Source organism: Oncorhynchus mykiss, chromosome 27 (assembly GCF_057628025.1).
Source record: "Oncorhynchus mykiss isolate SJ-2025 chromosome 27, ASM5762802v1, whole genome shotgun sequence".
Lineage (NCBI taxonomy): Eukaryota > Metazoa > Chordata > Actinopteri > Salmoniformes > Salmonidae > Oncorhynchus > Oncorhynchus mykiss.
In genome coordinates, this window is record NC_143048.1 from 42,365,191 (window position 1) to 42,426,138 (window position 60,948).

Sequence of the window (60,948 nt, forward strand, 5' to 3'; positions counted from 1 at the left end):
GCTCAGACGGTGCTGGGCAGACGGGCAGCTCAGACTGTGCTGGGCAGACGGGCAGCTCAGACGGTGCTGGGCAGACGGGCAGCTCAGACGGTGCTGGGCAGACGGGCAGCTCAGACGGTGCTGGGCAGATGGGCAGCTCAGGCGGCGCTGGGCAGACTGGAGACTCCGGCAGCGCTAGAGAGGAGGAAGGCTCTGGCAGCACTGGACATAGGAGCTCTGGACTGAGGAGCTCTGGCTCTTTGGCAGCTGGACACACACACATACACATTCTGTACACACACACTAATACCGACTTCGTCAGCACAATTAAAGTGATTAACTTCATTGTCACAGCCACTCTTTAATTACATGCAATTATATCCCACAAAAACCTGCTGTCAATGGAACAGTCTCAGAGAACACATAGTTTAGAGGAGGAATATATCTCTGTCTTCCTTCTTTCTTCTCTCTCTCTCTCTCTCTCTCTCTCTCTCTCTCTCTCTCTTTCTCTGACTCTCTGTCTCTCACTCTCTACCCATCTCGCCAATAAATTTAGACACAATTAATAAAATAATTTATATATACAGTATGATGTAATGTCTGTCTGAATGGATCCATCAGATGTTGTTGAAGAGCAGATACTGTATCTCTTGTGCTACACATTACCTTCAATAACATCACCCTCACAGGCTTTCTCCAATTACCCCCAATTACCTGCTCCCTAAGTTATCCTCCAATAACAAGTCCCCAATTAACCCCCTCCTGCCCCTCCCTCCCTACAAGCACCCCCTGGTGGCCGTGTGCTTGTTTTTTAGCCGGGGGCTCATTTCTCCCTATATCAGCAGCTCCCCTTCTCTCCTCTTCCTCTCCCTCTTTAACTCTCACACTCTCTGCAGGAGATACCAGACTGACAGACACTCTGTCTGTCTGTCTGTCTCACCAGGATAAGGTTTACTGTTGCCAGGTAGGGCAGAGGTAGAACAAGGTATTGTGTGTCTATCACTGTTGTTTCACATGTCTGGTTACTCTGAAACAACAGGTGTCTGTGTTGAATGGTGTATATCTTCATTGATAGCACTTTTGTTCATGTTTTTCTGTCTACAGAGTGTTCTGTCTGCAATGTCTTGGTTTGCTCTCTCTCCAACAGGTGACGGAACTCACCCAGTCTTCAGACTTGTCTCTCTCCAGGTGATGTGCCTGTGTGGCTGGCTGTGGCTGCTCTACTGTCTCCATGTCCCTGGGTGTGTCTGGGGTCTGGATGGAGGTGGAGAGGGGGCTTGTCGGCTAATAGCTAAGCCCGTCTCAGGCAGTGTTTATCGGGCAGGAGATGTGGTCATTGGGGGCCTGTTCCCCATCCATGTGGAAGCCCCTTCGCCAGAGCAGGAGTTCAGGAGCATTAAGGAAAATTCTACCTGTACAATGTATGCAGCTTGTGTGATAACATCTTTTTGTCATTGTGTTTTAACTTGAAGGTAATGTGTATTCGGTTTAACTCTTATCTCTCCGTTTCTTCCTTTCTTCTGTCAGTTTCTACCAGCGTGCTTACCGCTGGCTCCAGACTATGATCTTTGCTGTGGAGGAGATTAACCGTGACCCAGCCCTCCTGCCTAACCTCACCCTGGGGTTCCTGGCTTCTGACACATGCCTGTCAGAGGGCACCACCCTGGGGGCAGCCCTAGCCATGGTGACTGGCCAGGAGGCCTCTGTGGTGGGCACAGAATGTGGCACAACCCCTGAGGTTCCCATCATCATCGGGGATGCCCGCTCCTCAGCTTCCATCGTGGTGGCACAGACCCTTGGGCCGTTTGATTTACCCATGGTGAGGCAGGGGTTGAATAACAGACTGGGTTAGGCTCTCTTACACAATACATTTCAATATTAATCTAGATTAATCTCTCTAACATTTATTTACCATCTCTGTCTCTTTTTTAAATTCTAATTCTCTCTGACTCTCTCTGTCTCTCACTCTCTTCTCTCCCAGGTGAGTTACTTTGCCTCCTGCGCGTGTTTGAGTGACACCTGGAGGTACCCCTCATTCTTCCGTACGGTACCCAGCGATGCCTTCCAGGCTCGGGGCATGGCCAGGCTGCTGCATCAGCTGGGCTGGGTGTGGGTGGGGCTGGTGTCAGGGGATGATGACTATGGCAAGTTTGGGGTTCAGCTGCTTCTCCAAGAGCTCCAGGGATCTGGGGTGTGTGTCGCCTACTCTGAGGTCATCCCCAAGGTACGACCTCACCCTGATGATCTGACAATGGACACTATCTGTTTTACTCTGACTTCCCCTCTCTTCTAATCTAATCTCACTGATGGTCATCACCGTAGGTAGGATCTCAGAGACGTATCAGGTACATCGTGGACACCATCAGAGGATCGACTGCCAGAGTGGTGGTGGCATTTGCTATCACAAAGGATGCACATGTGAGCAGTTACCAGTTACCAGAGTATTGTTAATGATTTGTAACACAGCTCTATCAGTGTCCTTGTGTCTTACCGTGTCTTGATGCCCTTTACAGACACAATCATTTCCTAATTGATAATCATGCATTTCATCTTGACTATCTTGATCTTTTTAACAATTTCATTCTCCAGGCCCTGATGGAAGAGGTTGTCCGTCAGAACATTACAGATAAGCAGTGGATTGCCTCAGAGGCCTGGGTCACTGACTCTACTCTCTCCTCCCCTGAAAACCTGCCCTCTCTTGCCGGGACCATTGGATTTGCCCTGAAGAAAGCTGACATTCCCGGCTTGGGGACTTTCCTAACACGTCTCCATCCAGATGGGAACTATCAGAAGTCTGACCCCTTCCTGAAGTCAATGTGGGAAGAGATGTTTGGGTGTTCTCTGGGGGTTGAACTCAGCATGACCCAGTCGTCCAGGCGACAGTGTACTGGGTCAGAGGTCATAGGTGAGGGAGAGTTTACACCTAAATCTCATATTTTTTGTCCAAATTCCCAATGTTATCTCAGTAAAATTAAGTGTCAATCCTAGGTGAGGGGGAGAGCCAGTATGCTGACGTGTCTCAGCTGAGAGCCAGCTACAATGTGTACAAGGCTGTGTACGCCATCGCCTACGCCATACAGGATATGATGGCCTGTCGACCAGGGGATGGAGTCTTTAATGGTGGACAGTGCCCTGATATCAGGAAGCTTCAGCCCAGCCAGGTGAGAATAACATGTTGATCTGTTTTCAAGTTAAGAACACTAATGTTTCCAGTCAGGATACAGTGAAAACACTTTGTAAGGTTTGAATACTAAAGAACAAAAGCCACAACTGGTTCTAACTCTTAATCCTGTTCCAATGCCCTTTTCTCTTTGAGATTGTTCATTACCTGAGGGGAGTGAACTTCAGTACTCCTGTGGGGGAATCTTTCCACTTCGACATTAATGGTGATCCGCCTGCCTCTTATGACATCATCAACTGGCATGTGACCCCCGAGGGGACGGCAGAGTTTGTCCAGGTCGGACATTTTCTGTCCTCTGAGGGATCGGGCGGCCAGATTGACATCGACATGGATAAAGTGGTGTGGGGTGGGGGCAGCGGAGATGAGGTTAGAACTGTTCAGTTTGGTGTGTGTGTGTGTGTGTGTGTGTGTGTGTGTGTGTGTGTGTGTGTGTGTGTGTGTGTGTGTGTGTGTGTGTGTGTAATGATGATGTTAATAGAAATGATTATGTTGATGACGACAATTGCAATGATGAAAATGATCATGATGATGATCATACATTTGTCCTCTCCCCCCTCTGGTAGGTCCCTGTGTCTGTATGCAGTGCTGACTGTCCCCCTGGTACCAGGCATGCGGTACAGAAGGGGAAGCCTGTGTGCTGCTTTGACTGTCTGTCCTGTGCTGAGGGAGAGATCAGCAACACAACAGGTAGTCTATCAACTGTTCTGATTCCAATTCATATTTTTCCTCAACCCTGATTGGTCCTGATTTGGACTCCTCATTCTTCTTCCTTCTCTATCAGGGTCAGTTGAGTGTATTAGCTGTCCAGAGCGGTTCTGGTCCAACCCTGATCGTACGGCCTGCATCCCCCAGCTGGTGGACTTCCTCTCCTACAGCGACACCATGGGCGTCATCCTGTCTGTCATCTCAGTTTCCGGGGCAACACTCACAGCCGGTGCCCTGGCCACCTTCCTCTACCACCGTCACACGGCCCTGGTGAGTTGAATCATATGATCATTTATAGAGGTACTGGACAGAGATGAGATTGTGTAATATTGGGATTTTTGACATGTCATTGTCTAAATTATCTTTCTCTGTCTCATTCCAGGTGAAAGCCAACAACTCTGAGCTCAGCTTCCTGCTCCTGCTGTCACTCAAGCTCTGCTTCCTGTGTGCTCTGGTTTTCATTGGTCAGCCGAACCCGTGGACGTGCATGCTGAGACACACCCTGTTTGGTATAAGCTTTGTGTTCTGCATCTCCTGTCTGCTCAGCAGGACTGTGGTGGTGCTGGTGGCCTTCAGGGCCACTCTGCCTGGAGAGAACCTGATGAGATACTTCAGCCCCACCCAGCAGAGGATGGGTATCTCACTCTGCACACTCATCCAGGTGAACATCTAGTTTTTACTGTATTCTATGGGAATTGAAATGCCCAGTGGAGTCAAAATCTTGATATTCCTGTGTTTTATATATATTTCCACACTATGAGTTTGGAATAATACTGTGAAATTGTGTGAATGATGATAATGCCCTTTTTGTATAGGAAATGGTGGAAAAAGTACTCACTCGTCATACTTGAGTAAAAGTGAAGATTCTTTAATTCTTGCTCCTACTTGAGACGCAGATGTCTCAAGTAGGCACCTGGAAATGCAAATGCGCTACGCTAAATGCTAAATGTACTCGTTAAAACTCAAACGTTCATCAAAATACACATGCAGGGTATTGAATTAAAGCTACACTCGTTGTGAATCTAGCCAACAAGTCAGATTTTTAAAATGCTTTTCGGCGAAAGCATGAGAAGCTATTATCTGATAGCATGCAACACCCCAAAATGCCTGAATGCGACGTAAACAAAGATTTAGCGTAGCCGGCGCTACACAAAACGCAGAAATAAAATATAAAACATTCATTACCTTTGACGAGCTTCTTTCTTGGCACTCCTATATGCCCCATAAACATCACTATTGGGTCTTTTTTTCGATTAAATCGGTCCATATATACCCAAAATAGCCATCTATGGAAGCTGTGTAATTCAGAAAAAAACATTGTTTTAAAACGCAGCGTCATTTTTTAAAATGAAAAAAGTCGACGATAAACTTTCACAAAACACTTCGAAATACTTTTGTAATCCAACTTTAGGTATTAGTAAACGTTTATAATCTATCAAAATGATTACAGGGCGATGTGTATTCAATAGCTCCTCGTCTTCAAATCAATGGCTGAAAATGTGCACTTCAAAACATCCTGTCGGAGACCGGAAGAAATGGAATCCAGTTAGTTGGATTTACCAACAAAAAACTCCCCGGATAATGACGACAATGGCGACATCGTGTGGAATCTGTAGGAATTGCATGCAGGTCCATAATTAATTTTGTGCCCTTTTAACAATCCATGAAAGTGACGCATGGATATTATTTTTAGCTTTCAGTGAGCAGTTTTTCTTGCGCTTTTCGATGAAACACACGATCTGTTATAGTCACAGCCGTGATTTAACCAGTTTTAGAAACTTCAGAGTGTTTTCTATCCACACATACTAATCATATGCATATACTATATTCCTGGCATGAGTAGCAGGACGCTGAAAAGTTGCGCGATTTTTAACAGAATGTTCGAAAAAGGAGGGGGGTAGGATGAAGAGTTAATAGAAAACAACTCAAGTAAAAGCGAAAGTCACCCAGTAAAATACCACCTGAGTGAAAGTCTAAAAGTATTTGGTTTTAAATATACTTAATTAACAAAAGTAACTGGAATTGATCAAATGTACTTAAGTGTCAAAAGTTAAAGTAAAAGTGTCCTTATATTAAGTAAACCAATGGCACAATTTTTAAAACATTTTTTATTGACGGTTTGCCAGCGGCACACTCCAACACTCAGACATAATTTACAAACAAAGCATTTGTGTTTAGTGAGTCCTCCAGATCAGAGGCAGTAGGGATGACCAGGGATGTTCTCTTGATGTTTGTGTCAATTTGACCATTTTCCTGTCAAAATGTCATTTTTGGTGTCAGGGAAAATGTATGGATTAAAAAGTACATTATTTTCTTTAGCAATATAGTGAATTAAATATAAATAGTAAAGTACACTCCAAAAAACGACTTGAGTAGTACTTTAAAGTATTTTAACGTAAGTACTTTACACCACTGAGTGTAAGTGATGTTTGAAAAGAAGTCTGAAATTCCAGTCTGTTTTGGCAGGATGGAGTTTTGGCCTGCCTGGTGACATCACCAGATGGTACATCTAATCTACAGATTAGTTCATCCTTGAAAGGGAACGGGAAAGGGGGATACCTAGTCAGTTGTACAACGGAATGCCTTCAGCTGAAATGTGTCTTCCGCATTCAACCCAACCCCCTCTGAATCAGAGAGGTGCGGGGGGCTGCCTTAATCGACATCCACGTCTTCGGTGCCAGAGGAACTGACTGTGTTTTAACTACTTCGCAGATATGAAACACACAGCCAGTCATATCAGTCACAAATGTCAAATTCCCAGTTTATGCTTCAAAACCATCTTAGGTTCTTTTTGACAAAAAAAATCCATTACATAATGTAAGGCATAGTGGGCAGAATAGACGGATGCAGTTCAGTGCATGATTAATTTAATTCAACAATACATTTCTTGGTGGTTTAACAAATATTGTTATCAGGCTGTAAATCACAGCTGGCCTGGTACATTGTTTACTGCCTCCATTCGGGATGCACAGTTTCAGTTTCAATGACTCAATATTTTTTACAAAACTGTAACTAAGGCTGGGAATGTCAATACAATCAAACTAGCAAGGGCAATGACCACAAGTCAGTCATAACGTGGCTAATAGAAGAAAAAAAAGAAAAAAAAGTGTACAGACCCATTCTACAGTCCTAGCCAGGCTACTAGAATGTTGCAGTCCAGCTTCTGTTTTTAACCTGTTTGGGATAGGAGGAAGCATTTTCACGTTCGGATGAAAAGCGTGCCCAGAATAAACTGCCTGCTACTCAGGCCCAGAAGTTAAAATATGCATAGTATTAGTAGATTTGGATGGAAAACACTCTGAAGTTTCTAAAACTTGAATGATATCTGTGAGTATAACAGAACTCATATGGCAGGCGAAAACCTGAGAAAAATCCAACCAGGAAGTGGGAAATCTGAGGTTTGTAGTTTTTCAACTCATTGCCTATCGAATAGACAGTGTCTATGGGGGCATATTGCACTTCCTAAGGCTTCCACTAGATGTCAACCATCTTTAGAACGTTGTTTCAGGCTTCTACTATGAAGGGGGAGAGAATGAGAGCTGTTTCAACCAGAGGTCTGGCAGAAGGCCGTGAGCTGATCGTGCGCCTGTGAGAACGACCTGCATTCCATTGCATTTCTGAAGATAAAGGAATTCTCAGGTTGGAACATTATTGAAGATTTGTGTTAAAAACATCCTGAAGATTGATTCTCTACGTCGTTTGACATGTTTCTGTGAACTGTAATATAACTTTTTGAACATTTCTTCTGAACCTTCACCTGGACTTGCCCGCGCCTCGTGAGTTTGGATTTGTGAACTAAACGAGTCCTGTGAACTAAACGAGTCCCCCACGCTCAGACGAGTCCTTTGATGCTACAGACATTTTCGTCATTATCAGGGTGTCTCACCATCTGGCAATCACCACTGTAGCTCGGCCACCTTCCACTGCAGATGTGGACGGCCACCATTGGGCGGATGCTGTGGATTGTGATGCAGCCTGTGAAATAAAACATCTAGCTTAAAAACAGATGGATTTTAATGGGGATTCCTTTAGATTTCCACTCGGGGCGAGGACGTCAACTTTGCAAGACCATAAAGATAGAGAGTTCCAAATCTCTATGCCAACAACAGCTCATTTTCAGTTTTCCCCTCCCCACTCAGACCACTCCCAGACAGTCCTAGCTACATTCTTGTATGATAAATTGCTCTTTGCTAAGAAGCCATTTTTTTGAATATTTTTTTTACCTTTTAATTGAAAACAATCACACCTAATTGTTACCCAGAAAGTATTTTATATTTTTTATTTTTAAATGGCTTCATTGGATCTTAATTATTTCCTTCAGTTGCTAGGTTTCCATCCAATGGACAGATCTTCATGTTAGTTATTTACAGTAGCAGACGCTCTTGTCCAGAGCTTACAGATACCTACATAAACTAGGTTTCCATCCATATCTAGGTGAGAAAATCACATATCACCTTAATGAAACTAGGTTTCCATCCATATCTAGGTGAGACAATCACATATCACCTTAATGAAACTAGGTTTCCATCCATATCTAGGTGAGACAATCACATATCACCTTAATGAAACTAGGTTTCCATCCATATCTAGGTGAGACAACCACATATCACCTTAATAAACTAGGTTTCCATCCATATCTAGGTGAGACAATCACATATCACCTTAATGAAACTAGGTTTCCATCCATATCTAGGTGAGACAATCACATATCACCTTAATAAACTAGGTTTCCATCCATATCTAGGTGAGAAAATCACATATCACCTTAATGAAACTAGGTTTCCATCCATATCTAGGTGAGACAATCACATATCACCTTAATGAAACTAGGTTTCCATCCATATCTAGGTGAGACAATCACATATCACCTTAATGAAACTAGGTTTCCATCCAATTGGCGACAGATCTTCATGCGAATATTCAAAGATCTGCAAAAATAAAATATGCCCCTTTTCCCACCAGTGGCGTTTCCACCAAACAGACTTGTCGAGGATAAAAATTAGTGGGAGATGACGTAGTGCACAGAACATGTACTTTTTTGTTTAAATTTCATGTACCGAATAAAAGTTGAATGTTCAAAGTGTTTCCATGCATTTTCAACTCCTACTGAGAGTTTTTTCCCAAACTGTTGAGTTAAATAGCATTGCACCACTCTGGTCTTGGTACGTGAACCCTAGCTAACGGCTCCCAGATACAGTGCTGGTAGGATGTGTGGGTAGGGTGGTCTACATGGCGAGATTATTATGGAAAATCATATTTTTATTTGTTAAACGGCAGTCAAGCATCGATCATCATGTCACCAGAATATGACCTTCAACATTTATTGGAAAGGAACGTCAAGCTCATACCGTGCACTTTCAGCACCCTGTGAACTTCATCATCACTTATTTCATCTATAGCCTAATAAACTGCATGGAGGAACAAACTCACTGAGTGACTCCAAATTTACTTTGATAATGACGGTTAATAGATCCGTTCTAGCGCACCAAGGTGTTTCCTCCAACATTCATTTCTCAACACAAAAATATCCAACCATGTCGAATTAACAAATTATCTGTCGTGATTTATAACATTGTACTGAAACTTCCTGTTTCCATCACAGCTGTTGTATTTTTTTATACGCGGTATAATTTTACTCACATAAAAACTGTGGATGACAACGTGGTTACTGAACATATCATTTGTTGTTGTGATAACTGTGCTTGCGTTTTCCTTCCACCTCCATTCCCTTACACAGGTGCTGATCTGTGTATTGTGGCTGGCCTTAGCTCCACCCCAACCGGCTGAGAGGGGAGGAAGAGAGGGTCGTGGGCCGAGGGTCGTCCTGGAGTGTGAGGTGGGCTCTGTGGTCGGCTTCTCTCTGGTGCTGGGCTACATCGGCCTGCTGGCCTCCCTCTGTCTCCTCTTAGCCTTCCTGGCCAGGAAACTCCCAGACAACTTCAACGAGGCCAAGTTCATCACCTTCAGCATGCTGATCTTCTGTGCCGTGTGGATCTCCTTCATCCCTGCCTACGTCAGCTCTCCTGGGAAGTACACAGTAGCTGTAGAGATCTTTGCCATCCTGGCCTCCAGCTTTGGGCTGCTGTTCTGTCTGTTTGCTCCAAAGTGTTACATCATCCTTCTGAGACCAGAGAGAAACACCAAGAAACACATGATGTCCAAATAGAAACCATCAAGAAACACATGATGTCCAATTAGAAACCACCAAGAAACACATGTTTCCAATTATAAACCACCAAGAAACACATGATGTCCAATTAGAAACCACCAAGAAACAGATCTATATTGACCACAGGAGTGTGCTGTTGTCCCTCCTCAGAGTCAGTTATCTACCACAGGAGTGTGATGTTGTCCCTCAGTAGAGTCCGTTATCTACCACAGGAGACTGCTGTTGTCCCACCTCAGAGTCCGTTTTCTACCACAGGAGACTGCTGTTGTCCCTCCTCAGAGTCAGTTATCTACCACAGGAGTGTGCTGTTGTCCCTCCTCAGAGTCAGTTATTTTAATGAAAGATCCATCATTTTTACATTGATCCTCTCTCAGCTTGTCCTCTTATACATCTCTCAGATCTTTGTAGTGTTTGACAGCTTCCCTAATTAAATGTGCTCTTTCACTGCAGGTCCACAAACTTTCATTCTCCTCCTCTTTCACTGTTCTGTCAGAAATCATCTTCTGGCTGTCTCCTAGATCCTGGCTGACCAGCCTGTAGCCCTCCAGGATAACACAGGCCAGAGTGATGGGAGGGGCCAGGGTGATGTGAGGGACCAGAGTGATGAGAGAGGCCAGAGCGATGAGAGGGACCAGAGTGATGAGAGGGGCCAGAGTGATGAGATGGGCCAGAGTGATGAGAGGGACCAGAGCGATGAGAGGGACCAGAGCGATGAGAGGGGCCAGAGCGATGAGAGGGGCCAGAGTGATGAGAGGGGCCAGAGTGATGAGAGGGACCAGAGCGATGAGAGGGACCAGGAGCGATGAGAGGGGCCAGAGCGATGAGAGGGGCCAGAGTGTGAGAGGGGCCAGAGTGATGAGAGGGACCAGATTGATGAGAGGGACCAGAGTGATGAGAGGGACCAAAGTGATGAGAGGGGCCAGAGTGATGAGAGGGACCAGAGTGATGAGAGGGACCAGATTGATGAGAGGGACCAGAGTGATGAGAGGGACCAAAGTGATGAGAGGGGCCAGAGTGATGAGAGGGACCAGAGTGATGAGAGGGACCAAAGTGATGAGAGGGGCCAGAGTGATGAGAGGAACCAGAGTGATGAGAGGGGCCAGTGTGATGAGAGGGACCAGAGTGAGGACATGGGCCAGAGTGATGAGAGGGACCAGAGAGATGAGAGGGGCCAGAGTGATGAGAGGGACTAAAGTGATGAGATGGGCCAGAGTGATGAGAGGGACCAGAGCAATGAGCGGGGCCAGAGTATCAGTGCTCTCTGCTGTGGCTGTCATTCGATCATTATACTTTCCTCTTCTGGAGCTCCCTCCAGCTATGGAAGGATATGGGGCCTCGCAGAGGAGTGGTCCTGTTATGGAAGGATATGGGGCCTCGCAGAGGAGTGGTCCTGTTATGGAAGGATATGGGGCCTCGCAGAGGAGTGGTCCTGTTATAGAAGGATATGGTGCTCCGCAGAGGGGTGGTCCCGTTATGGAAGGATATGGGGCCTCGCAGAGGGGTGGTCGTGTTATGGAAGGATATGGGGCCTTGCAGAGAGAGGGCGGAGGGCCTCCAGTTATGGAAGGAACTGGTGCCCCGCAGAGGGGGAGGGTGGGGGGGGGCTACAGTTACGGAAGGATATGGGGCCCTGCAGAAAGAGAGGGGGGCCTCCAGTTATGGAAGGATATGGGGCCCCGCAGAAAGGGGGAGTGACTTCTTTTATTGAAGGAAATGGTCCCTGCCATGCCAAATATTGTCCCACAGCCAAAAAGTGTTCCCCCCCCCCATCACCAATAGGATTCGATAAACTGTTAACGTCCGTTGCTATTTCAAATGTGTGATGACCTAATGATTAACATTTTGGAGGTAATTTTTACAGCCTAATTGCATTCTTTTCACCCCCACTATGCAAACAACGCTGATATCCGTGACATTTTGGCTGTTCATTAAACGAGTTTTGTTTTGCTAATAAAATGAAAACATGACTTTAAACTACTTTTGTGTGCCTTGTGAACATGACAACAACATGAAATCCACGTCTTAAACGATGCTACGTTTCAGAAATATAAAAGAAAACATGCCATCTGCTCGACACATTAAAGTTACTTACCTTACAGATCACAACGTCTGCTAATTTACACTCCATTCATATGGAAATTCATTTGATTCAGACACCGGCTTGTCTGGCTGTCCTGTTTCTATTTTCATTTACACTGAAATAATATCATTTCAGTAGTCCTCTATTATAAAAATATATATATTTTTGCATGGCTCATTAGTAAACCCTTGTGGTTGAATATGTATCTGTTGTAGGTCATATGGGATACAACAATGAACAATGTGGAACCTCAAAGGACACCTTAGAACGTACAATAATGAACACCTTGTGAAACAGCTGTGAAAACCAATCTGACAACACTTAAGATTTCAATACATAAACTTTTGTCACGTTTGGTATAAGTATCGGGAGACAGGTGTAGTAATGGGTAATAGGGGTTTTATTGACCCAAATTACAGCGTGCCATGTAAAGGCACGGGGACAAAGACCGAAACAAATACGGATACAAAACACAGGGTTGAAACCCAAACAAAAGAGCGAGGAGTACCTGGAATAAATGCCCGGGACGAGACCCGTAATACATACACTGGACGAAGATAGAAAAGAATGTGATTGATAAACAAAAGGTTATTTCAGCTGGCCCAGCTGTCCACCTCCTTGACAATTCCCCGTCAGAAGAAGCATAGATTGATTTTGGTAAATATGCGCTTCACTCCGAAATGGCCAGCATGCATCTAGATCAGCACGGCCTCCTTCTCCTCCTTAGCAAAAATCACCCCTCCTGTGTGGCTGGCCATCCTTAACCCGTAGGTACATGTGATTGCTTAACAAGTTGGAAGAGACGAGTTGTTGAACTACTCAGGTCTAAATACACTTGTACTTCTGTCTTTCTCTCTCTGTTTCTCTCTCCCCATTAATCTCTCTCTGTCTTCCACTCTCTTCACACCTCTCTCACTCTCACTTTCATCCTATCTTTCTCACTTTCTCCCCCCTCATTCTCTCTGTGTCTGTCTAGCAAAGACACCTAGTTAAGAGCATATGGAATGACCATAATTGCTTACACCTATCCATTTGATTGGTCAGGTTTAACTTATAGCTAGATACGTCAACATGACACGCATACAGTTGAAGTCAGAAGTTTACATACACTTAGGTCGGAGTCATTAAAACTTGTTTTTCAACCACTCCACAAATGTCTTGTTAACAAACTATAGTCCCTCTCATCAAACTATAGTCAAGGCCTACCCTTCAAACTCAGTGCCTCTTTGCTTGAAATCATGGAAAAGAAAAACAAATCAGCCAAGACCTCAGAAAAAAATTGTAGACCTCCACAAGTCTAGTTCATCCTTGGGAGGAATTTCCAAATGGCTGAAAGTACCACGTTCATCTGTACAAACAATAGTACGCAAGTACAGTATAAACACCATGGGACAACAAAGCTGCCAAATTGCTCAGGAAGGAGACGTGTTCTGTCTCCTATAGGTTAACATACTTTGGTGCGAAAAGTGCTAATCAATCCCAGAACAACAGCAAAGGACCTTGTGAATATGGTGGAGGAAACAGGTACAAAAGTATCTATATCCACAGTAAAACAAGTCCTATATCGACATAACCTGAAAGGCAACTTAGCAAGGAAGAAGCCACTGCTCCAAAACCTCCATAAAAAATCCAGAATACAGTTTGCAACTGCACATGGGGACAAAGATCGTATTTTTTTGAGAAATGTCCTCTGGTCTGATGAAACAAATATAGAAGTGTTTGGCCATAATGACCATCGTTATGTTTGGAGGAAAAAGAGGGAGGCTTGCAAGCCGAAGAACACCATCCCAACCGTGAAGCACGTGGGTGGCAGCATCATGTTGTGGGGGTGCATTGCTGCAGAAGGGGCTGGTGCACTTCACAAAATAGATCACATCATGAGGAAAGAAAATTAGGTGGACATGTTGAAGCAACATCTCAAAACATCAGTCAGGAAGTTAAAGCTTGGTGGCAAATGGGTCTTCCAAATGAACAATGACCACAAGCATACTTCCAAAGTTGTGGCAAAATGGCTTAAGGACAACAAAATCAAGGTATTGGAGTGGCCATCACAAATCCCTGACCTCAATCGTATAGAAAATGTGTGAGCAGAACTGAAAAAGCGTGTGCGAGCAAGGAGGCCTACAAACCTGGCTCTGTTACACCAGCTTCGTCAGGAGGAATGGGCAAAAACTCTGGAAGGCTACCCAAAACGTTTGACCCAAGTTAAACAATTTAAAAGCAATGCTACCAAATGCTAATTGGGTGTATGTACATTTCTGACCCACTGGGAATGTGATGAAATAAATTAAAGCTGAAATAAATAATTCTCTCTACTATTATTCTGATTTTTCACATTCTTAAAATAAAGTGATGATCCTACCTGACCTAAGACAGGGAGTTTTTACTAGGAATTGTGAAAAACTGAGTTTAAATGTATTTGGCTAAGGTGTATGTAAACTTCTGACTTCAAATGTATATCTACCACCAGGGAACAGTAGTATCTATCTATCCAGGAGGGGGCAGTGATATCCCAGTGTGCCCTGTCCTTACAGTAACATCTATCTCTCCAGCAGGGGGCAGTGATGTCTCAGTGTGACCTGGCCTTACAGTAGCATCTATCTGTCCAGCAGGGGGCAGTGATTTCCCAGTGTGACCTGGCCTTACAGTAGTACATCAACACATACAGTACTATACCATACTGGAAATATAAACCCTTCCAGGTTCCTAACCTGATCTAGAAGGTATGATCAGTGTAGCACCCTATCTTAATAGGACACAAACATTGAAAATGAATTGTCTAAACCATGAGAAAATACCAACCATTGTTTGCATCTAATTATGTAAAAAAAAAAACACACAAAAAAACACTATAATTTAATCTATAAACTGTCACATAAGACATAGTCAAGGTTTGGCTTTGTTCCAAGATGTTAAATTGTGTAAAGCCAACAGTAGCAATTGTAGTCACAGACGCGCGCGAATCAGCTGTGACTGCAGTGTCCGTATAGATGAGGTATGTTCTGTAATGTCCTTGTAGAGGTTTTCTGTAGTGTTTTATCCTTGTAGAGGTATGTACTGTAGTGTCCATACAGAGGAGGTCTGTAATGTAGTGTCCTTGTAGAGGAGGTCTGTACAGTACTGTAGTGTCCTTGTAGAGGAGGTCTCTACTGTACAGTCATGGCCAAACGTTTTGAGAATGACACAAATATACATTTTCACAAAGTCTGCTGCCTCAGTTTGTATGATGGCAATTTGCATATACTCCAGAATGTTATGAAGAGTGATCAGATCAATTGCAATTAATTATTTCAAAGTCCCTCTTTGCCATGCAAAGTAACTGAATCCCCCAAAAACATTTCCACTGCATTTCATCCCTATCACAAAAGGACCAGCTGAGATCATGTCAGTGATTCTCTCGTTAACACAGGTATGAATGTTGATGAAGGACAAGGCTGGAGATCGCTCTGTCATGCTGATTGTGTTCGAAAAACAGACTGGAAGCTTCAAAAGGAGGGTGGTGGTTGGAATCATTGTTCTTCCTCTGTCAACCATGGTTACCTGCAAGGAAACGCATGCCGTCATCATTGCTTTGCACAAAAAGGGCTTCACAGGCAAGGATATTGCTGCCAGTAAGATTGCACCTAAATCAACTATTTATCGGATCATCAAGAACTTCAAGGAGGGCAGACCTCCTCAATTGTTGTGAAGAAGGCTTCAGGGAGCCCAAGAAAGTTTGTGTGTGTGAGTGCATCTGCACGCACAGTGAGGTGAAGACTTTTGGAGGATGGCCTGGTGTCAAGAAGGGCAGCAAAGAAGCCACTTCTCTACAGGAAAAACATCAGGGACAGACATTCTGCAAAAGGTACAGGGATTGGACTAATGAAGACTGGGGTAAAGTCATTTTCTCTGATGAATCCCCTTTCCGATTGTTTGTTTGGGGCATCCGGAAAAAAGCTTGTCCGGAGAAGACAAGATGAGCGCTACCATCAGTCCTGTGTCATGCCAACAGTAAAGCATCTTGAGACCATGCATGTGTGGGATTGCTTCTCAGCGAAAGGAGTGGGCTCACTCACAATTTAGCCTAAGTACACATCCATGAATAAAGAATGGTACCAACACATCCTCCGAGAGCAACTTCTCCCAACCATCCAGGAACAGTTTGGTGACGAACAATGCCTTTTCCAGCATGATGGAGCACCTTGCCATAAGGAAAAAGTGATAACTAAATGGCTTGGGGAATAAAACATCGATATTTTGGGTCCATGTCCAGGAAACTCCCCAGTCCTTAATCCCTCTGAGAACGTGTGGTCAATCCTCAAGAGGCGGGTGGACAAACAAAAACCCACAAATTGTGACAAACTCCAAGCATTGATTATGCAAGAATGGGCTGTCATCAGTCAGATGTGGTCCAGAAGTTAATTGGCAGCATGCCAGTGCGGATTGCAGAGGCCTAGAAAAAGAAGGGTCACTGCAAATATTGACTCTTTGCATCAACTTCATGTAATTGAATGTAAACACTTTTGAAATGCTTATAATTATACTTCAGTATCCATAGTAACATCTGACAAAAATATCTAAAGACAATGAAAAAGCTAACTTTGTGAAAATGTATATTTGTGTCATTCTCAAAACCTTTGGTCATGACCGGAGGTCTCTACTGTAGTGTCCTTATAGCGGAGGTCTGTACTGCAGTGTCATTGTAGAGGAAATCTGTACTGTAGTGTCCTTATAGAGAAGGTCTGTACTGTAGTGTCCTTATAGAAGAGGTCTGTACTGTAGTGTCGTTGTAGAGGAGGTCTGTACTGTAGTGTCCTTATGAAGGAGGTCTGTACTGTAGTGTCCTTATAGAGGAGGTCTGTACTGTAGTGTCCTTATAGAGGAGGTCTGTACTGTAGTGTCCTTATAGAGGATGTATGTACTGTAGTGTCGTTGTAGAGGAGGTCTGTACTGTAGTGTCCTTATAGAGGAGGTCTGTACTGTAGTGTCCTTATAGAAGAGGTCTGTACTGTAGTGTCGTTGTAGAGGTCTGTACTGTAGTGTACATGTAGAGGACCCAGCCGAGCGTGAGAACACACAGGTAGGGGTTCTTTCAGACACACCTATGGCAGGGAGGAAGAGACGTTAGCAAACGTACTTTCATCTAGCTAAAAATGGATAATACCCTTAACACAATTTAGATTAGTTTTAACTTTTTGGGGACTGGGGGGCAGTATTGAGTAGCTTGGATAATAACTTCTTGACGCACCCATCCCATTAGCGGGATCATTTTCGTCAACATCCGTTGAATTGCAGAGCACCAAATTCAAATTAAATTACTAAAAATATTTTATTTTCATGAAATCACAAGTGCAATATAACAAAACACAGCTTAGCTTGTTGTTAATCCACCTGGCGTGTCAGATTTCAAAAAAGCTTTTTGGCGAAGGCATACCAAGCGTTTATGTAAAGACATCTATCTCAGTAGACAAAACATTACAAACAGCTGGCAGCAAAGGGAGATTGTTCCCGAAAGCCAGAAAAGCAATAAAATGAATCGCCTACCTTTGATGATCTTCGGATGTTTGCACTCACGAGACTCCCAGTTACACAATAAATGTTCCTTTTGTTCCATAAAGATTATTTTTATATCCAAACTCCCTCAATTTGGTTGCCGCGTTATGTTCAGAAATCCACAGGCTCGAGCCGAGGCAGACGAAAATTCCAAATAGTATCCGTAAAGTTCGTAGAAACATGTCAAATGTTTTTTATATTCAATCCTCAGGTTGTTTTTACAATATCTAATCAATAATACTTCAACCGGACTGTATCTTCTTCAATAGGAGAGAGAGAGAAAATGTCTACTCCACTCTGTTGGCGCATGCAAAACGCTGCTGGCACCCAGCTATGCACGTGATCTTTCTCGCTCATTTTTCAAAATAAAATCCTGAAACTATGTCTAAAGACTGTTCACACCACCGGGAAGCCATAGGAAAAGGAATCTGGTTGATGTCCCTTTAAATTAAATGAAGGCATGCATTGGAACAGAGAGCTTTCAGGAAAAACAACACTTCCTAGTTGGATTTTCCTCAGGTTTTTGCTTGCAATATCAGTTCTGTTATACTCACAGACAATATTTTGACAGTTTTGGAAACTTTAGAGGGTTTATATCCTTATCTGACAACTATATGCATATTCTATATTCTAGGCCTGAGAAATAGGCAGTTTCATGTGGGTATGTTTTTCATCCAAACATCAAAATACTGCCCCCTACACTCAACAAGATAAGGTGCCCAGAGTAAACTGCCTGCTTCTCAGGCCCAAAAGCTAGAATATGCATAACATTAGTAGATGTGGATAGAAAACACTCTGAAGTTTCTAAAACTGTTTGAATGATGTCTGTGAGTATAACAGAACTCATATTGTCACGACTGCTGCCGAAGTCGTTGCCTCTCCTTGTTCGGGCGGTGCTCGGCGTTCGACGTCACCGGTCTTCTAGCCATCATTGATCCTTTTTTCATTTTCCATTGGTTTTGTCTTGTCTTCCCATACACCTGTTTTCAATCCCATTCATTACCTGTTGTGTATTTAACCCTCTGTTTCCCCTCATGTCTTTGTCAGAGATTGTTTTATTGTCAGTGTAGTGTGATTGTTGTATAGGTGTGCGTCGGGTCCTTGTACCCATGTTTATGTACATTTAGTGTTATGGAGCATACTCCGTGGACTTTATTAAAAGACTCCATTTTACACTCCATTTGACTCTCCTGCGCCTGACTTCCCTGCCACCTATTACATCTACGCATGACAGAATCTCTGACCAAATATATGAAGTCAGCAGGAGAGGACACTATGCCCATGGAGCTGGAGGAACGCGTTCAGGAACAAGCTAGGGAGATTGACGTTATCAGCTCCGTCATGGATCACATTGCCATGAAAATGGATCGCTGGGAGAGACAGGGAGTTTCTCCAGCGCCACCACCACCACAACCGGAATCTCCCGTGAACGAATTTTCCTCTCCGGAATCGAGGATCCATTTATCCCTACCTACGGGATACAACGGAGATACTGCCGGCTGCCAGGGTTTCCTCCTTAAACTGAACTTGTATCTAGCCACGGCCTCCCCAGTACCATCTGACCGTGAGAAGAGTTACGCCCTCGTCTCATGCCTCACCGGGAAAGCCCTGGAATGGGCCAGCGCTGTGTGTAGTAGGGAGGTTGCGGCGCTGGACCATTTTGAGGAGTTCACCCGCCAATTCCGGATAGTATTCGATCACCCACCTGAAGGCAAAGCAGCGGGTGAGCTTCTCTATCATCTGAGGCAGGAGACGAGGAGTGCACAGGATTTTGCCTTGGAGTTTAGGACCTTGGCTGCTGGCGCTGGATGGAGCGACAGGGCCCTGATCGACCATTACCGTTGTAGTCTACGCGAGGACGTCCGTTGGGAGCTGGCCTGTAGAGACACCACCCTCACCTTCGACCAGCTGGTGGACATGTCCATCAGGCTGGACAACATGCTGGCTACTCGTGGACGTCTAGATCGGGGTCTGGTTGTTCCATCCTCCCGCACCCTCTCTCCCGAACCTATGGAATTGGGAGGGATGGTGCGCAGGGAGACCGGAGGGGGTTCCCGCTCGAGCACCATTCAAGGTCGCAGAGAGCACACTGCTGGTCGGTGCCGGGTTGGTTCCTCTGGGAATAGAGAGGGCAGGCAGGGCATTCTGGCGTCACCCCAGGTGAGTAGGCACCATTCTCATCCAGAGCCCTCTGCTGCACTAATGTTTGTCTCTGTCTCTTTTCCTGACTTTTCACTGCATTCCCAGTATAAGGCGCTAGTAGATTCGGGTGCGGCTGGAAATTTCATTAATAAAAGTCTAGCTCATAGTTTAGGGATCCCTATTGTTCCTGTGGATATGCCTTTCCCTATTCATGCCTTAGATAGTCGACCATTAGGGTCAGGGTTTATCAGGGAGGTAACCGCACCTTTGTGTATGATAACGCAGGAGGGTCACAAGGAGAAGATTAGTCTTTTCCTTATTGATTCTCCTGCGTATTCTGTGGTGCTAGGCCTACCCTGGTTAGTTTGTCATAACCCCACTGTTTCTTGGCCACAGAGGGCTCTCACAGGGTGGTCGCGAGAATGCTCAGGTAGGTGTTTAGGGGTTTCCGTTGGTGCTACTACGGTGGAAAGTCCAGACCAGGTCTCCACCGTGCGCATTTCCCCCGAATATGCCGATTTGGCTCTCGCCTTCTGTAAAAAGAAGGCGACTCAATTACCACCCCATCGACTGGGGGATTGTGCGATAGATCTCCTGGTAGACGCTGCATATCCCAAGAGTCACGTGTATCCCCTGTCGCAAGCGGAGACGGAGGCTATGGAGACATATATCTCTGAATCCCTGCATCAGGGGTTCATTCAGCCATCCATTTCACCCGTCTCTTCGAGTTTCTTTTTTGAAAAAAAAAAGGATGGCGGTTTACGCCCGTGCGTTGATTATCGAGGTCTTAATAAAATCACAGTGAAATATAGTTACCCGCTACCTCTGATCAATATCAATTATTGAGTTAATGCACGGGGCACGTTTTTTCACAAAATTGGATCTCAGGAGTGCGTACAATCTGGTGCGTATTAAGAAGGGTGATGAGTGGAAGACGGCATTTAGCACCACCTCAGGTCATTATGAGTACCTGGTCATGCCATATGGGTTGATGAATGCTCCATCAGTTTTCCAATCATTTGTAGATGAGATCTTCAGGGACCTGCACGGGCAGGGTGTAGTGGTGTATATCGATGATATTCTGATATACTCTGCTACACGCGCCGAGCATGTGTCCCTGGTGCGCAGGGTGCTTGGTCGCCTGTTGGAGCATGATCTATATGTCAAGTCTGAGAAATGCTTGTTTTTCCAACAATCCATCTCCTTCCTAGGGCATCGGATTTCCACTTCAGGAGTGGAGATGGAGAGCGACCGCATTACAGCCGTGCGTAATTGGCCGACTCCAACCACGGTAAAGGAGTTGCAGCGTTTTTTGGGGTTTTCCAATTACTACCGGAGGTTTATCCGGGGTTTTGGTCAGGTGGCAGCTCCCATTACCTCACTGCTAAAGGGGGGCCCGGTGCGCTTGCAGTGGTCGGCTGAGGCGAACAGGGCTTTTGAGCACCTGAAGACTCTGTTTACTTCTGCGCCTGTGCTGGCTCATCCGGATCCCTCTTTGCCATTCATAGTGGAGGTGGACGCATCCGAAGCTGGGATAGGAGCAGTGCTCTCTCAGCGTTCGGGTACGCCACTGAAGCTTCGCCCCTGTGCTTTCTTTTCTAAGAAGCTCAGCCCGGCGGAGCGAAACTATGATGTGGGGAACCGGGAGCTGTTAGCTGTCGTAGAAGCTTTGAAGGTGTGGAGGCATTGGCTTGAGGGGGCTAAACACCCTTTTCTCATCTGGACTGACCACCGCAATCTGGAGTATATCCGGCAGGCAAAGAGATTGAATCCTCGCCAGGCAAGGTGGGCCATGTTTTTCACTCGTTTTGTGTTTACTCTTTCTTACAGACCAGGCTCCCAGAACGTTAAGGCAGACGCATTGTCTCGGCTGTATGACACAGAGGAGCGGTCCATGGATCCCACTCCCATACTCCCAGCTTCGTGTTTGGTGGCGCCAGTAGTGTGGGAGCTGGACGCGGACATTGAGCGGGCGTCACGTGCAGAGCCTTCTCCCCCTGAGTGTCCAGCTGGTCGTCTGTACGTTCCGTCTGCTGTACGCGACCGATTGATATATTGGGCTCACACGTCACCCTCCTCTGGTCATCCTGGGATAGGTCGGACGATGCGCTGTCTTGACGGGAGATACTGGTGGCCCACTTTAGCTAAGGACGTGAGGATTTATGTTTCTTCCTGCTCGGTGTGCGCCCAGTGCAAGGCTCCTAGACACCTGCCCAGAGGTAAGCTACAACCTCTACCCGTTCCTCAACGGCCGTGGTCACACCTGTCGGTGGATTTTTTGACCGATCTTCCACCTTCACAGGGTTACACCACGATCCTGGTCGTTGTGGATCGGTTTTCTAAGTCCTGTCGTCTCCTCCCTTTGCCCGGTCTCCCTACGGCCTTACAAACTGCAGAGGCCCTGTTTACACACGTTTTCCGGCACTATGGGGTGCCTGAGGATATTGTGTCTGATCGGGGTCCCCAGTTCACATCAAGGGTCTGGAAGGCGTTCATGGAGCGTCTGGGGATCTCGGTTAGTCTTACCTCAGGTTTTCACCCCGAGAGTAATGGGCAGGTGGAGAGAGTTAACCAGGATGTGGGTAGGTTTCTGCGGTCTTATTGCCAGGATCGGCCGGGGGAGTGGGCGAAGTTCGTGCCCTGGGCAGAGATGGCTCAGAACTCGCTACGTCACTCCTCCACTAACCTTACTCCCTTTCAATGTGTATTAGGGTATCAGCCGGTTCTGGCTCCTTGGCATCAGAGCCAGACCGAGGCCCCTGCGGTGGACAATTGGTTTCGGCACGCTGAGGAGACCTGGGAGGCAGCCCACGTCCACCTTCAGCGTGCCATAAGGCGCCAGAAAATTGGCGCAGACCGTCGCCGCAGTGAGGCCCCAGTGTTCGCACCAGGGGACAGGGTCTGGCTCTCGACCCGAAACCTGCCCCTTCGCCTTCTCTGCCGGAAGCTGGGTCCGCGGTTTGTGGGGCCGTTTAAAGTCCTGAGGAGAGTGAACGAGGTATGTTATAGGTTACAACTACCCACTCATTACCGTATTAACCCCTCGTTCCATGTGTCTCTCCTCAGGCCGATGGTGGCTGGCCCGCTCCAGGAGGCTGAAGTGCGTAATGTTCCTCCGCCTCCTCTAGACATCGAGGGGGTTCCGGCGTACTCTGTTCGATCCATTTTGGATTCGAGACGTCGGGCGAGGGGCCTTCAGTACCTCGTGGACTGGGAGGGGTACGGGCCGGAGGAGAGATGCTGGGTTCCGGTGGAGGACGTGTTAGATCCTTCCATGTTATCAGAATTCCACCGTCTCCATCCGGATCGCCCTGCACCTTGCCTTCCGGGTCGTCCCCGAGGCCGGTGTCGACGCGCAGCTGGAGCCGCGCGTCAGGGGGGGGGGTACTGTCACGACTGCTGCCGAAGTCGTTGCCTCTCCTTGTTCGGGCGGTGCTCGGCGTTCGACGTCACCGGTCTTCTAGCCATCATTGATCCTTTTTTCATTTTCCATTGGTTTTGTCTTGTCTTCCCATACACCTGTTTTCAATCCCATTCATTACCTGTTGTGTATTTAACCCTCTGTTTCCCCTCATGTCTTTGTCAGAGATTGTTTTATTGTCAGTGTAGTGTGATTGTTGTATAGGTGTGCGTCGGGTCCTTGTACCCATGTTTATGTACATTTAGTGTTATGGAGCATACTCCGTGGACTTTATTAAAAGACTCCATTTTACACTCCATTTGACTCTCCTGCGCCTGACTTCCCTGCCACCTATTACATCTACGCATGACACATATGGCAGGCAAAAACCTGAGAAAAAAAAACAACCAGGAAGTGGGACATCTGAGGTTTGTAGTTTTTCAAGTAATTGCCTATTGAATATACAGTGTCTATGGGGTCATATTGCACTTCCTACGGCTTCCACTAGATGTCAACCATCTTTAGAACCTTGCTTCAGGCTTCTACTGTGAGGGGGAGATATTGAGAGCTGTTTGAGCTAGGTGTCTGGCAGAGTGCCATGAGCTCAGTCTCGTGCACGCCCGTGAGAGTTAGCTGCATTCCATTGATTTCTAAAGACAAAGGAATTGTCCAGTTGAAACATTATTGAAGATTTATAACAAAACAACCTAAAGATTGATTCTATACATCGTTTGACATGTTTCTACGCCCGCGCCTCGTGAGTTTGGATTTGTGAACTAAACGCATGAACAAAAAGGTAGGTATTTGGACATAAATGATGGACTTTATCGAACAAAACAAACATTTATTGTGGAACTGGGATTCCTGGGAGTGCATTCTGATGAAGATCATCAAAGGAAAGTGAATATTTATAATGCTATTTCTGACTTTTGTGACGCCTCTCCATTTTTGGAATGTTTTTCTGTGGCTAGTTGCTGACCTAACATAATCTTAAGGTGTGCTTTCGCCGTAAAGCCTTTTTGAAATCTGACACAGCAGTTCCATTAAGGAGAAGTTTATCTATATTTCCATGCATAACACTTGTATATTTTATCAATGTTTGTTATGAGTATTTCTGTAACTTGATGTGGCTCTCTGTACTTTTACCGGATGTTTGTTTGAGACAATGCATTTCCCGAACATAACACACCAATTTCAAATGAGGTTATTGGACATAAATATTAACTTTATCGAACAAAACACAAATTTATTGTGTGACATGAAGTCCTGTGAGTGCCATCTGTTGAAGATCATCAAAGGTTAGTGATTCATTTAATCGCTATTTCTGACTTTTGTGAGGGCTCTCCTTGGCTGGAAAATGGCTTTATGGTTTTCTGTGACTAGGTGCTGACCTAACATAATCGTTTGGTGTGCTTTCTGCGTAAAGCCTATTTGAAATCGGACACTGTGGCTGGATTTACAAGAAGTTTAAAATGGTGTAAAATACTTGTATGTTTGAGGAATTTCAATTATGGGATTTATTTTATTTTTTATTTGGCGCCCTGCAATTTCACTGGCTGTTGGCAAGGTGGGACGCTACCGTCCCACATATCCCAGAGGTTTTTAATGAAGCAATGTTCGATCATTCCTACCTGGTGGATCATATCAATGTTTCGGATGTATGGTCATTTCTGTTAGCCATTAGTTTGGTTGTTAGCTCTTAGTTTGGTTGTTAGCCCTTAGTTTGGTTGTTAGCCCTTAGTTAGGTTGTTAGCCATTAGGTCGGAAGTTAGCCCTTAGTTTGGTCGTTAGCCCTTAGTTTGGTTGTTAGCCCTTAGTTTGGTAGTTAGTTCTTAGTTTGGTTGTTAGCCCTTAGTTTGGTTGTTTCCAGAGGAGAGGGAGAAACAGTGAGAGAGCTGGTTTAATTCAGACAATGAGAGGGGAAGGGAATCTCATGTACCCTAGAGCTGGTTTGATTCAGATGAGGAGAGGGGAAGGGAACATTATCTCAAACCTCTAATGTGCTGCAAGATGTTTCATACACTGTGAAACAGTAAACATTCTGAGGGGCGTACCAGCCAGGCCTATAATACAGTAAACATTCTGAGGGGCGTACCAGCCAGGCCTGTAACACAGTAAACATTCTGAGGGGCGTACCAGCCAGGCCTATAACACAGTAAACATTCTGAGGGGCGTACCAGCCAGGCCTGTAACACAGTAAACATTCTGAGGGGCGTACCAGCCAGGCCTGTAATACTGTAAACATTCTGAGGGGTCTACCAGCCAGGCCTGTAATACAGTAAACATTCTGAGGGGCGTACCAGCGAGGCCTGTAATACAGTAAACATTCTGAGGGGCGTACCAGCCAGGCCTATAATACAGTAAACATTCTGAGGGGTCTACCAGCCAGGCCTGTAATACAGTAAACATTCTGAGGGGCGTACCAGCCAAGCCTGTAATACAGTAAACATTCTGAGGGGTCTACCAGCCAGGCCTGTAATACAGTAAACATTCTGAGGTCTGTACTGTAGTGTAATTCAATGGCTCAGTAATTCAACAGCTCAGACACGAGACGTATGTGGCAAGGTCTACAAGAAATCACAGGCTACAAACGAAAACCAGCCACGTCACGGACGCCAACGTCACACTTCCAGACAAACCAAACACCTTCTTTGCCCACTTTGAGAATAATACAGTGCCACTGTCGCGGACCACTAACAACGACTGCGCCCCCCCCACCCCCCTTCTCCTTGGCCGACATGAGTAAAACATTTAAACGTTTTAACCCACGCAAGGCTGCTGGCCCAGACGGCATCCCTAGTCCTCAGAGCATGCGCAGACCAGCTGGCTGGTGTGTTAACGGACAGATTCAATCAATCCTTATCCTAGTCTGCTGTCCCTACATTCTTCAAGATGGCCACCATTGTTCCTGTACCCAAGATGGCAAAGATATCTGAACAAAATGACTACCGCCCCGTAGCACTCACTGCTGTTATCATGAAGTGCTTTGAGAGACTAGTCAAGGATCATGTCACCTCCACGTTACCAGCCACCCTAGACCCACTTCAGTTTGCATACCACCCCAACAGGTCCACAGACGATGCAATCGCCATCACACTGCACGCTGCCCTATCCCATCTGGACAAGAGGAATACCTACGTAAGAATGCTGTTCATTGACTTCAGCTCAGCTTTAAACACCATAATACCCTACAATCTCATCATCAAGCTGGAAGCCTTGGGTCTCTACCCAACTTGTGCAACTTGGTCCTGGACTTTCTGACGTCAACAAAACAAAGAAGATGATCGCAGACTTCAGGAAACAGCAACGGGGGCACCCCCCTATCCACATCGAAGGGACAGCAGTGGAGACGGTAGTACGTTTTAAGTTCCTCGGCGTACACATCACAGACAAACCGAAATGGTCCACCCACACAGACAGTGTGGTGAAGAAGGCTCAACAGCGCCTCTTAAACCTCAGGAGGCTGAAGAAATTTGGCTTGTCACCCAAAACCCTGACAAACTTACAGATGCACAATCGAGACCATCCTGTCGAGCTGTATCACCGCCTGGTATGGCAACTGCATCTGCCTCAACCGTAAGGTTCTCCAGAGGGTAGTGCAGTCTGCACAACACATCACCGGGGGCAAACCACCTACCCTCCATGACACCTACAGCACCCGATGTCACAGGAAGGCCAAAAAGATCATCAAGGACAAAACCACTCGAGCCACTGCCTGTTCACACTGCTACCATCCAGAAGACAAGGTCAGTACAGGTGCTTCAAAGTTGAGACCGAGAGACTGAAAAACAGCTTCTATCTCAAGGCCATCAGACTGCTAAACAGCAATCACTAACTCAGAGAGGCTGCTGCCTACGTTGAGACCCAATCACTGGCCACTTTAATAATGGTATCACTAGCCACTTTAAAAAGTGGCGCTTTAATAATGCTTACTTATCTTACATTACTCATATCATATGTGTATACTGTATTTTATACCATCTATTGCACCTTGCCTATGGCGCTATTTATATATACATATTCTCATTCACCCCTTAAGATTTGTGTGTATTAGGTAGTTGTTGGATAAATGTTGGAACTACTGTAGAAGCACAAGCATTTTGCTGCATTCGTAATAACATCTGGTAACCATGTGTATGTGATCAATAACATTTGATTTGATATGATTTTATTTGTTCCTCTTCCTCTACCACTTGATCATCTCTTCACAGGTCTCTTTAAATCCTGTCTTTCACCTGTTCACTATGGTGAAAGACAATAAGCCATTCACCTGGGCTCAGTTTCTACTGTTCCCCCTGAAGGACTGATAGTGATACCATGGGCTCCAAAGGGAACTCTAATGGGGCCTCTAATGGGGACTCTAATTGGTTCCCTAATGGGGACTCTAATTGGGCCTCTGATGGGGCCTCTAATTGGGATTCTAGTGGGGCCTCTAATTGAGCCTCTGATGGGGCCTCCAATGGGGACTCTAATTGGGCCTCTGGTGGGGCCTCTAATTGGGACTCTAATGGGGCCTCTAATTGGACATCTAATGGATATCTAAAGGGGACTCTAATGGGGACTCTGATGGGGCCTCTAATGGGTTTCTCTAATACACCTCTAATTGGGATTCTAGTGGGTCTCTAAGTGGGCCTCTGATGGGGCCTATTATTTGTTCTCTAATAGGGTATCTAATTGTGCCTCTGATGGAACCTCTAATTGTCCCTCTAATGGTGCCTCTAATTGGACCTCTGATGGGGCATCAAATGGGGCCTCTAATTGGGACTCTCTGGGACTCTAATTGGGTCACTGATGGTCTTCTGGTGGCATAGGGAGAATTCCTTGATAATGACCTGAGGCCCTGATAGCTTACTGGACCCAGAATGCTGCTACTGAGGCCCAGATAGCTTACTGGACTGTGGTGGTAATTCTACCCGTTGTGGTGGTGCTATTGGGTAGTAACTCTACACGTTGTGGTGGTGCTATTGGGTAGTAACTCTACCCGTTGTGGTGGTGCTACTGGGTAGTAACTCTACCCGTTGTGGTGGTGCTACTGGGTAGTAACTCTACCCGTTGTGGTGGTGCTATTGGGTAGTAACTCTACCCGTTGTGGTGGTGCTACTGGGTAGTAACTCTACCCATTGTGGTGGTGCTACTGGGTAGTAACTCTACCCGTTGTGGTGGTGCTATTGGGTAGTAACTCTACCCGTTGTGGTGGTGCTATTGGGTAGTAACTCTACCCGTTGTGGTGGTGCTATTGGGTAGTAACTCTACACGTTGTGGTGGTGCTATTGGGTAGTAACTCTACCCGTTGTGGTGGTGCTACTGGGTAGTAACTCTACCCGTTGTGGTGGTGCTATTGGGTAGTAACTCTACCCGTTGTGGTGGTGCTAATGGGTAGTAACTCTACCCGTTGTGGTGGTGCTATTGGGTAGTAACTCTAACCGTTGTGGTGGTGCTATTGGGTAGTAACTCTACCCGTTGTGGTGGTGCTATTGGGTAGTAACTCTACCCGTTGTGGTGGTGCTACTGGGTAGTAACTCTACACGTTGTGGTGGTGCTATTGGGTAGTAACTCTACACGTTGTGGTGGTGCTACTGGGTAGTAACTCACGCACGCACGCACGCACACACACACACACACACACACACACACACACACACACACACACACTGACTGGGTGACGAAGGAATCATGTGTAGGGGGTCTAAGTTCTGTCAGACAGACTCAATACTAACTCTTCCAGCATGAGTAGACACTAAGTCATCTTTATTGGTATTGTTCATATAGACGTGTTTCATTATGACACTTTATAAGAACACATTCTAATATTAACAAAGTAATATAGTGAAGTTAGAGCAGGGAATTAATATGTCCAAACAGAATGGACATTCCTCTGTTGAAATGAATATCAACGAGCCCTAAATCACGATGTGAGAATGTTGAAGTTAATATTTGGACATCATGTATTTCATGGAAGTTTCTAATTGGACATCATGTGTTTCTTGGTGGTTTCTAATTGGACATCATGTGTTTCTTGGTGGTTTCTAATTGGACATCATGTGTTTCTTGGTGGTTTCTAATTGGACAACATGTGTTTCTTGGTGGTTTATTATTGGACATCATGTGTTTCTTGGTGGATTCTAATTGGACATCATGTATTTCTTGGTGGTTTCTAATTGGACATCATGTATTTCTTGGTGGTTTCTAATTGGACATCATGTATTTCTTGGAGGTTTCTAATTGGACATCATGTGTTTCTTGGTAGATTCTATTTGGACATCATGTGTTTCTTGGTGTTTCTCTCTGGTCTCAGAAGGATGATGTAACACTTTGGAGCAAACAGACAGAACAGCAGCCCAAAGCTGGAGGCCAGGATGGCAAAGATCTCTACAGCTACTGTGTACTTCCCAGGAGAGCTGACGTAGGCAGGGATGAAGGAGATCCACACGGCACAGAAGATCAGCATGCTGAAGGTGATGAACTTGGCCTCGTTGAAGTTGTCTGGGAGTTTCCTGGCCAGGAAGGCTAAAAGGAGACAGAGGGAGGCCAGAAGGCCGATGTAGCCCAGCACCAGAGAGAAGCCGACCACAGAGCCCACTTCACACTCCAGGACGACCCTCGGGCCCCGACCCTCTCTGTCCCCCCTCTCAGCAGGTCGGGGTGGAGCTAAGGCCAGCCACAATACACAGATCAGCACCTGTGGAAGGGAACGGAGGTGGAAGAAAAACGCAAGCACAGTTATCACAACAACAAATAATATGGTCAATGAAGGAAACAACTACATTCCTAAAGAATATAGTAAAAACTAGATGTTCACCTGGATGAGTGTGCAGAGTGAGATACCCATCCTCTGCTGGGTGGGGCTGAAGTATCTCATCAGGTTCTCTCCAGGCAGAGTGGCCCTGAAGGCCACCAGCACCACCACAGTCCTGCTGAGCAGACAGGAGATGCAGAACACAAAGCTTATACCAAACAGAGTATGTCTCAGCATGCACGTCCATGGCTTCGGCTGGCCAATGAAAACCAGTGCACACAGGAAGCAGATCTTGAGTGACAGCAGGAGCAGGAAGCTGAGCTCAGAGTTGTTTGCTTTCACCTGGAACGAGACAGAGAAAGATAATTTACACAATGACATGTCAAAAATCCCATCGTTATATGACACAATCTCGTCTCTGTCCAGTACCTCTATATATGATCATATGATTCAACTCACCAGGGCCGTGTGACGGTGGTAGAGGAAGGTGGCCAGGGCACCGGCTGTGAGTGTTGCCCCGGAAACTGAGATGACAGACAGGATGACGCCCATGGTGTCGCTGTAGGAGAGGAAGTCCTCCAGCTGGGGGATGCAGGCCGTACGATCAGGGTTGGACCAGAACCGCTCTGGACACCTGATACACTCAACTGACCCTGATAGAGAAGGAAGAAGAATGAGGAGTCCAAATCAGGACCAATCAGGGTTGAGGAAAAATATGAATTGGAATCAGAACAGTTGATAGACTACCTGTTGTGTTGCTGATCTCTCCCTCAGCACAGGACAGACAGTCAAAGCAGCACACAGGCCTCCCCTTCTGTACCGCATGCCTGGTACCAGGGGGACAGTCAGCACTGCATACAGACACAGGGACCTATCAGAGGTGGGAGAGGATGAAGCCATCATTTTCAAAGTCATTGCTATTATCATAATTATTTCACAGACAGGCAGGCTTGCTGGACCCCTCTGGGGATTATGTCAGGAAAATGACCAGTTGCGCTGCAGTCTAAGGCGCATATGAGTGCAAGAGGTGCAACTACTGTCCCTGGTTCGAATCCAGGCTGTATCACATTAGGCGGTGATTCAGAGTCCCATATGGCAATGCACAATTGGCCCAGCATCATGCCGGGGTTGTCTGTCATTGTAAATAACATTTGTTCTTAACTGACTTGCCTCAATAAATGAATGTTAAATTAAAATAAAAGATGTCGATGTCAGAGCTTTCACTCTGAGGTCTACTTTATGTCTTTCTCTTTTCTGTATGGTTGCCTCAGGGTGATAAAATAAAAAATTATAACGCACGCACACACACACACACACACACACCAAACTGAACAGTTCTAACCTCATCTCCGCTGCCCCCACCCCACACCACTTTATCCATGTCGATGTGAAACTGGTCGTCCGATCCCTCAGAGGACAGAAAATGTCCGACCTGGACAAACTCTGCCGTCCCCTCGGGGGTCACATGCCAGTTGATGATGTCATAAGAGGCAGGCGGATCACCATTAATGTCGAAGTGGAAAGATTCCCCCACAGGAGTACTGAAGTTCACTCCCCTCAGATAATGAACAATCTCAAAGAGAAAAGGGCATTGGAACAGGATTAAGAGTTAGAACCAGTTGTGGCTTTTGTTCTTTAGTATTCAAACCTTACAAAGTGTTTTCACTGTATCCTGACTGGAAACATTAGTGTTCTTAACTTGAAAACAGATCAACATGTTATTCTCACCTGGCTGGGCTGAAGCTTCCTGATATCAGGGCACTGTCCACCATTAAAGACTCCATCCCCTGGTCGACAGGCCATCATATCCTGTATGGCGTAGGCGATGGCGTACACAGCCTTGTACACATTGTAGCTGGCTCTCAGCTGAGACACGTCAGCATACTGGCTCTCCCCCTCACCTAGGATTGACACTTTATTTTACTGAGATAACATTGGGAACCAGGACTAAAAAACAGAGCTTTAGGTGTAAAGTCTCCCTCACGTATGACCTCTGACCCAGTACACTGTCGCCGGGACGGCAGTGTCACGCTGGGGTCAACCCCCAGAGAACACCCAAACATCGCCTCCCACAATTCCCTCAGGAAGGGGTCGGACTTCTGGTAGTTCCCGTCTGGATGGAGGCGTGTTAGGAAAGGACCCAGGCCGGGAATGTCAGCTTTCTTCAGTGCAAAACCGATTGTCCCGGCAAGAGAGGGCATGTTTTTTTGGGAGGCGATAGTAGAGTAGGTGACCCAGGCCTCTGAGGCAATCCACTGCTTATCTGTAATGTTCTGACGGACAACCTCTTCCATCAGGGCCTGGAGAATGAAATCGTTAAAGAGATCTAGATAGTCAAGATGAAATGCATGATTATCAATAAGGAAATGATTGTGTCTGTAAAGGGCATCAAGACATGGTAAGACACAAGGACACTGATAGAGCTGTGTTACAAATCATTAACAATACTCTGACTGGTAACTGCTCACCCCTGAATGACCTGTGAATCCTACAAACGCCACCACCACTCTGGCAGTAGATCCTTTGATGGTATCCACTATGTGCCTGATCTGTCTCTTAGACGGTACCTTGGGGATGACCATCAGTGAGAGAAAGGGAAGAGAGTCAGAGAAAATCAGAGAAAGCGTATATGTTAGATTAGAAGAGACGGGGAGTCAGAGTGAAAGAGAGAGAAAGATAGAGCAAAAGAGAGAGTGTACATTGTCAGATCATCAGAGTGAGGTCGTACCTTGGGAATGACCTCAGAGTAAGCGACACACACCCCAGATCCCTGGAGCTCTTGGAGAAGCAGCTGAACCCCAAACTTGCCATAGTCACCATCCCCTGACAACAGCCCCACCCACACCCAGCCCAGCTGACGCAGCAGCTTGGCCATGCCCCGAGCCTGGAAGGCATCGCTGGGTACCGTACGGAAGAATGAGGGGTACCTCCAGGTGTCACTCAAACACGCACAGGTGGCAAAGTAACTCACCTGGGAGAGAAGAGAGTGAGTGAGAGAGAGAGAGAGAGAGAGAGAGAGAGCGAGAGTTAAGGATAATTATAATTTGTAAATGACTGAGAGCAGAGGGAGAAGGAAAGTAAATGTTAGAGAGAGAGAAATCTAGATAGAGATTGAAATGTACTGTGAAAAGAGTCATCATCTCATCCCAACCTGTAATCCAACCCCTGCCTCACCATGGGTAAATCAAACGGCCCGAGGGTCTGTGCCACCACGATGGAAGCTGAGGAGCGGGCATCCCCGATGATGATGGGAACCTCAGGGGTTGTGCCACATTCTGTGCCCACCACAGAGGCCTCCTTGCCGGTCACCATGGCTAGGGCCGCCCCCAGGGTGGTGCCCTCTGACAAGCATGTGTCAGATGCCAGGAACCCCAGGTTGAGGTTAGGCAGGAGGGCTGGGTCACGGTTAATCTCCTCCACAGCAAAGATCATAGTCTGGAGCCAGCGGTAAGCACGCTGGTTGAACCTGACAGACAGAAGAAAGGAAGAAACAGAGAGATGAGATAACTGAATACACATTACCTTCAAGTGAAAACACAATGACAAAAAGCTGTTATCAAACAAGCTGCATACATTGTACAGGTAGAATTTCCCTTAATGCTCCTGAACTCCTGCTCTGGTAGAGGGGCTTCTACATGGATCGGGAACAGGCCCCCAATGACCACATCTCCTGCCCGATAAACACTGCCGGAGACGGGCTTAGCTTCCAGCCGACAAGCCCCCTCTCCACCTCCATCCAGACCCCAGACAGACCCAGGGACATGGAGACAGTAGAGCAGCCACAGCCAGCCACACAGGCTCATCACCTGGAGAGAGATAAGTCTGAAGACTGGGAGAGTTCCGTCACCTGTTGGAGAGAGACCAAACCAAGAACTTGCAGACAGAACACTCTGTAAACAGAACGATATTAACAAAAAGTGCCATCAGTGAAGATATACACCACAGACACCTGTAACCAGATGTGAAAAAACAGTGATTGACACACAAAATCTTGTTCTACCTCTGCCCTATCTGGCAACAGCAAGCCTTATCCTGGTGAGCCAGACAGACAGAGAGAGAGAGAGGATGAGTGTCTGTCAGTCTGGCATCTCCTGCAGAGAGTGTGAGAGTGAAAGAGGGAGAGGAAGAGGAGAGAAGGGGAGCTGCTGATATAGGGAGAAATGAGCCCCCGGCTAAAAAACAAGCACACGGTGCTTGTAGGGAGGACGGGGCAGGAGGGGGTTAATTGGGGACTTGTTATTGGAGGATAACTTGGGGAGCAGGTAATTGGGGGTAATTGGAGAAAGCCTGTGAGGGTGATGTTATTGAAGGTAATGTGTAGTACAGGAGATACAGTATCTGTTCTTCAACAACATCTGATGGATCCATTCAGACAATATTACATCATACTGTACTTTAAATTATTTTATTAATTGTGGCTAAATGGATTGGCGAGATGGGTAGAGAGTGAGAGAGAGAGAGTGAGGGAGAACGGGAGAGCGAGATAGAGACAGAGAGAGCGTGAGAGACAGAGAAAGAGAGAGAGAGAGAGAGAGAGAGAGAGAGAGAGAGAGAGAGAGTCATGCAGAAGAACAGCTCCTGACTTTTTATAACTTTCTGGTTGTCAAGAGTGAGTTTAACACATGTGTGTCAAATGTGCCAGCTAGCTTACCATCTAACTCCAACTGTTTACTGGTGGTAACCATGGCAACACCCGCAGCAGCAGACAGAGACTTTCCCCCCTTTTTTTGAATTTCAAGCAGAAATCAAATCAGAGAAGGGAAGAATCCATTTTAAACACAGAATTCTGATGAAGAACCGGGATGCTTTCTTTGCAGACTGCTCACACAACAGGACTGTTACAAACCTGTTATTTTACACAGACCACACTACAGCTGGAACCAGGCATTTCAGTTGTAGAACAAAGAAAGGCATCTGCAAGGGAAGGCAAATACACAGTTTTGAGGACAGCGAGAAGGACCAGGAAAACAGGTTTCTGATGGTAAACATGCACCAGAACGGCATTATCATGGTCCAGGGCAGTGATGCTGCACTCAGCTCTTTTGTGCAGGACTTCCCCACCCTAAGGAAGATAGCGGAATACAAAAAAGACAAGGACAGCCCCCTGACCTCTCTCCTCAGGCACACCAACAGCACCAGCCCAGACCCAGACCTATACCCACACAACAGGTCTATCCTGCCCCCTACCTGCCTACAACCAACATAGTCAAGACCACCATCTGCCTGCTGAGATACAGGCTCTCTCTGTTAGAGTTAGAGGTATGGGTTACTGACCTAAAGGAGCAGCCCCTCAGCTACACCACCTACAGCCCAGACACAGAGCTTCTACAGGACAGGATCAACCAGTGCAGGTCCCAGATGAAGAACTCTGTCTAGGAGCTGAGAGAGAGCCTTACCACAGCGCTTGAGGAGGTAAAAGCCACCATGAGGAGAGAGCTGGTGCAGGTAAAGAAGGAGATGTTAAAGGAGTTGTCTGTCATCAAGAGGGTGCCACAGCAGATAGAGCAGACTGTAGAGACTCATAGAGAGAAACTGCAGCCCCTCACCAACCCTTCACCCACACCCCCAGTCAGCAAGGAGGCTCATATGGGGACACCTACTAAAGAGAGAAGTTCTCCGGTCCCCCACACACACCCCTCCTTCTACACAGACCCTGTGTACCCCAGCCCCAGACCGTAAACCAACTACTCTGGTAAAACCAACTGAGGTGGCCATCCTCATTGACCCAAATGGGAAATTAAACAAAGAGGATAAACTCTTCCCCGACAACAAGGTGTCCAAAATATGGTGCCCAAAAATGCAGGATGCACTCCACATCCTGTCCCAGCCTGACATTGACACACCAGGCCATGTAGTGAGATTTAAAACCTCTTTGGGCTGAGATCCCGCTAACGGGATCGATATGACAACAGCCAGTGAAAGTGCAGTGTGCCAAATTCAAAACAACAGAAATCTCAGAATTAAAATTCCTCAAACATACAAGTATCTTATACCATTTTAACGGTAATCTTGTTGTTAATCCCACCAAAGTATCCGATTTCAAAAAGGCTTTACGACGAAAGCACACCAAACTATTATGTTAGGTGAGTGCCTAGGGGCAGAAAAACAAGGCCATTTTTCAAGCCAAAGAAAAAAGCAGAAATAGAGATAAATGAATCACTAACATCTGATGATCTTCATATATGACACTCATAGGACTTCATGTTACACAATGTATGTTTTGTTCGATAAAGATCATATTTATATAAAAAAATCTCAGTATGCGTTACGTTCAGTAGTTCCAAAACATCCGGTTATTTTGCAGAGATCTCAATTTACAGAAATACTCATAATAAACATTGCTAAAAGATACAACTGTTATGCATGGAACTTTAGATAAACTTCTCATTAATGCAACCGCTGTGTCATATTTCAAAAAAGCTTTACCAAAGACCAAAACAACCCAAACAGATATCCGCCATGTTGTGTAGTCAACAGAAGTCAGAAATAGCATTATAATTATTCACGTACCTTTGATGATCTTCATCAGAATGCTCTGCCAGGAATCCTAGTTCCACAATAAATGTTTGTTTTGTTCGTTAATGTCCATAATTTTTGTCCAAAATGACTCCTTTTTGTTTGCACATTTAGCCCAGTAATCCAATGCTCCAAATGCTCAATGCACGATTGCTTAGTTCAGACGAAGAGTCAAAAAAGTTATATTACAGTTCGTAGAAACATGTCAAATGATGTAAAGCATCAATCTTTAGGAGGTTTTTATCATAAATCTTCAATAATGTTCCAACCAGAGAATTCCTTTGTCTTCAGAAATGCAATGGAACTCATGCTAATTCTCACGTGAATGGGCGTGGTCAGCTCCTGCCACTCTGCCAGACCACAGTAGAAGCATCAAACAAGGTTCTAAAGAATGTTGACATCTAGTGGAATCCTTAGGAAGTGCAATTTGACCCCAAAGACACTGCATATTCGATAGACAAAGAGTTGAAAAACTACAAACCTCAGATTTCCCACTTCCTGGTTGGATTTTTTCGCAGGTTTTTGCCTGCCATATGAGTTCTGTTATACTCTGTTAAAGGGAATTTTTATCTATAATGACTAATTATGTATACATTTCAATCAGGATGTACTAATCAGAATACTATTATGTCACTGTACATGTATGAATTTTCTTTCTTGATCCCAGTACTGAATATAATGTGGTGAATGTGGTCAAGAGTTTAGAACAATGACGGTCTGTTCCTTGGTACAAATGAATGAACTATATCTCCAGACTGACTAGAATGCTGATCTACACTGGCTGACCTTGGCTCTAGGCGAGGAGGGAAGGCTTGAGAACTATAGAACCTTTCTACCAGTGTCAAGAAGAGACATTTAGAAAAGGAACATTTAGAAAACGCTGACGTTATTTTCAGTTTATAACCTGTGGTAAAATGTGTAAGTACTGAGTACTCTCTTGAATAAACTCTGCTGTCTGATTTTAAGACTGGGCTCTGTCTATCATTATAGAATAAGGGAATTACAAATCCTTATGAATTGACAGAGTGTTTAATTTTAATTGGGTATTAAAACATAGAGCAAATTAATTCATTTAACATACTCAAAGACATCGTTCAAACAGTTTTAGAAACGGAGTGTTTTCTATCCAAATCTACTAATTACATGCATATATATTAGCAACTGAGCCTGAGTAGCAGGCAGTTTACTCTGGGCACCTTATTCATCCAAGCTACTCAATACGGCCCCCCAGCAATAACAAGTTTTAACTAACCTCCAGACGAGCTTCAATGACATACAACTCTCCTTCCGTGGCTTCCAACTGCTCTTAAACGCAAGTTAAACTAAATGCATGCTCTTCAACCGATTGCTGCCCACACCTGCCCGCCCATCCAGCATCACCACTCCGGATGGTTCTGACTTAGAATATGTGGACAACTACAAATACCTAGGTGTCTGGTTAGACTGTAAACTCTCCTTCCAGACTCACATTAAGCATCTCCAATCCAAAATTAAATCTAGAATCAAAGGAACCGATCCTTTACTTCGGTGATGTCATTTACAAAATAGCCTCCAACACTCTGCTCAGCAAATTGGATGCAGTCTATCACAGTGCCATCCGTTTTGTCACCAAAACCCCATATACTACCCACCACTGCGACCTGTATGCTCTCGTTGGCTGGCCCTCGCTTCATATTCATCGCCAAACCCACTGGCTCCAGGTCATCTATAAGACTTTGCAAGGTAAAGCCCCGCCTTATCTCAGCTCACTGGTCTCTATAGCAGCACCCACCCGCAGCACGCGCTCCAGCAGGTATATTTCACCGTTCACCCCCGAAGCCAATTCCTACTTCGGCCGCCTTTCCTTCCTGTTCTCTGCTGCCAATGACTTGAACGAACTGCAAAAATCACCGAAGCTGGAGACTCATATCTCCCTCACTACCTTTAAGCACCAGCTGTCAGAACAGCTCACAGATCACTGCACCTGTACATAGCTCATCTGTAAACAGCCTACATATGTCACGTCCTAACCTTAGTTCCTTTATTATGTCTCTATTTTAGTTTGGTCAGGGCGTGAGTTGGGGTGGGCATTCTATGTTTTGTTCTTGTGTTTATATTTCTGTGTTTGGCCTGGTATGGTTCCCAATCAGAGGCAGCTGTCGATCGTTGTCTAATTGAGAACCATACTTAGGTAGCCTGTTTTCCCACTTTTGTTTGTGGGTGGTTATTTTCCGTTTCAGTGTTTTCACCATACGGGACTGTTTCAGGTTTTCCTGTATTCTCTTGTTTGTTTGTATTCAGTGTTCAGTTTATTAAAGGTATCAGGAACACGTACCACGCTGCGCTTTGGTCTACTCCTTCTTCCACCAACGACAATCGTTACAACATAGCTCATCTGTAAATAGCCCATCCAACTACCCTCAACCCCATATTGTTATTTATTTAAAAAATGTTGCTCCTTTGCACCCTAGAATCTCTACTTGCACACGCATATTCTGCACATCTATCACCCCAATGTTTAATTGCAATATTGTAATTATTTCGCCACTACTACCTATGTATTGCCTTACCTCCCTTATCCTACCTCATTTGCACACATTGTATAGACTTTTTCTATTGCATTATTGTAACGGTTTTCTTGCGGTGAAGGAGAGGTGGACCAAAATGCAGCGTGGTGGTTATTCATGTTTAATTTATAAAGACACTATACATGAATAAACTAACAAAACAATAAACGTGCGAAAACCTAAACAGCCCTATCTGGTGCAAACACAGAGACAGGAACAATCACCCACAAAACCCAACACCAAACAGGCTACCTAAATATGGTTCCCAATCAGAGACAATGACTAACACCTGCCTCTGATTGAGAACCATATCAGGCCAGACATAGAAATAGACAAACAAGACATCCAACATAGAATGCCCACTCAGATTACCCCCAGACCAACCAAAACATACAAAGAAAACTATGGTCAAGGTGTGACAGTACCCCCCCCCCCCCCCCCCAAAGGTGCGGACTCCGGCCGCAAAACCTGAACCTATTGGGGAGGGTCTGGGTGGGCATCTGTCCGCGGTGGCGGCTCTGGTGCTGGACGTGGCCCCCACTTCAACATAGTCTTAGTCCCCCAACTTGTCCGCTTCTGTGGCGACCCTACTAAATGACCCCACTGGACTGAGGGGCAACTCGGGACAGAGGGGCAACTCGGGACAGAGGGGCAACTCGGGACAGAGGGGCAACTCGGGACAGAGGGGCAACTCGGGACAGAGGGGCAGCTCGGGACAGAGGGGCAGCTCGGGACAGAGGGGCAGCTGCTCGGGACAGAGGTGCAGCTGCTCGGGACAGAGGTGCAGCTGCTCGGGACAGAGGTGCAGCTGCTCGGGACAGAGGTGCAGCTGCTCGGGACAGAGGTGCAGCTGCTCGGGACAGAAGTGCAGCTGCTCGGGACAGAGGGGCAGCTGCTCGGGACAGAGGGGCAGCTGCTCGGGACAGAGGGGCAGCTGCTCGGGACAGAGGGGCTCTGGCGCCTTGGGGCTGAGGGGCACCGGCAGCTCTGGGCAGGAGGAAGGCTCTTGCAGCGCCGGAGAGGCGGGAGACTCCGGCAGCGCTGGAGAGGAGGAAGGCTCTGGCAGTGCTGGAGAGGCGGGAGACTCCGACAGCGCTGGAGAGGAGGAAGGCTCCGGCAATGCTGGACAGGAAGGAGCACCTGTAAGGATGAGCCGGAGAGACAGCCTGGTGCGGGGGGCTGCCACCGGAGGGCTGGTGCGTGGAGGTGGTGACGGATAGACCGGACCGTGCAGGCGCACTGGAGCTCTTGAGCACCGAGCCTGCCCAACCCTACCTGGTTGCATGCTCCCGGTCGCCCTGCCAGTGCGGCGAGGTGGAATAGCCCGCACTGGGCTATGCAGGCGAACCGGGGACACCATGTGCAAGGCTGGTGCCATGTAAGCCGGCCCAAAGAGACGCACTGGAGACCAGCTGCGTAGAGCCGGCTTCATGGCACTTGGCTCAATGCTCACTCTAGTCTGGCCGATACGCGGAGCTGGAATGTACCGCACCGGGCTATGCACCCGCACTGGGGACACTGTGCGCTTCACAGCATAACACGGTGCCTGCCCGGTCTCTCTAGCCCCCCGGTAAGCACAGGAAGTTGGTGTAGGTCTCCTACCTGGCTTCGCCACACTTGCTGTGTGCCACCCCCCAATACATTTTCGGGGCTGACTCTCGGGCTTCCTACCGCGCCGCCGTGCTTGTCTCTCCAACTCCATTCTCCTATAACCCTCTTCGCACTGCTCCAGCGAATCCCAGGCAGGCTCCGGCACTCTTCCTGGGTCGACCGCCGACCTGTCTATTTCCTCCCAAGTTGTATAGTCCATATTCTTGCCATCCAAACCGTCCTCCCATGTCCATTCCTCTTTTCGCTGCTGTTGCTGTTGCCCGTTACCACGCCGCTTGGTCCTGTTGTGGTGGGTGATTCTGTCACGGTCTTCCTCCTCTTCATCTGAAGAGGAGAGGCGAGAAGGATCAGAGGACCAAAATGCGGCGTGGTATGTGTTCATAGTGAATTTTAATAAAGAAAACACTGAACACTGCAACACTATACAAAAACAATAAACCAATGACGACCGTGACGCTACAAATGAGACCTGTGTTGACACAAGCCACTGACATAGACAATCACCCACAAACAAACAGTGCAACCCAGGCTACCTAAGTATGATTCTCAATCAGAGACAACTAATGACACCTGCCAATGATTGAGAACCATACTAGGCCGAAACATAGAAATCCCCAAATCATAGAAAATCAAACATAGACTGCCCACCCAACTCACGCCCTGACCATATCAAATAAATACAAAACAAAGGAAATAAAGGTCAGAACGTGACAATTATTGACTGTATGTTTGTTTATTCTGTGTGTAACTCTGTGATGTTAATTGTATCGCACTGCTTTTCTTTATTTTGGCCAGGTCGCAGTTGTGAATGAGAACTTGTTCTCAACTAGCCTAACTGGTTAAATAAAGGTGAAATTAAATAAATAAAAAATCCTGCCATCGAAAAAACTAAAATAAATAAAACATGTCAGGGTTGCATGCCAGGGTTAGAAGCCAGGGGTACATGCCAGGGTTACATGCCAGGGTTGCATGCCAGGGTTGCATGCCAGGGTTACATGCCAGGGTTGCATGCCAGGGTTACAAGCCAGGGTTACATGCCAGGGTTGCATGCCAGGGTTACAAGCCAGTGTTACATGCCAGGGTTGCATGCCAGGGTTGCATGCCAGGGTAACAAGCTAGGGTTGCATGCCATGTTGCATGCCAGGGTTGCCATGTCCTCGGCTTTACTGCTAAATTGAGCTACTTTTGAAAATGATGTCACGGTTGACAATGTATTGGTCGCGGCTTGTGGGTTTGTGGGCAACTTCCAAGTTGAGTGGTGCGAGGGGAGTTTCATATACAGTCATTGGGATGGTACAGAGCGGCGTGTGTGTGTGTACTGCTGAGACAGAGCGCTGCAGCTGATGCAGGCAGATGAGTCACATCAGTGCGAGGAGGTCAGCACGTCGTGACAAGTGACGTGAGATTCAACCAACGACACTAGCTAGCTACATACTCCTCCCTCAAAAAATGTTGTTGCCTCTTTTCTGTTTCCTCAATGCCCCCAGTCCTATCAATCACTACAGCCAACAAAGCAAGGGAGAGAAACTGAGAAATTGTAATCCAACAGTTTCAGAGAAACTCTCTGGTTATGTAGCTAGCAAGCTAACATTTGCCAGAAAGTTGAAGTCAGAGGAGAGAGAGAGAGAGAGAGAGAGATCCACAAAAGTGGAGACAAATTTGACCCCAATAACTACCGTGGAATATGTGTCAACAGTAACCTTGGGAAAATCCTCTGCATTATTATTAACAGCAGACTCGTACATTTCCTCAATGAAAACAATGTACTGAGCAAATGTCAAATTGGCTTTTTACCAAATTACCGTACAACAGACCATGTATTCACCATGCACACCCTAATTGACAACCAAACAAACCAAAACAAAGGCAAAGTCTTCTCATGCTTTGTTGATTTCAAAAAAGCCTTTGACTCAATCTGGCATGAGGGTCTGCTATACAAACTGATGGAAAGTGGTGTTGGGGGTAAAACATACGACATTATAAAATCCATGTACACAAACAACAAGTGTGCGGTTAAAATTGGCAAAAAACACACACATTTCTTCACACAGGGTCGTGGGGTTAGACAGGGATGCAGCTTAAGCCCCACCCTCTTCATCATATATATCAACTAATTGGCGCGGGCACTAGAAAAGTCTGCAACACCCGGCCTCCCCCTGCTAGAATCCGAAGTCAAATGTCTGCTGTTTGCCGATGATCTGGTGCTTCTGTCACCAACCAAGGAGGGCCTACAGCAGCACCTAGATATTATGCACAGATTCTGTCAGACCTGGGCCCTGACAGTAAATCTCAGTAAGACCAAAATAATGGTGTTCCAAAAAAGGTCCAGTCACCAGGACCACAAATACAAATTCCATCTAGACACTGTTGCCCTAGAGCACACAAAAAACTATACATACCTTGGCCTAAACATCAGCGCCACAGGTAACTTCCACAAAGCTGTGAACGATCTGAGAGACAAGGCAAGAAGGGCATTCTATGCCATCAAAAGAAACATAAATTTCAACATACCAATTAGGATTTGGCTAAAAATACTTGAATCAGTCATAGAGCCCATTGCCCTTTATGGTTGTGAGGTCTGGGGAACCAAGACTTCACAAAATGGGACAAACACCAAATTGAGACTCTGCACGCAGAATTCTGCAAAAATATCCTCCGTGTACAACGTAGAACACCAAATAATGCATGCAGAGCAGAATTAGGCCGATACCCACTAATTATCAAAATCCAGAAAAGAGCCGTTAACCTCTTTGATCTCTAGGGGCGCTATTTCATTTTTGGATAAAAAACGTTCCCGTTTTAAGCGCGATATTTTGTCACGAAAAGATGCTCGACTGTGCATATTCTTGACAGTTTTTGAAAGAAAACACTCTGAAGTTTCAGAATCTGCAAAGATATTGTCTGTAAGTGCCCCAGAACTCATTCTACAGGCGAAACCAAGATGATGCGTCAACCAGGAAATGAGCAGAATTTCTGAAGCTCTGTTTTCCATTGTCTCCTTATATGGCTGTGATTGCGCAAGGAATGAGCCTACACTTTCTGTCGTTCCCCCAAGGTGTTAGCAGTATTGTGACGTATTTGTAGGCATATCATTGGAAGATTGACCATAAGAGACTACATTTTCCAAGTGTCCGCCTGGTGTCCTGCGTGGAATTCGGTGCGCAATTGCCAGCTGCTTGTACTTTTCCATTTGATTGAGGGGAGAAACCATGCTTCCATGAACGATATATCATTGAAGAGATATGTGAAAAACACCTTGAGGATTGATTCTAAACAACGTTTGCCATGTTTTCAGGCGATATTATGGAGTTAATTTGGAAAAAAGTTCGCGTTTTGAGGACTGAATTTTCGTTTTTTTTTGGTAGCCAAATGTGATGTATAAAACGGAGCTATTTCTAATACACAAAGAATCTTTTTGGAAAAACTGAGCATCTGCTATCTAACTGAGAGTATCCTCATTGAAAACATCAGAAGTTCTTCAAAGGTAAATTATTTTATTTGAAGGCTTTTATGTTTTTGTTGAAATGTTGCGTGCTGGATGCTAACGCTAATGCTAACGCTAAATGCTACGCTAGCTAGCTACTTTTACACAAATTATTGTTTTCCTATGGTTGAGAAGCATATTTTGAAAATCTGAGATGACAGTGTTGTTTACAAAAGGCTAAGCTTGAGAGATGGCATATTTATTTCATTTCATTTGCGATTTTCATGAATACTTAACGTTGCGTTATGGTAATGAGCTTGAGGCTGTAGTCACGATACCGGATCCGGGTTTGGGAGATCAGAGAGGTTAAATTCTACAACCACCTAAAAGGAAGCGATTCACAAACCTTCCATAACAAAGCCATCACCTACAGAGAGATGAACCTGGAGAAGAGTCCCCTAAGCAAGCTGGTCCTGGGGCTCTGTTCACAAACACAAACACACCCTACAGAGCCCCAGGACAACAGCACAATTAGACCCAACCAAATCATGAGAAAACAAAAAGATTTTGATAACTTGACACATTGGAAAGAATTAACAAAAAAACAGAGCAAACTTTAATGCTATTTGGCCCTAAACAGAGAGTACACAGCGGCAGAATACCTGACCACTGTGACTGACCCAAAATTAAGGAAAGCTTTGACTATGCACAGACTCAGTGAGCATAGCCTTGCTATTGAGAAAGGCCGCCGTAGGCAGACATGGCTCTCAAGAGAAGACAGGCTATGTGCACACTGCCCACAAAATGAGGTGGAAACTGACCTGCACTTCCTAACCTCCTGCCAATGTATGACCATATTAGAGAGACATATTTCCCTCAGATTACACAGATCCACAAAGAATTCGAAAACAAATCCAATTTTAAAAAACTCCCATATCTACTGGGTGAAATTCCACAGTGTGCCATCACAGCAGCAAGATTTGTGACCTGTTGCCACGAGAAAAGGGCAACCAGTGAAGAACACACACCATTGTAAATACAACCCATATTTCTGCTTATTTATTTTATCTTGTGTCCTTTAACCATTTGTACATTGTTAAAACACTGTATATATATATATATAATATGACATTTGTAATGTCTTTACTGTTTTGAAACCTCTGTATGTGTAATGTTTACTGTTAACTTTTGTTGTTTTTCACTTTATATATTCACTTTGTATGTTGTCTACCTCACTTGCTTTGGCAATGTTAACATATGTTTCCCATGCCAATAAAGCCCTTGAATTGAATTGAATTGAATTGAATTGAGAGAGAGAGAGCTATGAGCAGTGGTGCAGAGTTGAGGCCAGAGGAACCGATTGGATACGCTCGCATACTGGCTATACACAGTTATACCGTCAGAATGCCAGGTAAACGCTAGACACAGTTCTACCGTCAGAATGCCAGGTAAATGCTAGACACAATTCTACCGTCAGAATGCCAGGTAAACGCTAGACACAATTCTACCGTCAGAATGCCAGGTAAATGCTAGACACAGTTCTACCGTCAGAATGCCAGGTAAACGCTAGACACAATTCTACCGTCAGAATGCCAGGTAAACGCTAGATACAATTCTACCGTCAGAATGCCAGGTAAATGCTAGACACAATTCTACCGTCAGAATGCCAGGTAAACGCTAGACACAATTCTACCGTCAGAATGCCAGGTAAATGCTAGACACAATTCTACCGTCAGAATGCCAGGTAAACGCTAGACACAATTCTACCGTCAGAATTCCAGGTAAATGGGAAAAATATGGCTGAAAAAAGAGCAAAGACTGGGAAAGAGAACAGGATATAATGGAATTAATTCAGAGCATCCCAGGAGCTGACAGAAAAGCTTCCGGTAGGCAAATCAGAAATCCAAGCCCACCACCACTAGATCTTATTTCTCATTCACAAATGGAGAAACACAAGAGAAATGCTGCTTTGTTTTCTAATGCCAAGACATCGTTTGACACAGGAACTATACAGTGCCTTGCGAAAGTATTCGCCCCCCTTGAACTTTGCGACCTTTTGCCACATTTCAGGCTTCAAACATACAGATATAAAACTGTATTTGTTTGTGAAGAATCAACAACAAGTGGGACACAATCATGAAGTGGAACGACATTTATTGGATATTTCAAACTTTTTTAACAAATCAAAAACTGAAAAATTGGTTGTGCAAAATTATTCAGCCCCTTTACTTTCAGTGCAGCAAACTCTCTCCAGAAGTTCAGTGAGGATCTCTGAATGATCCAATGTTGACCTAAATGACTAATGATGATAAATACAATCCACCTGTGTGTAATCAAGTCTCCGTATAAATGCACCTGCACTGTGATAGTCTCAGAGGTCCGTCAAAAGCGCAGAGAGCATCATGAAGAACAAGGAACACACCAGGCAGGTCCGATATACTGTTGTGAAGAAGTTTAAAGCCGGATTTGGATACAAAAAGATTTCCCAAGCTTTAAACATCCCAAGGAGCACTGTGCAAGCGATAATATTGAAATGGAAGGAGTATCAGACCACTGCAAATCTACAAAGACCTGGCCGTCCCTCTAAACTTTCAGCTCATACAAGGAGAAGACTGATCAGAGATGTAGCCAAGAGGCCCATGATCACTCTGGATGAACTGCAGCGATCTACAGCTGAGGTGGGAGACTCTGTCCATAGGACAACAATCAGTCGTATATTGCACAAATCTGGCCTTTATGGAAGAGTGGCAAGAAGAAAGCCATTTCTTAAAGATATCCATAAAATGTGTCGTTTAAAGTTTGCCACAAGCCACCTGGGAGACACACCAAACGTGGAAGAAGGTGCTCTTGTCAGATGAAACCAAAATTGAACTTTTTGGCAACAATGCAAAACGTTATGTTTGGCGTAAAAGCAACACAGCTGAACACACCATCCCCACTGTCAAACATGGTGGTGGCAGCATCATGGTTTGGGCCTGCTTTTCTTCAGCAGGGACAGGGAAGATGGTTAAAATTGATGGGAAGATGGATGGAGCCAAATACAGGACCATTCTGGAAGAAAACCTGATGGAGTCTATAAAAGACCTGAGACTGGGACGGAGATTTGTCTTCCAACAAGACAATGATCCAAAACATAAAGCAAAATCTACAATGGAATGGTTCAAAAATAAACATATCCAGGTGTTGGAATGGCCAAGTCAAAGTCCAGACCTGAATCCAATCGAGAATCTGTGGAAAGAACTGAAAACTGCTGTTCACAAATGCTCTCCATCCAACCTCACTGAGCTCGAGCTGTTTTGCAAGGAGGAATGTGAAAAAATGTCAGTCTCTCGATGTGCAAAACTGATAGAGATATACCCCAAGCGACTTACTGCTGTAATCGCAGCAAAAGGTGGCGCTACAAAGTATTAACTTAAGGGGGCTGAATAATTTTGCACGCCCAATTTTTCAGTTATTGATTTGTTAAAAAAGTTTGAAATATCCAATAAATGTTGTTCCACTTCATGATTGTGTCCCACTTGTTGTTGATTCTTCACAAACAAATACAGTTTTATATCTTTATGTTTGAAGCCTGAAATGTGGCAAAAGGTCGCAAATTTCAAGGGGGCCGAATACTTTCGCAAGGCACTGTATATGGGAATAACACCGTTAATTCTTCAGAATCTAAGGCGCTGCGTGGGGGGTTCTAAACTGACATTATATTTGTTTAAGATGGTCATACTGTTGGTCATTTACCTATTTGATTTTTAAAAATGTAGGACCCCTTTATTTATAAAACAAATATTTAACAAATGTATTTGATAAAATATATATTGTGGCCTTTACTTCTATAGCCCATAGAAACACATTGAATAACACATTCATAAATAACAAAAGGGACAGTCAAAAAAAATGTATCATAAGAAGCAGAAGTTGGCACGTCGATGGTACCGGCTTCAGACGAGTCTCCTGATACTTGTGGGGGACGTAGTGCAACATGGGGAACACCAATGTGTTCGTGAGAGTCTCCTGATACTTGTGGGGGTCGTGGAGCAACATGGAGAACACCAACGTGTTCGTGAGAGTCTCCTCTTTCCAAGAAGTTATAGTTTTGTAGGTCAAACCAATCGGACGCTACAGATGTTTACCTGAGAAGACAGATCTTTGGGATTTCTCAAGCCTGGCACACACCACTCTAGCTCTGCCACCTTTCACCTCATAGAGAACTTATTCTCAACTAGCCTAACTGGACTAATAAAGTTTTTTGGACGTCTCATGGTCTCATGGTCTGACAAACACCACTCTAGCTCTGCAACCTTTCACCGCAGATGCGGATGTGTGACACTGGCAGATGTGATGGACACGCATCCAAATGCCACTCCAGCATTGCAACTGTAGATAACTTGGGATGTAATAATCATTCCAGCTGCTGATCACAAATACATACATGGGTTTCCAAAGCCCTCCTGCAACTCTGGAAATATGAGAACATACAGTGCATTCGGAAAGTATTCAGACCTCTTGACCTTTTCCACGTTTTGTTACGTTCCAGCCTTATTCTAAAAATGACTAAATAGTTTTTTTCCCCTCGTAAATCTACACACAAAACCGCACAATGACAAAGCAAAAAGAGGTTGTTAGAAATGAATGCAAATGTATATATAAAAAAAACTGAACTGTCACATATACATCATTTTCAGACCCTTAACTCAGTACTTTGTTGAAGCACTTTTGGCAGTGATTACAGCCTTGAGTCTTCTTGGGTATAAAGAGGGAGTGATCGGGAGTGGAGAGGTTCCCACAGTGGGTAAGCAGACAGTGGAATGTGCCTGTTTTCATTTTGTTATACGATGAGGGACAGACACACTCATATGCACACACACACACACACACACACACACACACACACACACACACACACACACACACACACACACACACACACACACACACACACACACACACACACACACACACACACACACACACACTGACTGGGTGACGAAGGAATCATGTGTAGGGGGTCTAAGTTCTGTCAGACAGACTCAATACTAACTCTTCCAGCATGAGTAGACACTAAGTAAACTTTATTGGTATTGTTCATATAGACGTATTTCATTCTGACACATTATAAGAACACATTCTAATATTAACAAAGTAATATAGTGAAGGTATAGCAGGAAATGTATGTTTCCAAACAGAATGGACATTCCCCTGTTGAAATGAATGTCAACAAGCCCTAAACCAAGATTTGAGTAAGTGTAAGTTAATATTTGTCCATCGTGTGTTTCTTGGTGGTTTCTATTTGGACATCATGTGTTTCGTAATAGTTTCTAATTGGACATCATGTGTTTCGTAATAGTTTCTAATTGTCCATCATGTGTTTCTTGGTGGTTTCTAATTGGACATCATGTGTTTCTTGGTGGTTTCTAATTGGACATCATGTGTTTCTTGGTGGTTTCTGTTTGGACATCATGTATTTCTTGGTGGTTTCTAATTGGACATCATGTGTTTCTTGGTGGTTTCTAATTGGACATCAGGTGTTTCTTGGTGGTTTCTAATTGGACATCATGTGTTTCTTGGTGGTTTCTAATTGGACAACATGTGTTCCTTGGTGGTTTCTAATTGGACATCATGTGTTTCTTGGTGGTTTCTAATTGGACAACATGTGTTCCTTGGTGGTTTCTAATTGGACATCATGTGTTTCTTGGTGGTTTCTAATTGGACATCATGTGTTTCTTGGTGGTTTCTAATTGGACATCATGTCTTTCTTGGTGGTTTCTATTTGGACATCATGTGTTTCTTGGTGTTTCTCTCTGGTCTCAGAAGGATGATGTAACACTTTGGAGCAAACAGACAGAACAGCAGCCCAAAGCTGGAGGCCAGGATGGCAAAGATCTCTACAGCTACTGTGTACTTCCCAGGAGAGCTGACGTAGGCAGGGATGAAGGAGATCCACACGGCACAGAAGATCAGCATGCTGAAGGTGATGAACTTGGCCTCGTTGAAGTTGTCTGGGAGTTTCCTGGCCAGGAAGGCTAAAAGGAGACAGAGGGAGGCCAGAAGGCCGATGTAGCCCAGCACCAGAGAGAAGCCGACCACAGAGCCCACTTCACACTCCAGGATGACCCTCGGGCCCCGACCCTGTCTGCCCCTCCTCTCAGCAGGTCGGGGTGGAGCTAAGGCCAGCCACAGCACACAGATCAGCACCTGCGTAAGGGAACGGAGGTGGATGGAAAACTAGTTATCTAGTAAACAAATAATATGGTCAATGAAGGAAACAACTACATTCCCATAGAATACAGTAAAAACTAGATGTTCACCTGGATGAGTGTGCAGAGTGAGATACCCATCCTCTGCTTGGTGGGACTGAAGTATCTCATCAGGTTCTCTCCAGGCAGAGTGGCCCTGAAGGCCACCAGCACCACCACAGTCCTGCTGAGCAGACAGGAGATGCAGAACACAAAACTTATACCAAACAGGGTGTGTCTCAGCATGCACGTCCACGGGTTCGGCTGGCCAATGAAAACGAGAGCACACAGGAAGCAGAGCTTGAGCGACAGAAGGAGCAGGAAGCTGAGCTCAGAGTTGTTGGCTTTCACCTGGAACGAGACAGAGAAAGATAAATTAGACTGAGTGATTTCAGAAATCAAATGACACAATCTCATCTCTGTCCAGTACCTCTATAAATGATCATATGATTCAACTCACCAGGGCCGTGTGACGGTGGTAGAGGAAGGTGGCCAGGGCACCGGCTGTGAGTGTTGCCCCGGAAACTGAGATGACAGACAGGATGACGCCCATGGTGTCGCTGTAGGAGAGGAAGTCCACCAGCTGGGGGATGCAGGCCGTACGATCAGGGTTGGACCAGAACCGCTCTGGACACCTAATACACTCAACTGACCCTGATAGAGAAGGAAGAAGAATGAGGAGTCCAAATCAGGACCAATCAGGGTTGAGGAAAAATATTGGATATTGGAATCAGAACAGTTGATAGACTACCTGTTGTGTTGCTGATCTCTCCCTCAGCACAGGACAGACAGTCAAAGCAGCACACAGGCCTCCCCTTCTGTACCGCATGCCTGGTACCAGGGGGACAGTCAGCACTGCATACAGACACAAGGACCTACCAGATGGGGGAGAGGAAGTTATTGTCATCATCATCGCTATTATCATCATTATTACACAGACAGGCAGGCTTGCTGGGCCCCTCTGGAGGCTATGTCAGGAATATGACCATACAAACATCTCAAATTCAGTATCATGTTCCCCCTGAGTGGTTCAGCATTCTAAGGCACTGCATATCAGTGCAAGAGGCACAACTACAGTCCCTGGTTCAAATCCAAACAATTTCACATTTGGCCATGATTCAGAGCGTCTTCAGGGTTTGGCTGGGGTAGGCCGTCTTTTTAAATGAGAATATATTCTTAACTGACTTGCCTAGTTAAAAAAGATACCGTTCAGTGTCATGTTGACTTTCTGGCTGAGATACCATTCCCCTGTTATTTATTTGGTCTTCTTAATGTCTTTCTTTTTTTCTGAATGTCTGCTTCAGGGTGAAAAACTCAATAAATCTCTCTCTATCACTCAAGCACACACACACACACACACACACACACACACACACACACACACACACACACACACACACACACACACACACACACACCAAACTGAACAGTTCTCACCTCATCTCCGCTGCCCCCACCCCACACCACTTTATCCATGTCGATGTGAAACTGGTCGTCCGATCCCTCAGAGGACAGAAAATGTCCGACCTGGACAAACTCTGCCGTCCCCTCGGGGGTCACATGCCAGTTGATGATGTCATAAGAGGCAGGCGGATCACCATTAATGTCGAAGTGGAAAGATTCCCCCACAGGAGTACTGAAGTTCACTCCCCTCAGGTAATGAACAATCTCAAAGAGAAAAGGGCATTGGAACAGGATTAAGAGTTAGAACCAGTTGTGGCTTTTGTTCTTTAGTATTCAAACCTTACAAAGTGTTTTCACTGTATCCTGACTGGAAACATTAGTGTTCTTAACTTGAAAACAGATCAACATGTTATTCTCACCTGGCTGGGCTGAAGCTTCCTGATATCAGGGCACTGTCCACCATTAAAGACTCCATCCCCTGGTCGACAGGCCATCATATCCTGTATGGCGTAGGCGATGGCGTACACAGCCTTGTACACATTGTAGCTGGCTCTCAGCTGAGACACGTCAGCATACTGGCTCTCCCCCTCACCTAGGATTGACACTTTATTTTACTGAAATAACATTGGGAACCAGGACAAAAAACTGAGATTTAGGTGTAAAGTCTCCCTCACGTATGACCTCTGACCCAGTACACTGTCGCCTGGACGGCAGTGTCACGCTGGGGTCTACCCCCAGAGAACACCCAAACATCTCCTCCCACAATTCTCTCAGGAAGAGGTCGGACTTCTGATAGTCCCCGTCTGGATGGAGGCGTGTTAGGAAAGTCCCCAGGCCGGGAATATCAGCTTTCTTCAGTGCAAAACCGATTGTCCCGGCAAGAGAGGGCATGTTTTTCGGGGAGGAGATAGTAGAGTAGGTGACCCAGGCATCTGAGGCGATCCACTGCTTATCTGTAATATTCTGACGGACAACCTCTTCCATCAGGGCCTGGAGAATGAAATCGTTAAAGAGATCTAGATAGTCAAGATGAAATGCATGATTATCAATTAGGAAATGATTGTGTCTGTAAAGGGCATCAAGACATGGTAAGACACAAGGACACTGCTACAGCTGTGTTACAAATGATTAATAATACTCTGACTGGTAACTGCTCACCCCTGATTGACCTAGGAATCCTACAAATGCCACCACCACTCTGGCAGTAGATCCTCTGATGGTGTCCGCAATGTGCCTGATCTGTCTCTTAGACGGTACCTTGGAGATGACCATCAGTGAGAGAAAGGGAAAAGAGTCAGAGAATATCAGAGAAAGCGTATATGTTAGATTAGAAGAGACGGGGAGTCAGAGTGAAAGAGAGAGAAAGATAGAGCAAAAGAGAGAGTGTACATTGTCGGATCATCAGAGTGAGGTCGTACCTTGGGAATGACCTCAGAGTAGGCGACACACACCCCAGATCCCTGGAGCTCTTGGAGAAGCAGCTGAATCCCAAACTTGCCATAGTCACCATCCCCTGACAACAGCCCCACCCACACCCAGCCCAGCTGACGCAGCAGCTTGGCCATGCCCCGAGCCTGGAAGGCATCGCTGGGTACCGTACGGAAGAATGAGGGGTACCTCCAGGTGTCACTCAAACACGCACAGGTGGCAAAGTAACTCACCTGGGAGAGAAGCGAGTGTGAGAGAGAGAGAGAGAGAGAGAGATCATGAGAGAGACAGCGAGAGAGAGAGAGAGAGAGAGAGAGTTAAGGATAATTATAATTTGTAAATGACAGAGAGAAGAGGGAGAAGGAAAGTAAACGTTAGAGAGAGAGAAATCTAGATAGAGATTGAAATGTAATGTGAAAAGAGTCATCATCTCATCCCAACCTGTAATCCAACCCCTGCCTCACCATGGGTAAATTAAACGGCCCGAGGGTCTGTGCCACCACGATGGAAGCTGAGGAGCGGGCATCCCCGATGATGACGGGAACCTCAGGGGTTGTGCCACATTCTGTGCCCACCACAGAGGCCTCCTTGCCGGTCACCATGGCTAGGGCCGCCCCCAGGGTGGTGCCCTCTGACAGGCATGTGTCAGATGCCAGGAACCCCAGGGTGAGGTTAGGCAGGAGGGCTGGGTCACGGTTAATCTCCTCCACAGCAAAGATCATAGTCTGGAGCCAGCGGTAAGCACGCTGGTTGAACCTGACAGATAGAAGAAAGGAAGAAACAGAGAGATGAGAGTTAAACTGAATACACATTACCTTCAGGTGAAAACACAATGACAAAAAGCTGCTATCACACAAGCTGCATACATTGTACAGGTAGAATTTCCCTTAATGCTCCTGAACTCCTGCTCTGGTAGAGGGGCTTCTACATGGATCGGGAACAGGCCCCCAATGACCACATCTCCTGCCCGATAAACACTGCCGGAGACAGGCTTAGCTTCCAGCCGACAAGCCCCCTCTCCACCTCCATCCAGACCCCAGACAGACCAAAGGAAATGGAGACAGTAGAGCAGCCACAGCCAACCACACAGGCTCATCACCTGGAGAGAGACAAGTCTGAAGACTGGGAGAGTTCCGTCACCTGTTGGAGAGAGACCAAACCAAGAACTTGCAGACAGAACACTCTGTAAACAGAACGATATTAACAAAAAGTGCCATCAGTGAAAATATACACCACAGACACCTGTAACCAGATGTGAAAAAACAGCGATTGACACACAAAATCTTGTTCTACCTCTGCCCTATCTGGCAACAGCAAGCCTTATCCTGGTGAGCCAGACAGACAGAGAGAGAGAGAGGATGAGTGTCTGTCAGTCTGGCATCTCCTGCAGAGAGTGTGAGAGTGAAAGAGGGAGAGGAAGAGGAGAGAAGGGGAGCTACTGATATAGGGAGAAATGAGCCCCCGGCTAAAAAACAAGCACACGGCCACCTTGTAGGGAGGACGGGGTAGGAAGGGGGTTAATTGGGGACTTGTTATTGGAGGATAACTTGGGGAGCAGGTAATTGGGGGTAATTGGAGAAAGCCTGTGAGGGTGATGTTATTGAAGGTAATGTGTATTACAGGAGATACAGTATCTGTTCTTCAACATCATCAGATGGATCCATTCAGACAATGTTACATCATACTGTACTTTAAATTATTTTATTAATTGTGGCTAAATGGATTGGCGAGATGGGTAGAGAGTGAGAGAGAGAGAGTGAGGGAGAACGAGAGAGCGAGATAGAGACAGAGAGAGCGTGAGAGACAGAGAAAGAGAGAGAGAGAGAGAGAGAGAGAGAGAGAGAGTTTGAGTTTTAAATACTCTTTATTGGGTCTGGGGGCCCATCACACAATAAATACTCATACAAAACCACAGTTACACATCAATTAAAAACACAACTCCAATTCCTCCTCCACAATAACAAAACACAACAGCCTTTGAATACCCCATATACTCAAAAACAGATCAATATTGTTAACAAGTTTATAATAGGCAAACTCAACCCTTAGTCTCGCTGCCAACATTCCCTCCAGCATTCCCACCACATCCACAGACCCCTGTCCCCGAATGCTGTTCTTTCGGGTCTTCCATATCGCTAATTTTGCTGCCCCTAACACAAAATTAAGCAACACAACTACACCCTTTTGACTGAACCTGTACTTTGGCCCAAATATATACAGTTGGGAAGAGAAAACCTCTCCCAACGTTGAGAACCAATCAGTGATCAGTTCAATCATCCCAACCAACCTGGGACACAGTAAAAACATGTGCCAGAGATTCATACTCAGCACAGAATGGACACCCCTCCCCAACAGTAGGGTCCAGGTGTACCAGATGCATGTTGGTGGCTATAGCTCCATGTATTATCCTCCATTGGAGGTCAGCTGTCCTCTTATCAATAGGCAGTTTATATAATGATCGCCAACAGCCTTTTGGAGAAGCACCTGGACCAAGCACATCCGCCCACCTCGTCGATTTTACCCCGTCCAGGGAAGAGGCATGGGACACCTTCACACATGTTCTGTACATGGCCTTCTTTCCCACCTCCTTGAACTCCCCCAGCTCCGGGGTATCGAAGGAAAGCAGCATCCCCGCGTCCTCCTCAAATGCCCCCATCGCAGCACTAACAATCAGTGCAGGGAACACATAATCCAGACCCTCCTTCCACCGATCAGAATTGGAAATGTCAGTCACATACTGCAGATGAAGCACTGGCAAGGAGTCGCAGACCTCATCGACGACCTTCCTCAGTAGGCGAGATGATCGGATCCCCGCTCTTTCTCTCAGCTCCTCCAATCTGCTCCTGCTCCGCATCAGATGACCCAGCTTGGTACACCCCACGCCTAATAGGCATGAACGTAGGCTAGCTGAACCCCGAACACTGGACTGGATGGCAGTGTTATGAAAAAGAGGCTCTTCAAAAAGCCACATCCCTGGTGGCGTGCCGGTCTTACGGGACTTAACAAAGACTCTCCAAGCCTGCATAACAGACTCATAAAATGGAGTCAGGCCAGTCAAATCACCCCCCTCCAGCTTTAAGAAGAAAATATGTTTGTCTAAGCACAAACAGCCCGCTCTCCTCATCAATATGTAGGCTGTTTCGACCCAGCTAGAACCGTCTCTGTACAACAATCTCTGGGCTGCATGGAGCCGGAAAGCAATGATCCTAGAGGAAATGTCCACCAGGCCTTGCCCACCCTCGTGCAGTGGCAGATACAGGGCTGCAGCTTTGATCCAGTGTTGTCCAGACCAGAATAAATTGACAAGGGTCCTCTGAAGCTCTTGTATCAGACCCTTTGGTGGCTGTAAAATTATTAGTCTGTGCCACATGGTAGAAGCAGCAAGATTATTAGCTACCAGGACCCGTCCCCTATAGGACAGCTGGGGCAACACCCATTTCCACCTTGACAGTCTGGCACACACTTTCTCCACTACACCCTCCCAGTTCTTTTTCTGAAAGACATCGGAGCCTAGAAAAACTCCCAAAGTCTTCATTCCATCTCTGCCCCACTGAAGCCCCCCTGGTAACCGTGGAGCGGACCCCATCTGAAGCTGACCTGCCCACAGCGCTTCACTCTTTCCCCAATTGACTCTAGCTGAGGAGGCCCCCTCATACACCTTTAAAGTGTTTGAGAGAACCTGTCATCAGACAGTGCTATCGTGGGACCCTTCATTACACCTGGCACAGAGAAACCAGTAAGCTTCGCTCTTAAAAAACAAAGCATTGGTTCAATCGCCACACTATATAACTGCCCTGAAATTGGGCATCCCTGCCTGATGCCCCTTTCGACAGGGATGGGGCAACTCAAACCACCACCAACCTTCACCATACACAAGGCTCCAGCATACAGTAAATTCACCCAAGACAGAAAAACATCCCCAAACCCAAAGGCTTTCATTGTTTTAAACAAGTACTGGTGGTCCACACGATCAAAAGCCTTCTCCTGATCCAACGAAAGTAAACCCACATTTACATCAGACAGTTTACAAATGTCTAAAACATCTCTTATCAGAAACAAGTTGTCAACAATAGAGCGATCAGGTACACAGTAGGACTGGTCCTTGTGGATCAACAATCCCAGATACTCTTTCAACCTGTTTGAGAGACATTTAGAAACAATTTTGTATTCTGCGCACAGCAAGGCAACAGATCTCCAATTTTTTATGAGAGCCAAATCCCCCTTTTTTGGCAACAGTGAAAGCACCGCACGTTGACAGGATACAGGAAGAGAACCCTCATGAAAACATTCACACAGCACTTCATAAAAATCCTCCCCAATAGACCCCCAAAAGTGCTTATAAAACTCAGATGGTAAACCATCGATGCCAGGGGCTCGGCCTGTTGAGAGCTGCATAACTGCTGTGGACAGCTCTTGCAGTGTAATATCAGCGTCCAATGCGACTCTCTGCTCAGGTCCCAATTGAGGAAGACCGTGTAACAACTGTTCAGTACATAAAGAGTCACAATCCTCCGCCTTATAAAGGGATGAGTAAAAATCCACAGCATGTTGACGCATTTCAATATCATTCGTGGTCACCTTCCCATCAGGGAGACGAAGGCAGACCATCTGTTTGCGTTGAAATTTCGACTGTCCTAGGTTGAAAAAAAAAGCGCTGGGAGCATCCATATCCTTGAGGGAAGCGAAACAAGACCTAATCAAGGCACCCTTCACTCTTTCATGCAGAAACGACCTCAGTTCATGTCTCTTGTCCTTTAAGTTCATGACTAGTCCAGGGTCGTTCTGAGTGAGCAGCTTCAATTCAGTAGATTTGATGTCCTGTTCAAGGGCCTTGATAGTCTCTTTAACCTCAATTTGAGACAGAGCAGTATATTGTTGACAAAAAACTCGTATTTGGGCCTTCCCAACCTCCCACCATTGTCTCAAGGACTCAAAATTCCCTTTTATACCCCTCCATTTTTCCCAAAACAACAAAAACCTGTCACAAAACATGACATCATGTAACAATTTAACATTAAAATACCAGTAAGGCGATGACCGTCGTGGACAGGACAAGTGAATATCAACAGTAACAATATGATGATCAGAGAAACCCACAGGAGTAATGGCACACTTTCCAACCCTACTACAGTAGTGATCAGATACATACAACCTGTCTAACCTTGCTGCACTGACACGACCTTCATTAATTTTTAACCATGTGTACTGCCTAACTTTTGCATTCCTTACTCTCCACACATCAGAAAGCTCAAACTCAGTTAATAGGCCAGACAGGCAAGTGGCTGACCGCAGGTGAGGTTCTTCAGCGGTGCAATCAACAGTAAGATCCACTGTACAGTTCCAGTCACCCCCTAAAACCATACACCCCTCTTGATCACACTGTCTTAAGGTTCATTTACTTGATCAAATATAGCAATACCCTCATTCGGAGCATAAACATTCAAAAAACCAAACAGAAACCCCATAACATCCACCTTGACCAATAAAACCCGACCTTTGACAATCTATGTTGTAGATACCACAGTCACCCCTAAGCCTGAGGAAAACAAGATGGCCACCCCAGCACTGAAATTAGTACCATGAATTAGTACATGCTGCCCCTCCCACCACATACCCCAGTCAACCTCATTTTCCTCATCACTGTGTGTCTCCTGTAGGAAAACTACATTAAGCCTTTTCTGTTTTATTACTTCTAATACCCAAGCCCTCTTATTCCTGTCCCTTCCCCCATTAATATTGAGAGAACCTACCCTTAGTACCTCCATATAGAAAAGAGAAAAGAAACCACAGAGAAACCAAAGAGAAAAAAGACACCCTATGAGGCATGATCATCATCATTATTTAAATATTCTCTTAATTAACCTGACCACGTTTCCCACCACCTTTTGTTGCTGCAACAGCAGTAATACATTTCCTCAAGCGAAACTGCTTCTTCTCACTCAATTGGTCTAACCCCACCGTCTTCTGTAATATCACAGCTGACCTCACAAATTTATCAACATCAAAATAATCTGCCAATTTGACAGATTTCCCAAAAGTCTGATTCAAAAACTAATTTACCTCCTCTAGATCATAAACTGAGTCCTCGCCAGCAGCTGTAATATCTAAAGAGATATCCATATCATTCTCCTGAGCCTCAGCTGAGACCACAGACAACTGACTCCCCTCTACCACATCCCTTTCAACACTCCCCACTTGCACCTCACCACTCGTACCAGGCATCTCCTCCACTACCTGGGAGACTAGCCCCACCTGAACATCACTACTCATAGTGGGCATCTCCTCCACTAATTGGGAGCCTAGCTCCACATGAACCCCAGCACTTGTAGTGGGCATCTCCTCTACTACCTTGGAGCTTAGCTCCACATGAAAACCCTCCTGTACCTCATTACTCGTAGTGGGCATCTCCTCCACTACCTGGGAGCCTAGCTCCACATGAATCCCCTCCTTTACCCCAGCACTCATACTGGGCACCTGCTCACCAGTCTGAGGAACTGGCTCTTCAGATACATCCTTACCTTCTACAACAATACTTTTCTGTAGCATAACATTTCCCTCTAATACAAGTTGCAACCCCGTGCCCTCAACACGGATAACTTGTTCCTCAGCACCAGGTGCTTGTGGCTGCTCTGCCGCTATCGGCCCACCTCTCCCTATATCTGTGGGCCCAGGCGTTACGATGACCACCTGCGCCCCTCCCTCGGCCTTCTCCCTTTTCGGGCAAGCATGTCGCTTATGACCAACATCCCCACACTCAAAACACCGTTGACTACCCGTACTAGCATAAGCCATATACAATCTATTGTCATACTTGACTTTAAACGACAACTCTAAAGTCTGCTCCGGTGAATCAAAAAACATAAACGCCTGTCGCCGAAATGACATTACCTGTTTCAACCCCGGGTGTTTGCAACCCAACGGAACAACCTTAATTGAACTAGCGAACTTCCCAAAGTGCAATAACTCCCGCTCCAATAGCTCATTTGGAATAAACGGTGGTACATTTGAAATCGTTACCCTTGTTGACGGAGAAAAAAGCGGCGTAACTTGAATAAACATTCCTTTAAGATGTACACCATGCTCAACCATCCGATCAACAAGACACTCTTCTTTAAGAAAAACCACCACAGCTTTATTCATCCGGGATGCATAAGCAATATTCTCATACCCTACCTTCTCTCCTACGGCGACCAGAAACTCCTCCACCGTGACAGTAGCTTCAGTAACACACCTGAAGCCGTGCCGAAGTGACAGGGACGGCATCCCCATTCGGGCTGCCATCCCCGCCAAAATCAGGGTAATTTCGATACGAAAAACAAAAAACGTAATTCTACCACAACAAAAAAAGTAAAAATAATAACCTTAATCATGCACAGAAGAAAACCAAAAAAAAATGCCACCAAGAAATAGCAAACCGAAAGAAAGATGTGAATATCTAACTCTCCACAACACACAACCTCCTTCACTCAAACAATTCCCAGCATGCACCAATCACTCCCAGCATGCAGAGAGAGAGAGAGAGAGAGAGAGAGAGAGAGAGAGAGAGAGAGAGAGAGAGAGTCATGCAGAAGAACAGCTCCTGACTTTGTATAACTTTCTAGTTGTCAAGAGTGAGTTTAACACGTGTGTCAAATGTGCCAGCTAGCTTACCATCTAACTCCAACTGTTTACTGGTGGTAACCTTGGCAACACCAGCAGCAGCAGACTGAGAGACTTTTGAATTTCAAGCAGAAATCAAGTCAGAGAAGGGTAGAATCCATTTTAAACACAGAACTCTGATGGAGAACCGGGATACTTTCTTTGCAGACTGCTCACACAACAGGACTGTTACAAACCTGTTATTTTACACAGACCACACAGACCAC

The 60,948-nt window shown here is 45.7% G+C and overlaps 4 protein-coding genes across 5 annotated transcripts in view; 2 read left to right on the plus strand and 2 right to left on the minus strand.

Moving 5' to 3' along the window:
• Window positions 1-3,237, plus strand: part of LOC110508050 (extracellular calcium-sensing receptor-like) — a 3,312-nt gene extending 75 nt beyond the window's left edge. The window contains exons 2-7 of the mRNA XM_090223903.1: window positions 1,168-1,400; window positions 1,507-1,798; window positions 1,961-2,203; window positions 2,302-2,397; window positions 2,569-2,920; window positions 2,968-3,237. Of these exons, the coding sequence (XP_090080029.1) occupies window positions 1,168-1,400; window positions 1,507-1,798; window positions 1,961-2,203; window positions 2,302-2,397; window positions 2,569-2,920; window positions 2,968-3,158 (1,407 nt within the window). The 3' untranslated portion in view covers window positions 3,159-3,237. The remainder of the gene's footprint in view (window positions 1-1,167; window positions 1,401-1,506; window positions 1,799-1,960; window positions 2,204-2,301; window positions 2,398-2,568; window positions 2,921-2,967) is intronic.
• Window positions 3,238-9,512: 6,275 nt separating this feature from the next.
• On the plus strand, window positions 9,513-12,008 carry LOC149971319 (vomeronasal type-2 receptor 26-like). Its single transcript, XM_090224004.1, has one exon. It carries the CDS (start codon window positions 9,519-9,521, stop codon window positions 10,029-10,031), a length of 513 nt encoding a protein of 170 aa, XP_090080130.1. The 5' UTR covers window positions 9,513-9,518; the 3' UTR covers window positions 10,032-12,008.
• A 17,123-nt stretch (window positions 12,009-29,131) lies between these two features.
• LOC110507278 (extracellular calcium-sensing receptor-like) lies at window positions 29,132-33,727 on the minus strand. 2 transcript variants are annotated; one of them, XM_090224017.1, is made up of 11 exons: window positions 33,498-33,727; window positions 33,099-33,390; window positions 32,686-32,895; window positions 32,393-32,491; window positions 31,909-32,224; window positions 31,653-31,825; window positions 31,267-31,497; window positions 30,672-30,795; window positions 30,384-30,577; window positions 29,988-30,266; window positions 29,132-29,867 (listed from the first exon to the last, which is right to left on the minus strand). In XM_090224017.1, the coding sequence occupies exons 1-11, from the start codon at window positions 33,725-33,727 to the stop codon at window positions 29,439-29,441; spliced, it is 2,577 nt and encodes an 858-aa protein (XP_090080143.1). In that variant the 3' UTR covers window positions 29,132-29,438. The 2 variants fall into 2 exon arrangements, with proteins under 2 accessions (XP_090080143.1, XP_021442837.2); XM_021587162.3 differs by having other exon boundaries at window positions 32,653-32,895.
• A 15,337-nt stretch (window positions 33,728-49,064) lies between these two features.
• LOC110508053 (extracellular calcium-sensing receptor) lies at window positions 49,065-60,738 on the minus strand. The gene is made up of 12 exons (XM_036965618.2): window positions 60,257-60,738; window positions 53,950-54,223; window positions 53,548-53,839; window positions 53,074-53,316; window positions 52,814-52,912; window positions 52,330-52,645; window positions 52,075-52,247; window positions 51,689-51,919; window positions 51,003-51,126; window positions 50,712-50,905; window positions 50,324-50,602; window positions 49,065-50,210 (listed from the first exon to the last, which is right to left on the minus strand). Exons 2-12 carry the CDS (start codon window positions 54,177-54,179, stop codon window positions 49,782-49,784), a joined length of 2,610 nt encoding a protein of 869 aa, XP_036821513.1. The 5' UTR covers window positions 54,180-54,223; window positions 60,257-60,738; the 3' UTR covers window positions 49,065-49,781.
• Between the last annotated feature and the right edge of the window lie 210 nt (window positions 60,739-60,948).

Bases quoted from the DNA above. Each gene is read 5' to 3' on its own strand.
- LOC110508053 (XM_036965618.2), bottom strand. From the start codon at position 54,179: ATGAGCCTGTGTGGTTGGCTGTGGCTGCTCTACTGTCTCCATTTCCTT. The intron at 51,920-52,074 runs GTGAGAATAACA...TTTCTCTTTGAG, and splicing joins GGAAGCTTCAGCCCAGCCAG to ATTGTTCATTACCTGAGGGG. The intron at 50,906-51,002 runs GTAGTCTATCAA...CTTCTCTATCAG, and splicing joins AGAGATCAGCAACACAACAG to GGTCAGTTGAGTGTATTAGG.
- LOC110507278 (XM_021587162.3), bottom strand. From the start codon at position 33,727: ATGAGCCTGTGTGGCTGGCTGTGGCTGCTCTACTGTCTCCATGTCCCT. The intron at 32,492-32,652 runs GTACGACCTCAC...GTCATCCCCAAG, and splicing joins ACTCTGAGGTCATTCCCAAG to GTACCGTCTAAGAGACAGAT. The intron at 29,868-29,987 runs GTGAACATCTAG...TCCCTTCCACAG, and splicing joins CACTCTGCACACTCATCCAG to GTGCTGATCTGTGTATTGTG.
- LOC149971319 (XM_090224004.1), top strand. From the start codon at position 9,519: ATGACAACGTGGTTACTGAACATATCATTTGTTGTTGTGATAACTGTG.